Here is a 70741-nt window from a genome sequence, read left to right as displayed (position 1 = left end):
ACATTTTTTCTGAAAAAAAAACTGCATAACTATGTGGTTACACAGTTGGCAGAAAGACTGTAATGGCAGCATTCTGTTTTAACTAATGAGGCTGGACCTCATTAGCTTGCTGTCATAACATTTATGTCATTTAGTAAAATGAGAATTTATTTAGTCGTGAGACTAATGTGTGAATAACCAGCATGTTATATTCAGCTGATATGTCTGGTCAAAAGGGACTGTTTCTTTTTTTTTTTATATAAAGGGAGACTTTTATATGCATCAGTGCTCTTTTCTTGATATTCAGTATTTCCTGCTGTGTGTGGGTAGTTACATTAGAGGATTTTGTGCTCTCAGTTCCCGGTGTGATGCTGGATTGATCGCCAATGGGAAGGGAATACTGTCAACGCACTACTACTTATTAAAGCCTGTACTCAAGCTTACCGAATCATTCATCGGTAGGCTGCAAATTTATTGGAGGTTCCTGTTTAGAGTTAACAGTAGAAAATTAAAATCTTTGAAAGGCTGTGATTTTGCAAAGAATGTGCCCGAGTTAGCGGCAGAAAGAGTTAAGTGATTGCTAATTGCAATAGCAATTGTATTATGCACAATATTTCCTTTTGTATTTGTATTCTAAAAACCTCGTTGCTGAGGTGTCTCGCATATAAAGAGGTTTTTGGACTGATTAGTATGTGTTTCAAATGAGTTTGTCCCATCGCCTCACAGCAAGCTATTCAGACATGATTAGTGAAGTAGACATGTGGGTGCACAGAAAATACAAATCTAAGAATAGAAAAAAGGTGAATCCATCCATCCCATATCTCGTTTGTGTTCTTCAGAAAATGGTTTTATATGTGGAAAATGAGCAAAACTCCTTGTGGTCCCATTGAAGGCCAGACTTCCCCAATTGATTTCTTTTAGTCTGCATCAGATATACAGTGGAGATGGCCTCGCCGTGACCTCCATAAAGGTAAAACTGCGCCATAGGGTAAAAGTGATGACTGTGAGTCACACTTACTGCAGCATTTTTTACCCTTGTGGCTGTGTAACCCCACTGCCATGTAAAGGTAATGGAGTAAGATTATGTTTTTCACCGGACTGAGAGCCAGACAGATGGGGAGGAGATACCTCTCTGATGTACAGCTGAGTCACTTATATCAACGTTGCGAAGCAGAATTGCCTGGGATAGGATGATGACTGCCTCATTGCCAGACCACTCTTGCACTTTTTTCCTGGTCAGACCATGATGGAGCGTCGTCACAGCTCTGGCGTCCTGCTGCTGCAACAGTGCCCCCCGCTGGCCAAGCGACTCATAAACATACTTATAATGGCATGATGACACTGCGACACAAAGAGCAACATGTGTCCTCTTTTGCACGGGCCAAAACCCGTCCACTATACCCATATTAATAGCCTTCTCACTCTCCACCCAGGCTGAAATAATTTCCATATAAATGACTGTTTCTATGGCAACTGCCCAAAAGAGGTCATTACCTAGGCAGTAATAGTGACAATGGCAATCTGGCACTGGGCTGAGTGCTCTTCATCAGAGGACTTCATGGCTGACGCAGAGATCGCTGTGCATGGTTTTCAATCCACTGTGTAAAGATGTAAACAACAGATGGCAGGGCTTTGCTTGTTATATGGAAAACTGTTGCAGGATACCCGCTTTAATACTAAATTGATACCGGACCAACAGGCTTTGGATGTTTTCTTTGGAATGTGTTTAAACTGTAAGATTTTATTACCTTAATGTCTTATTACCTGGCCACTTTTTATTGATACCATCTTGGTTGGCTCCTAGTATAATGAGTCTTTGTTAATCGAATACTCAGACAGATGGCCAGTAACAAACCCACCTTCATATTCACTAAATATTTAATGGCAAGGGTACATTTCATTAAATAGCTCTTTGTGTCTGAAGTACTGTCATGGACACAACAGCTGATATTTGATTTAGAACAGGGTTTTTAATTTGGAGGGAGAGTGATGTGACCCCCTCCAATCCAAGGGAAGATCAGAAAGCCTTCGTGCGTAGTGACAGCTCTGGTGTCTTTGGGCCTGATTAACTAAGATGTCTGATAAGGAGTGCTCAATTGTGTGCTCATGGTAAAAGTTTGCATGCTTGGTTTCCATGAGTTTCGTGGGAGATCTGCAATAAATTGCGATGGAGCGATTTGCACCTGGCCTTCCAAACGACTATATTTAGACGGAATAACAACCACCACCATCCTCACTGCACACCGTTAGTAGATCAGCTTCCACATTTCATTGTGAGTGATGTCAAGATTGCACACGGATTAGTACATGCAAACCTTTGGTACATCAGGCCCTTACAATGTTTAACCCCCTTTCACTTAACTAACTTGCCTTATTGCTAAGACAGCTGTTCGCTCAAAGTCAAAAATTATACCCCCCCCCCGCCCATTCTCTTTGTTCACGACTAAAAGACTGTATATGAAGAATGTGTTCCCACCTGCTAAGATTAACCAGATTCTTCAGGTTGTGCTTTTCTTACTCTCTGTCTGACTAGAACCTGGACTTTGTGTGGAACCCCCGAGTACTTGGCACCTGAAGTCATCCAGAGCAAAGGCCATGGTCGAGCAGTGGACTGGTGGGCTCTGGGCATCCTCATCTTTGAAATGCTTGCTGGGTAAGAGTCCATAAATCTCCTTGCGTTTCTACTAAACCGAACACAAGAGGGTGCTCTCTCCATTAGAGTAATAGAGGTAGAGTTGCAGCTTCAAGAAGCTTAAAGGCTTTCCATATTTGTCATGCCTTTATGAGTTATAGCGATATCTACAGAATGTTCTAACCTTAGGTATAGAAAAAAATGTGTTTGTAAAGCATGACCGTGAATGTCATAGCAACTGTATCATATGAGCACCTTCACACAGCTGATCATTGTGTGTGTGTGTGACAGAGATGAAGGTCACAGCATTAAAAATAGGAGCCTGTATATGAGACAAAGGTATTACTCAGGTCATCAAACTGCTTTTATTGTCACAGTCAGGAAATATTCTTCATTTTGTGATTATAGGATTCGTAAAAGCCAGAAAAACACTTAATTGGGGATACTTACTGAATGGGAGCAGTGCTACTAATCCCATTTAAACTATGGTTTACTCTACACTCTCAGTCAGCTTTTGTGATTTGTTGTATATCTCTGCCATTGGGTTATATTCTGATACCTGGAGCCCTTAAATTCTCTGTAAACCCGAGAAAATTGATTTGGTTAAACGCAACTGTTTAATTTAAACACAACAAAGGTTAATTTAATTTATCCAACCTGTATGATCCAGACACTCTTGTCTGTCCCCTTGTCAGAAAACAAAGTGACTTTGTTATCTGTTATCTCTCAGTGGTCTGTGTTCAGATTTGCAGATCCTGCAAGATATTGAATGTATCACTATATCTGGGGAGCTACGTTGGTCCTTAAAATGTCTAAAAAACCATCTGTAATATTCAGAATCATTATTGAACGGTTTATGATATTCAGTGAGGGACGTGATTTACATGCTAATGACACTAACTATCAGTTGTTTCAAAGCTGGAGAGCTTTGTGTTTTGCTTCATTCACCTCGGTCTTTTCATTTACACAGTAGTAGTAGGAGTAGGAGTAGTAGTAGTAGTAGGAGTAGTAGTAGTAGGAGTAGGAGTAGGATTAAGATACCAGCAGAAATGTCCAGAGAGAAGAAATATCCATAGAGAAGGGGCTAGAATGTTACCACGAGAAATGACTTTGTCTCACACCAGAATGAAGCCGTTCATCCGATGTTGTGATCCATAGAGCTGCATCTGAGAACCCAGCGGTGACAGATCCTGTACTGGAATAAAACACAAGTTGAAAAAACATTTACTGGTGGGTCAAGGTCCCCAAGCTACAGAGAGAGGCAAGAGTGCAGATGCAAAAACTGGTCTTTCTTTCATAATCCTGTCTTCAGGGCCAGATTTCATCTGAACGGAAACCAATCATCTAGTGTGTGTTTGCAGTTGTACATGTGCTTGTGAGTATGAAGGCAGACTCCAATCACACCAAAATCCAGCCTCATTTACCTTTACCTGATGGTGTTTTGTCACCTCCTGGCCTGAGAGGATGGCTTCTGGTCAGTTTTATATTAATTATTCTAAAGAGCTTCAAAAAGGTCCTTAATGCGAGGACAAAACTCACTTTGAAATTCTCATTAATGCACATCTATTCCCAGACTGTATTTTCTGCATTAATGGCATAAAAATGGATTTGACCCCTTTTTCCATCCAGAACATCTTGTTTTCCTCCATCCAGTTTTTGCCAATGTAGTTGAGTGACACACTTTCCTGGATTATCTATCACTTAGGATGCCTGCTTCCACAATAAATTGCCCCAAAAACAGAAGCAATAATTTAAAAGTATTATTCCTGTGTACAGGTAATATTTTATTTTCTGTATCCCCGTCAGTTATCCAGCTAAGCTTTTTTTTTCCAATAGAATTTTTATTTCAAATTAATTTCATATTTCACATCAGTACCATTTATCATTAAAAGCTGATGAATAATTAGAGATGTAAAGTCTCCCTAGAAGACAAAAGTTCTAGTTTCTTTAAAAGACTTATTCGAGCTGTAATCTTAACTTCTGAGCTACTGGCATGTAAAACACAGCAAAACTCTGAATTAAGAGTGATGATAAGAAGAAATAACCAATTATGCAGTATAGTAAATAAATAAATAAATAAAAAACATGCAGAAAATAATAGGGCACAAGCATCCCAGAGTTACCAAAACTCCATGCTAATGCACAGATATTTTATTGGATTAACAAAAGAACCAGTGTAATTTTTGTGTTGTTTTTAGAAACATTTCCATAAAGCCTGTAGGGAAAGTCAGATTTTTGTGTTTTTTATGCTAAAATATCTTAAATTTTGTATTTAAAGAAATCATTTGAGGCAAAAATCTGTAGGGGCCAGAGCTGAGAAGCTGAGGGTTCTCAATTCCAGCCCTGGTTAGGAAAAAGCATGGGAAGTGTTCAGGTAGTAGTGGAGGTGCCAGGACACCCTCACAGCACCACCAAGGTCCCTTTGAGCATGGCACCGAAACCTCAAATGCTCACATAGAACCCTGCAATGAAGTAGCGTCTCATTCAAGGGTGTACCCTGGGATGGCATCCAGCACCCTCCCTGTGACTCTGAAAGGAATAAAGTGGTCCAGCAGAAAGGAAAAAAAGACATTTGTACTTGTAAAGGAACCATACGAGACTGGCACAAAACCTTTTTAGCACTAGCACTCATATGTAGCTAGAGATTAAGCCAGACAGGATCTTTTTCTACTGACCATCATTTTGAAAAATGAAAACAACAAAACGTATGAGTGGGATGTGCTCTCAGATGCCTCCGCTCCCACAGTCCTCTCACTCTGGATAGCCTCATTGGAAATTGGCACGACAAACTGGTGCAATGAACCGCCAGTCTCCTCTGCGGGTTGTGTTTAGAGGCTACTCTCATTATGTAATTTGTGGGTAATAACTTGTCCACACCAGAGCCGAGGGGAGAACAGGAGAGCTAGGAAAGCATTTAGCACAAGTCCTGTGGGTGGTAGAAATGCTAACACAACAACAACGGCTGCTCTGTCTCCAGCAGAAAGTGATCGTATTTCATCTTCCTCTTCCTCCAGACCCATCTTCTCTTTATATGTCAACCTGCTGCTTTTAGTTTAAAAAAAAAAACGCATCTAGAAAAATGTGTCGAAGATCTTAGCTGTCCTTTCTGCTGGTTTGCAGAATCCAAAACTGCCTTAGCTCACTCCAACCATGTGCCGCAGCATAAGCCTGCTGCAATTGACGTTTTCTTTCTCCACAGGTACCCACCCTTCTTTGATGACAATCCGTTCGGCATCTATCAGAAAATCCTCGCTGGAAAGCTAGAATTCCCTCGCCATCTGGATTTCTATGTCAAGTAAGCTCCTGACACCAGGCTAGAGGCTTAATTAGACCCAGCATCCTTCTGTGTTTGTGTCACACATTCATTTTTAATATCTCTAATTGTCATGCATAATTCACTCATCAATGGCAACCGCACTATTTATCCCTCTTCCATTGAGCACACTTCACACTGCTGTGCAGCGGCTTTATTTTTCTGTTTACAGCATTGCTGAAGAAAAGACAAAAATGTACATTTCAGTCGATATCTATCATCTTCCTGTTTCTCTGTCAGGCTCTGTCCATCCGTTTATCCAGCCTTTCAAGATTAAACATGAACACCTCATTCTCTGTCGCTGGACTTACTAACGCTAGCAACATTTCATGCTCAATTAAGCACAATACATCAAACAATTGGGTGGGCTACATTAGTCCTTGTGGGGAGCTCAAAGTGTCGTGGCATCCCTTTAAGTTGAGGACAATGAGCTCCCTGGAGCAAAAGAGAGCCCTGAGGTTGACCTACACTTGCTAATGATCCACGCAGCTGATTTGGCATGGTTCTCTGACCGTTTAAGCTGCCCATTAGAGCAGCTGAAGAGTGCAGGAATGTGCCAGATTACAGGCTCCGCGCAATCTGGGCGTGGGGCCGGGTGCATAGACTTGCTCTTTACTGACACTGTACTTCTGGAATGAATAGACACACACGCACACACACACACACACACACACACACACACACACACACACACACACACACACACTGCCTGCTCTGATAATTCAGTACCCTGCGGCTAAACACCTTTGAACCGTCCATCTCACAGCCTGCAGACAGAAGAACTTTGTAAATGTCCTTGTGTCTCCAGGCTGTTTTGGATGTTACAGCTTACACATTACCTCAAAGTATGCGTGGTGCAGCCTCACATTACCTAAATCTCCTACTCGGAAAAACTTGGAAAGGTGTCTCTCCTGAGAGTGACTGTAAAACTTTGCATTTACCCGCATATCAGATGAATGGGATCGTAATTAAAAATGGTTATGGCTATATGTTGCTTTAGCTCTTTAAAATGTATTATTATAATGTGAAAATGTGATCTAGTACAGGCTCATCACCTCTGAGTCATATCCTCCTTGCAAAGCAGCAGAGATTAGAATATTTCTCCCGTGTATCATTTCAGAGACCTTAACTTCAGCATTAAAGGCGGAGATATCGCTGACTTGACAACATTTAGCAGCTGTATTCCTGAGCCCATCAGCAGCTTTTCACGTGTGCAATTCAATACTCTGAGACTATCCGCAGCTCTTGCCTTTCACCGGGACCTTTGGAAAGCCTTTCCCTTATAGGATAGCGCAAATGTGTTTGTTGCCTGAAATGAGAGGTTGTCAAGGAGACACAGCTCGGTCTACCTGCAGTAATGATTCGGTTGTCATTTTTGCCTGGTTCTGGATGACGTTTGCACTTTTTTTCCCCTCTCCTGTTTAGAAACATGCTGTAATGCTGTGGATTTACTGACTGTTTCCGTTTCTCTCCCCCAGAGACCTCATCAAAAAATTCCTGGTCATTGACCGGGCCAGGCGTCTTGGCAACATGAAGGTGAGTTGATTTCCTGTCTGACCCAGATGGCAGCTTCCCATATTTCATCCCTTTCGTTGGTAGTCGGTTATCAGAGGGGCTGAAGGTCCACATGGTTCCAATCAGTCGTCTGCTGAAATTTATGGAGGGCTCGTTTGGACTTTTTCCACAATCGGCAGGATGGACGATTGCATGTGGGCGCGTTTATTTGGTTCGTGTCTGACTAAATCTCTAAATATTGTAGGACCTAGTTGGATGCAGCACAAGGACTTTTCTCAGCAACACAAAATTGTGTTTATGACATCAATAGTTGTCTCAACTCTTGAAAGAACAGTTTTCACTTTGAAATAGTTTCTTTTTTTTTAAATCAATTCTGTTGATGAGAATTTACTGAAATACCCTCTTGTAGTTTTACTCAAAGTTAAGGGGGTTCGCTGTCCTTCAGCTTGAATTTTTTATCCGTCAAATAATACGATCATTTGAATCTTCCATTTTAGTGAAACCATCAATGCAGCAGCCAGATATTCTGCCCTTAGCTGTGCAAATGAGAATTAGATCAATATTAAAGGCTCCAGAGAACCACAACAAGAACAAATCTGAACTTTAACCTTGAAGATGGGCTCTGCAGAATTCCACCGATACCTGTCTCATAAGTCATCCAGATCACAAGGTCAAAGTTTCTCATTTCTGGTCCAAGAACTTAATCAGAGGAGCCCTGGAAGGTTCATCACACTTACAGGAATACATCCGCTTTCTGGGAAAACAGCCTCTGGACTGATGAATAACGAGTACGTCATGAGTGAGCATCACAGAGGTGTTTTTAGATGTTTGACAGGATTAAAACAGAAACTAGAGAGGCAACATAACGGAAGTTTCCATCATTCCCTCCGAAGTGAGCGCTGCTGATCGCAGTTCAGGTCGGAGATTTGGAGGCTTTTAGTTAAAAGAGCAATAAAAGAAGCAGCCGTCTGCTCTCAATAAAACAAATGCTCTCTAAGTCCGCTGATTAACTTCACATAATCTCACACAAGATAATATTGATCTGCTCGCTGCCAATATTCCAGGCACATCACACTGATCTTACCCCAGCCTGGGTGTTCTTTTACTCGCATTAACTGTGAGTGAAGTCCAGTAATATTCACATCATAAGTGTTGTTGAATATCTCAGATAATCTTTTCAAACAGGCAGAAGCTGAAAGGTGCTGTTTTGAGGTCTCGCTGCCTGTGTCGATATCTGGTTGATGCCACTGCAACAGGAAGTTGCCAAACCACTTCATCTCCTACCTTCTGGCCTGTTTACATGACCGTAAAAACCCAGTGACTGGGAGTAATGGGATAGTTGGAATGATCAGTTGTAACGGTTCTTTTGTGCACATAGGGATGTTTTATTTTTAAATCATGGAGTCTTGTTATTGAACATGGTGAGAGCATTAGCTAAGCTAAGCATTAGCCGTACTAATGCAGGAGTTAAACGTTTATGCAAAATAGGCTTCATGTCTTCTTTAGTCCTCTTTTTCTGAGAGGGCTCCCATATTTAGGATTAACAGCAGTCTTAAGGTGATTCAGGAGGTTTCTGAGAAACACTCAGTGAGGAGGGGACAGAAAATGAGATCTTAGTGGGGAGGTGAGGTTGACCCTGTTTACCGGTATGATAGTCTTCTAAAAGCTGCGATTAGTTACAAAACCAAATGCTCCTAGTAATGAGTGGACAGTAAAAATAACCAATGATAGAACTTTAAACTTTATTAGGACATGTATGATCATGAAAATATTAATGATGTCATTAATGGTGGTGATGAAACTCAGCAAAAAATTGTTTTACAGCTTTAAATGGTTTGAATGCATCTCATTAACGATCTCATTATTGATTTTCCTATTATGTTTACTCACTATGCTGGTAATCTTTCTACTTAATCTTTTTGATATTACCGGTGCACACACTGTTAAACACTGTCCTCTCTGTACAAAGCACTTTATTTTAGCAGAACAACCAAAGAAAAAGAAAGAAATGTGGAAATTTACCCTCCACAAGTAAACTGGGTCCCATGATCACGGCACAAGGGGGAAGGCAGACTTGGAGCTCGTTATCGGACAAATCAATGTGTCCTTAACACACAAGCGAAGGTTCCTGCTCCATTCCAAAGCAGGATATACTGCACATGTATCTGCAATTGTTACATATTAGATATATGCTCTATAGTTGTACAGATGCATATGTATATATCATTTAGTTATATGGATATTGGAGGGAGTGTTGTAAATATATCACCTTCAATAATGGGAGAACTTCTCTGTCTGTTAAAGCCACTGTTGGGCTCCTCACTCTTAAGTTTTATACCTTAGGAGCGCTCTTAGCTTTGTGAATAACCTTTATTTTACAGAGGGAAAGATTTGTTACTGGTAACTACCGGTAAGCTACTTTTAGATTTAGGATTGCGAAATGCCCAGATTTTTACAGCCGTCAAAATGAACCCAGTGAGTTGACTATGAAACTTCAGTCAACTGTAACATCGCTGGGTCCGTTTTCAGATTCAGCTTCTTTTTTTTTAAATTGCTGCACTTCACTTTCAGAACGGAGCAGATGATGTGAAGAAGCATCGGTGGTTCAAGACGATCGACTGGGATGCAGTTCCACTTAGAAAACTGAAGGTGAGCGCTACGTTCTTTTTGGAATCTAGTTCCAAAAATCCAGGGAAACTGACATAGAACTGCTTTGTTCTGGTGTTTCTGCAGCCTCCCATAATTCCTAAAGTCTCCCATGAGGGCGACACCTCCAACTTTGATGTTTACCCGGAGGAAGACTGGAAGAAGGCCCCTCCTGTGTCTCACAAGGACCTGGAGATCTTTGAGAACTTCTGATTTTACACTTTACTGACATGCTGAGAGTTGGTTATTGTAAAGATCCTGATCCAGCTTTGAAAAATGGCAATTTTTTTTCTTAATTTATCAACCCGGGGGAGTCTCAGATTATGTCGTAACGAGCTCCCTAAATATCAATACTGTGACACGATAGATGATACATCTTATATGGTACATGATGTATCATATCGCAGAATCCTTTGCTTTTTATATTTTTATTTATGACTTCAGTCAGCCCTGTTCAAAGTTTTTAATCAGTTTTTTTCCTGAGCCTTCATATGCAAAAAAAAGACTGTTACTTTCTAAGTATATATAAGACGATATCGAGGTTCTTTTTGTATTCTGTTGATTTTCTATCTCTTTTTTAAAAGTCATGTTTAATGTGGCTCCTGTGCAGTTTAGGCTCTTGACTCTGTATGTTGCCGTGAATTAGACACTTTAAAAAGCACTGGTGAAAAAGGTGCCTTACATCACAGTTTGAGCGGTACAATTTAGCACCCGATCACCTTTTTATTCTCCTTCTGCTTGGCTAAGAAACGCTCCAAAAACCAGATCAGGACATCCCACCTTGCTCAGGTGGAGGTGCGGCCTGTTGGTGCTCTAAACGCGATTGTATAGTTGTGCCGCTATCGGGACTTCGCCACTTCAGTTGTCATTTTCACTTGTATCGTCGTCTTCACGTGTCTTACGTCAAAGTGGTCAGTATTTAATTTGTCAAGCAACAAGTTTACAGTCGATATTCATGAGCCAAGCTCATGAAACATCCACTATCTTCAGTAATATCTCTATTCTGCAGCTTTCTGATATTATTTAAAATTGTTTTCACGCGTTTGCATTTTTCTGTGATGTGTTTGTGGTTTTGGAAATATCCCCTACACCACTGATGTTGCTCCTTAATGACATGACCACTATTGCTTTTACACTAGGATGAGTTTTATCCATTAGTTATTTTAAAGGAGGAAATTGTCCAATTTTGAGCTTCTTCCTCTCCCCAAATTCTGGCATTATATAAACCAAAACTAATTTATAATAAAGATAATCCTTTTTAAATAAGAGTTAGCTCAGTAGCCCTTATTTAAGTTAACTTTTAGCTTCAAATCCGACACTATTGCATCTTTCTTCCCTTTATTGCATTAGTTTTAGTTAAGGTTTGGTGCAGACCTGATGGTTGTGACAGGAAAATGGAATATCTACATTCAATATATGTAATAGTTTTGCATTATTATTCCACGCATTCTTGTGAAGGAATATTTCCATACAAGCAAAGAGATGTTTTGTACAAGGCTGCTGATGTTTTAGCAATGCTCGGACCCAGTCCACAGTCAGTGTTTGCATGAAACACGGAGATACTTGAAGCTCAGAAACGCAGTTCATTGTGGGCAGTGCGAGTAAATATTATATATCTGACAGCATGTTAGCTAGATGGCTAAATTAAACCAATGGTTTTTTTGTAATGGCTCCAACATGAATTGTTCGATGCGTAGGCTGAGCTTTACGCCATGGACCATATTCACATTTCATGTTGTAATGCTTTGAAAAATGATCAGGTGTTAAAATAGTCTAGCTTTGTTTTTTTTTTTTTTTTTTTTTTTTTTTTTTTTAATGTGATCACTGACTACTCTTACCTGATAACCACTATCGGGAGCCACCACATGTTCATGTCAGATGTTTTCTGAAGATGACCCATAAGAATTAAGCTTAAGATGTGATACGACGTGTCTCTGGAGTCTTCTTCAGTTGATTTAATAATCAGTGAATATCTAAGAATTTGCTCCATACTCCATATTTTAAAGTCTAATATTGATTATAATGTGCACAATGTGAATATGGTCTATAGTGTTGAACGGAAGGTTCCTACCTGACATGCCTGTGTTCTCCAGTTGTCACCTTCAGCATCCATGAAAAGCACCAACAGAATCCCCCCATTTTCCCTCAGAGTGTTTCATATCGACTGGTTTCACTGTTTTGAAATGACACTGAGTTTAGTGTGAATCTGTGTGTTGTTGCCCGACTGTACAGGAGTAAACTCTTGAAACACCGAAGCAGGTTCCTGTGTCTTCTCTCAGTCAAAGAACATTTGTAGAGCCAGGAGTGCATTTTGCTGCTTTATATCGCATTGCTCATTTTTATTTTTTCACTTTCTAATGAAATTAGAAGCTAATTACGGTGGTGTGTGATGGATATACTGTGTCTCACGCTATTCTGTCCAACAACAGTATAGATTTCATGAGAGACAACCACAAGGCTCTGGCCAGCGCATGCTCGTCCCTAGTGCACCTGTAATGTGCCAGCATGAGCGATAATGGAGAAAAAAAAGAGCATAGGGTATCAGGGAGAAGGAGGGGTGTACGTGTGGGGGGGTTGGGTAATTAGCAAAATTACTTTTGCTCATATATCTTAAAAGGAGATCATGTTTACAAGATAGCATTTTAGTGGTTACACCAGCTTCTAATATTTGGGGGAAATTTGTAATTTCCTCATCCTAAAAACTAAAATCTGATTATGGAGATATTGAAAAACTGCCATTTGCTGGATTTTGTAGTTTTTTTCAACTTTGCAAACCTTTGCCTTTAACTTAATAAGCAGAAACCTTCCTGTTATTACTTGTACCCAGAGTTACAGCACATTTTTGTGCCTGATAAACATCCGGAACAGTTAGAAATGGAAGATACGCCTCCATCTCTTCTCCTGTACATCCTGCCGCTTGCACTGCTGTTGAGGATCATCACCAGCCTGCCGTTGTTAAAAATACAGATTTCATATGAATAAAAATGGAAATGTGACATTTTGGAAATGAGATGTCAGGTTTTTGTTAGAGAATACTTAACTCCTCCCAGCTCAGCACTGGGTCTAGATCCTCCCTGTTTGCCCAGACATGGAGCTTGTTTCTTTCCTTTGATTTGACAGTGAATCTGAATAAAAGCAGGCAAATATAGATTGATTGGAATGTGTTCCACTAAAGTGAGAGACTGGTGCACTGATTAAAAATCTCTAATTCACAAGTTCTCATTTTCAGTTTCAATGGACATAAACCTGAAAACATCCCCTTACACATTTTTAAATGTCCAAAGTGTCCTGAGATCAATATCAGCCAAGGCAAAACACTCACACCTTCAACAAGTCTGACTCCTGGCTTCTTTTTAAGATGACTAAGCACACAGAGTCTCCATTTACTTTACAAGCACCTCATTTTTAATCTGACCGCAGATTGTTTTTGCCTGTGGGAGATGGGAAATGGTGAGCAATCATCAACTGGTCGCATTTGGGCAGATTCCTTGGCAGCAGCAGTAGGAGACGCCATCTGGGCCGCAGTATAACCTCATCTTACTTAATCTAGATAGCGTATGGTTAATCTTAAAAAGGCAAGATTGCCTTCACAATGGCAACAACAGGTTTCCTCCGTGACCATCGGCACGAGGAAACCTCTGACCTGATTTTTTTGTTTTTCACTATTCCCTTGTGTTTTCCACTCAGCTGTCATTAGCTGCCTTTAATCACCACTTTATTCAGGTTTTTATATGGATCACAGTTGCTTTCATTTCCTCCACCTCCGCAGCCCAGAGGAAGGTGTGCGGGGCTCCACGCAGGCTTGTTTACAGAGGAAAAGTGAGTCATGTTTTGTCTGGAGTCTCGCTCCAGATGATGACAGTCGGATCAGCGGAGCTGCAGAGCCCTAATGAAAGCCTTATGAGAGGCTCTCAAGGTGAATTTGGCGGCGTGACAGCAGAGGCGGCGGCGATGCTTGAAGATGTTTCCCAGAAGGCCCGCAGGCAGGAAACGTTCAAACGACACCAAAAGGCCAATCCTAGGAAGCATTTTCATTCTGCCTTAATAATGAGGTTTTATGGTTTTAAGTGTTTTAAAGTGTGTAAAGTTTAATTTGAAACATTTGGCGATTTGTCTGGGTGGCACAGTGGTACCTGGGTTAGCCCAGGAAGGTTCTGGATTCAATTTCACCTTTCTTTGTGTGTTTTCATCTTATCCACTGACTAAAACATCCACTTTAGGTTGACTGAAAACTCTTTAGTGCCTCTTCATGTGTGCGTTTCACCTGGTTGTATCCCAGCCTCTCACCTGGCGACCCTGGTAAGAATAAATGCTGCTTCGCTGAAAGTGGATGTGTGGAGGTACAGCAGAGAAGACATTCTCTGACATCTCTGGACAGTTTAACTTTTATTTTTCTTGACTGCTAGACCCCTTCTAGCATCATGGAGAAAGCAGGGTACACCTTTGAAGAATAGCCAGCTGCTTTCAGGGCCCTCCATTTGGGGTTGTGTCTTTAGCTTTATTCATATTACAACCACATTTATTCATCAACAAAAGCTGACAGGCTGTTCTTAGGCAGAATGTTCCCCTGACAAGGTGCCTGAGAAGAATATGGAGCCCTGAAGCTTCAAAACAAAATTATAGGTAAACATCAATTCAAGGCTCCGAAACCATATTTGTACGTGCATTTAGAATCAATTTCAACCAAAGGCTTAAATCAGAGCTCTGTGTGTGTGTGTGTGTGTGTGTGTGGGTGCGTGTGTGTGAGGCCCTAAGTTCAAAAAAGAAAAACAATCCCCTTTTGCATCAATGCAAAGACAAGAGAACAACACTGATAATGTAACTCCAAAAACAAAAGAACTGTTTTCTTTCAGAATTTCTGGTTTACAGGTTTCCGTGTGTCCTGAAGCTATTTTTTTTTGCTTTGCTTTTAAAAAGGGCTCCTTTTAAAAACGCTACTCAACAAAAGTCTTGTGTACCGTGTTCTTCTTTTTAGCTTCTGAAAAGGTAACCGTTGCTTGATTGTTATTTACGTATTAGCAGTTGGAATCCTCGGGGTATTGATTGTGACGTAACTGATGTCGTTTTATGTCGCCGCCTCTGTCAAAGCGGGGCTTACTCTTCTGTGTTGACGGTGTTCATCTGTGTCTGAGACAGCATTTAATCCAGGATTTAAAGTATTCCAGTGCCAGAGTGCTAAACAAACTTGTTTCCCTGTGAGCGTTCCTTTTGATAGCGTAAACAATACATTAGCTTCCATGTTGCTCCAAAGTGTCTTTTGTGTTGTCATCCAGGGGAACCCCCACCTGGCTAAACGGCAGGGTGTTCGGGTCAATGTTCCCTGTGATGTGACTAATAACAGGTCAGCACCGAGGTCATTGCAGGTCACCCAATTTACGAGAGTAAGCGCGTAAAATCCCCAAATACGCCGAATTATAAAACCCTGGCTTTATTTAAAGCTTACACAGTTTCCTCAGGACCTTCTCTTGCTTCGGCTGGTCTTGAATCCAGTCCGATAGAAGCTGGCGTGGAATTTAGCCTTAATTTCACTGAGTGGGTTGGAATGCTTTTTAGTGCCCTGCTAAATAGTGGCTGTAAGCATCTTTGAAACACGCAAGGACCCCCTGATGGGCCTAAACGAATCCCTTTAATCTGAGGGGAAGAGGCGTTTCAACAAAGCGTGCCTCACGGAACGTGGGCAGGCAAGTAATCACCGCCGACACCCTTCAGTCACACATGGCTTTACCACCCCTCCCTCGGTCCTTTCTGTCCAGCTCCATCTTCAGCTGGTCAGAAATCACAACATTTTACTTCAAGAACAATTTGTAAAATGAGGACTTTTTCCTGGTTAATGCTGGACAGAATATGCTAATCTGGACTAAAGTGTCAAATTTTCTTCATTTTCTCACACTGGATTTGTGTAAACAGAAATCTGGTTTAGATCTGAGCAGCCAGATTAAGATTCAAACTTCCCCCCAAAATAACCCAGTCCCAATCTTCCTGCCCCCCCCCCCCTCCTGCCCCCCCCCCCCAATAATAATACTATAATAATTATTGTTGTTGTTATTGTTGTTATAATTATAATATACACACATCACATTATGAAGGAATTGCTTTTTTGATATTTAAAATGCCATTTTTTAAGGATATTATCCTTCAGCTTTAAATTAACACTCCACCTTTGCAGTTTACACTGCTTTCAAAAAGAAGATATTGACTTTTCAAACTTTTTACAAATGTCTGCGGGATGTAAGTAGAGTCCGTGTCCAGTTTGAAAGCTGCCGTCTTTTCCTCCTCCTACATCCTCCCACGCTTCTTTCGACTTTCTGCCACAGCCAGTGTTCCTCCTCCATCGCTCAGCATCCGTCTGCTATCCCTTGGTGTTTAAACCATCAGAGTCCGGCCTCTCCAAAACATCTACCATGTACCTTGTCTCTGACGTTCTCGTCAGATCCCTCGTTACATCCATCCTCCAGTGTCTGTTGATGACAACGTACGTTCCTTCCTGGTGGAGGACGGATCACAGAGGACGTGACTGTGCCACTCCACCATGACACTCACCTGTACCTGCGCCTATAAAACTAAGAGCTTAAAGCTAAAGGCAGTTTCGCTCAGATGTTGGACCATTTTCCTCCTACTCTGGTCCATCTGCTCTGCTCTGAGTGACCCTCATACGCTCCATATGCTCAGCCGTCCTGGGCTCCATTGTTCACAAGTCTGTCTGACACTCGCAGGCCTGCTGCTCCATCTGCCTCCCACAGCGCAGCTCATCTCTGATGCCCCGCCTGCATCGCCGGATGATTTGCAGCGCCGTGTGCTGTGGGTAATCTCGTGTTTCACCTGGGACGAAGGAGTGATGAAGGAATCGTTGTTTTGTTTGGGGTTCTTTTTTTCCCCCAAACTGCACGTTTTCCTCCATCTGTCTCGGTTTGCAGAGCCTGAAATGGCCGCTGAGCGAATAGTCGGCTATGGTTGATTCATAGGGAGCTGCTCAGGATTTGTCTCAATTGGGGGTTGAGTTCAGCATTGATCAAACAACACGAACAAAAAAACCCCAAAAAGATATATTGACCTAAAGAAGCAAGGATTTTGTGACCAGCTGGTTAATATATTCCCATCCAGCCACGCAGCATTACTTAGATTCTTGTGTTGTATGATCCCAGCACTGTTAAGCAACTGCATCAATCAGGGATTTATCATGTCACCACATACATTCATCTGATAGAATGGCACAAATGTGCCATCTGCTTCAATCTCATCTTGGTAAACAGCTTTGACATGATTTGCGATATGGATAACTTCTATTTAACGTGTCTGCATAAATGTACCACATTGTCATCAGGACCTGGTGGGCTAGCCTGATTCACTGATCATTTTGAGCCATTTTATTAAAATAACCTTTAAAATGACTGAATATCCCTTTAATGTTCATCGGGTGGTAGCGTGGTCCACTCAGCGTTGGTTCAGTTGAAGGGTTGGTGATCTGTTGGTAAATCAGTGAATGTCCTCAGATGACCTGATGGTCTTTAGGCTGAGTAGCACTGGCATATATGTACTGAGTATGACATGGAAGATAATATATATAATAAATATAATATTGATAACACATACAGAGTGCTGTTGTTAGGCCCAGAGACGCTGCTGCGGGGACAGATCTGTCTCAAATGTCTGTTTTTTGTCATTAACTGTTTTGTCAAATAAAACACATCTGAACATCTTTTCTGAATAGAAAAACCATTCCCAGCTCTCTTTCCAGGCTTCTCCTTGTTCTGCTGGCGTCCTGCTGCCAGGCCGTCCTTGGATAAGTTGTACGTCACAGCGGGATGTGAACAGATGGTTTCGATCAGCTCCTGAACATGTTTTTTTTCTCTTCAGGAGTGTCTCTCTCATTCCAGGCTTCTTCTATGCATCGACTAGTTGAACGTTACTGGTGGAAGGTAATTTCTTGATAAAATTGTGCAACGCGGTCGGATTTACTGACCTCGCCTTTTTTTCCCTCCTTTTTTTTCGATGTTTAGAGGTCACTAAAACGCAGTCGTGGCAGAAGAAAATTGGAAAGAAAGAAGAGCCAGAGTACACAAGAAGTCTTATAAAAGTCTTGGTTCACATCCAGGCATTTTTATTGCCCGCGGATCTGCCAAGCAAGGCTTTCTGAAGGGAAGACATGGAAGATCATGTGAAAACTGGGATTCCTGACATGCTGGTTAAATCAGCTTACAGTGAAACAGCCACGTTGCTGGCATGTCATCGCCAAGCTGCTGGTGAACTGGCTGAGAGGAGCACATTCAGGTTCCTGTGAATGAGAAGCACTCCGCTGGTGAAAACATCTCACTCTACAGGGGAAAATCCTTCAACATCACTGAGGGATCTTCCAAGACCAGATCAGTAAGGTAGAACAACAGGTGAGTCAGCAGCTCTGTAAGTCAGGCCTAAACCCTAAACCCTGCTGGAGGGTTTGCTGGTGTGGAATGAGATCTTCTCCATCCTTCCAGGCTTTAAATCAGAGCGAACAGGGGAAAGGCTGGATCTCACACTGACAAACTGGATCAATGGTTGGAAGGAGCTCCTCCGCCCCCAGGAATTGACAGGAACTGTCAGTTTGCACTTCATCATCACTTCCATTATACTGGCTCACTGGCTGATGTCAGTTTTCTTTTTTTAAAGCTGATATTGGCAAACTGACACATCACTTTAACGCCAAAGCTCACCGACCTCAAAGTGTTGCCTTTCAGCAGACCCTCAATCCTTCACCTCTACAGTAATTGATCCAAACACGGGGGTATCAACGTGTGCCACGGCACATTTTAAACCAGCTAGCAGCATCGCAAAAGACTGTTATTTTGAGAACTCCGAGCTGTTCCGGATCACAGAACATTCTTCTCTCAGAGCAGATCTCTGTGCTGATGGAGACAAATGGGCCTGGCTGGATTCTCCGTCCACAGCTGAGGAAACAGAGGCTGGCTCATGCCCAGGGGAGTCGACTTGACCGTGAGCGAGACGCTTGACGAAGAGGAGATTTACCGAATGAGCAGACATGCTTTATGTTGGAAATTATGCTCAGCAATACCCAGGAGCTCTCCTGAGGAATATGATCAGGGAGACCTGCTCTTCTCCGGCTGCAGGACTAATGCAGGCAGGCACAAGGTCAATTTCTCCACGACAACAAGGAAAATAATCCCTAAGTGTGCTCTCAAATTGTCAACTGGGATAAAAAAAATAAAACAGCCAAACAGTGCAGAATGCATAAAATATCATCTTCCAGAGCAGGTGGTTACCAAACGGTTTTGTTCTCCAGTAAAGGCGTAATTCGTTATCCCCCCTCCAGCCTCCCGCTGCTGCATACTGGAAATGTTTCACAAGGGACTCATTTACGGCCAAAGTCTTGTTTCCTTAATTGTGGAAAAACTTCACGAGGAAGCCTCTGCAGTACATGTGTTGGGCTTCCTCTGATCCAAGCTCTGCTTTTATTCTTTTACTTTTGGATCGTTTTCCATCTCCAAATTGTTTAGAAGAAACCTCAGTGCCTTAGCTCATATTTGGCCTTTTGTAGGAATGGGGAGAAGAATTAGGCCAAATATTGAGCCAAGACGGATGAACTACATACTAAATCCTCAATCGATATATAACGAAACTGGTCCTGTCGATGATCATTTAGATGTAGCCTCAAACCAGCTCGGCCCATGCAGGTCAAATACAGCTATCACACGCACCATTTTCAGTTCAGTGCTGCTTTTCCTCAGAGTGTTTTCGCCATTGCACATCTAATAATTTTCAGTGACAAGTAAAACTCTGTATAATCCATCGGCATAGGCCAGTATTTACAAAACTTCACATGACAGATGCAGTTTTGTCTCTATGAGTCACTACTTTTAATCCTCAGGAGTCTGGTTTTTAATAGTTGTTCGTAAAGCTTTAGCCTAAATGGTGCTCATGATCACGGTGGAGAAATCAAATCCAATAAAACAACATATAGGGTTATTCTGCTTGTACCTTTTAATTGATTTGAATTGTATTGAAGTGCTTCCCAGGACAGGAGAAGCTACGTGCCATCGTGTGTGTTGATGTGCTAGCGTCTCCATGCCTGTTGGCACGCAAGTGTTAGCTTAATGTGTTCCAAGCCCTTAAAGTGCATGTAAGTAGCGTGTACTGTGAGTTTAATGATGGCGACACCTGGCAGCCAGGGCCGCTCTGTCTGCTTTATGATGCTGTGCATAGCGAGTCCATTTGTTTCTGTCCAGGAGCCAGCCGGCATACGGCATCTGCTCTGAGCGCAGCTACCATGTTGCGGGTGGGGGTCGGGGGGAGTCTGTTAACTCTCTGATGTGAGGCTGCAGGCCAACAGACCATAAAAGTGAGTACACGGAGGAGGAAAACTCTCTGCCTGCTTTCCTCTGAGCGGCTGATTGACATCTGCTGGCCTATTTTGTTTTGGTTTTTTCAAGGTCATTTTGCTGTTTCTTTAATTGTGACATGAAGCTCTTTATTCTGAGGATGTTTAGCCCTCCCGATGAGTTAGAAGATAATGTGCCATGGGTGCTTTATTAAAGCACAGGTGTGTTTGTAGGAATGGCACCCAATGGTGCTCTCAAACATGCAGTAAAACTATCAGGTTAGGGTAGATGACCTGAGCTCTGGGACTCCTGAGCATCAGGCACAGATAGGGGTCAAAAGGTCATCACCTTTGCCACCACATCCTCAGGCTTGACTTCCTAAATCACAGAGGAGTTTGACCAGAACTCACATCTTAATTTCAAAGGTTTACTGAAGATCCTCATGGAATAAGATGAGCACAGAGCTGGATAACAACAACCAGCTGGGTGTGATTTATAAAGTTTTTGCCAGCGTAATGATTTACAGAATCTCAGTTTATGTGAAGGAATATAAATATATTTTGATAATTCGGCATTAGAGCTCCATGCAGATACTGAAAGCATTCTACTTATACGGACATGCTACATCATTAGTGTGCTGATTTTATAATCGAGAAAAAGATCAAATGAAGAAAAAAGCCCAAATGTTGGATATCTAGGTCGTCGGCCCTGAACCTGCAAGGACGTAACTGAATCTTTGTTGGACAAATGACCAAAGGGAATTTAGTGTTACATGTTAAGATTAAGATTAAGATTCTAATGTAGCATGAACTTTCCACACATTTATACACCCAAAATGGTGCATAAGGATCCAATTGTTTGTACTTTGGTACAGACCAAAGTTCTTTTGGATATTTGACTCCATAGGCCAGAGGCTAAGCTAAGTCACATGATATAGTATCTTAATGCTGGTTGGTGGAATTTACCACAGTATTTTACAAGTTGCTAGTGTAGCTTTCTAAATTGGGCAAATTATTTTAAAACCACAGATTGGTAAACTTTTAATATTGACTACCCTGAGGCTTTAAAGGTTGGATATAACAACTAAACTTCTGCTCGTTTAACGGAAAAAATAATGACAGCAATATGAATTAGCTGTGGGTAGACAAGCAGGCATGGTTTTGTTGTAAAAGCTAACTCTTGAGACATGTCCAGAGGTGGCAGAGTCCTTAAGGGTTTTTCCATCAGCAATGAGTCAACTTTTCCTCTCCTCAGGTTGTAAAGCTGCCTTTTTTTTCCCTGTACCGACTTCAGATTTATGCAAGCTTTGTTCCATATTCCCAATTTCTGCCTTGACTCCCCGAAGCCGAAATGGCGTGGGCGTGTGAATAAATCTTCAGGGATTCAGCTTCGCCCCTTTCACTGAAAACAGTTTTGAGCAAAGATGGATGAAGAGGTAATCCCTTTACCTTCTGCTGACTTGTCGGCCTCAGACGGCGCGGCACCGGGATGCTTCCGCAGATGTCAGGGATTTTGCATTCAAACTTTCCGGGCATTAGGCTTCCCTTGGCGCTTACGTAATGTCCAGGTTGTGTCCGAGCACTGGTCTGGGAATCCGCGGGCTGTTTTCCAAGCAAATCATCATCAGATCACACACAAGTTATTCTGAGCACATATGAGCACCATATGTCTGACCACCAGGATTTACAGCGTGCACAAAGAGAAACACTCACCCAGTTTGTCTTTACATAATCCGTGCCCTGTTTCAAGGCCTCTTTTATTCCCCTTTTCCGTGTTTCTCTCTGACATCTTAGGCCTTCTATAAAAATAAATCCAACTAAATGCGATAAATTCTATCAATAATATGGCAGAAATAAAATGCAGGCAACAATGTTTTTGCACAGATGACTTTTGTGAAAGTCAGTCACAGTTTTTTGGGTGGTGCAGATCCGTTTCCTGTTGTTTCCTGGATGTGCTACACATCTCCGTCAGCTACCGCCGGCCACCATCGTTGGTCCACAGCGGCGAAACCATTTTCTGGCTTTGCCAACTAACTTCTGTTCATGTACAACAATAGATTTTTGGACTGGCCTCACACCTTTGTTTGAACTCTTTGTTGGCGCCATTGTTGAGTATCACATCCAAACTTGGGCACTACTAAGCGATTCAGTGACTTGTGAACTTCCTCTCTCTTTTATTCACTTCCTCTCTATCATCATCAGTTTTTCTGGCACAGCAGGTTCACAGGATACGTCAGTTGATTTCATTCACTCTATGAATGTTGCACCAAAATCCCCTAAAACATCATTCCGACATTTGTTCCTCTTGGATATTCAGCCACAGCACAAAATGCTGGACCCATAATTTCTAGTAGTGATATAGCAATTTTGTCTATAACCATGTGATTTTGGAAAATTATAATTGTCATTTGGATTATAATACAAAGTACAGAGCTCCAACCTCCCTTTTTGTATCATTTGATGCATAGACGAAGAGAGAAATGGAGAAGCTGCTTTAGCATTTCAAATGTCTCCACTGCATGTTTAGAGGCAGTTTTTACTGATGGTGGAATGCGCTTTACGTTCATTTGTTTTATGATCATCCCTCAGTTGTGGCTTTTCTTGGAGCCAATTTTTATTGGTTTAACTATCTTCTGGTTTTAGATAGTTATTGGAGCCATTATACGTGGCTAAAATTAGCAAAGCTCATTACGGTTTGCTTGAAAGAGAAGCTTGAAAAAGTTTAATGGTTGTTTTTTTGTCTTTTAAGTTCAAGCCTGTTAAATTGCCATTAGATTGTGTGTGTTCCCAGGTTTTGTGGTGGATACAGACAAAAAAACTTTCTCTCAAGTTCCTTGAATGCTAAAATAGGGTCATGTTGTGTTTATCTTAGCATAAATCCACAGGCAGATGGGGAAGAAATAACAGTTTATGTGAAGCTAGATGATGTACTTATTTCTTGGCCCAGATCAGCACAGATTTCTGAGATTCTTGCTACCACAGCAGAGAAGCCCAGAAGTGCTGGATAGATAAATGCTCTATGACAAAAAATAGTGGAATTTACAATATTTCGTCTTTGAAATTACTATAAAATGCAAAATGAGCTTTTCAATATTATTTAATTGACCTTATAGTGCATTATAGTGCAGCATTTATTTGTAGATTAAGTCATTCAAACTGTTGCACTTCTTTCTCTTTTTTCCAGATGTTAATGTGAATTATGAACCACTGATGCTCTGATATTGTTTTTTTCTTTAAACTTTGCACTTTTCTGATAACTACTAATACTTAGCATTTCACACAACTCATATAATAAAAGTTAACAGACTGGGGTGCTAAACAGGGTGTCACTGTACATCATCTCAGCAATTTATAGCACCGACGCCTTCGCAATTCGCCTGTGATGTCACCTCAGGATGGGAAATGTGAATTTAATACATTCTCATTATCTTCAGAGGCTCGTATGGGAGCCACTCAGGCATATCAATCAAACAATCTCGTAAGAAACTGTCACCATCAGTCCTCACAGAACTTCATCCTAATTCCAATTAGTGCACATCCCCTCCCCCTCTCCAAGAGTATTAAGGCCACCCATGAGAAAAAAAATTGGAGGTAGAATTTGTTTTTCATCATACATTCTGAGGGAAAGAGTCAATATATAAAGTAGAAAAAATGGTGGAAACAAAAAAGTGATAAAGTCTAAACTGTTTTTACATGAAAATAGGACCAAATAACAGCCAAATGTTGGAGAAACAGTCACACAGGGTGATGGATTTATTTCCCCTTAACTTCCCCCTTAATAGGAAGCTATTCAGTTAACTTCAGCATTGTGCTTTCACCACTTTCTCCTAAAGTTAACTCCTGGCATGTTAGTCCTAATACTGATAACTGTGTTTGTGAGCGAAAAGAGAAAGTATTCATTTGTTGCTAATACCAGAGTCCAAAGTATAGTCATTTTGTAGAAGCGCTCCCATGCAATGGTTGTAGATGTTAAAGTTTCGATTCGTGGCTTCCTAATTGACAATTAAGGGAAAAGTTAAGGGAAATTATATCCATCATGCTGAGTGACTGTTTTTGTATCTCTTACCAGTGTGAAAAATTTAGCCTTTTTGGATAATGTGCATTTGCATTTTTGCATTTTTACAAATAGCTTACCAGTTTCACAAATCCAAAAGTGGGTGTTAGATAAATGCTGCTTCCAAATAACCCTCACCCAAGCCTCCCCCCTATAGGTGATAAAGGTTCCACCATCATATTTCCTAAGACCTCCTGTGCCTGCATTACTTGTTGCCATGGGAACATCCTGTGAATATAATTGTCTGATGAGCACGTTTAATCCTTCCCCCTGACAACTTTTTTCTGACAGGTCTTAAAACTGCAAAATCATAAATTTGGAAAATGCCAATTGTTGGAATTCTAAGAAACAAAAGCTCACGTAGTTTCAGCAAACATTACATTTCCAGGCCCCTCGCAGATACCACATGTTGACCTTCATTCGAGCAGCAACTGAATTCACGCTTGCAGGAAACAAGACATAATGTTAGGAAATTGCACATTTGTGTGCAGTCAGACTTCAGAGCTCTTAAGTGTGAAACTTTATTAATGTGTCTTTGTTCGGCACTCTGAGGCAGGAATGTCAAGGCCAGACAACTCAGGTTTATGGGCAGCCGCTCTGCCAGAAGCATTTCTCTGTGTACACACACAGCAATGTTCTACCTCGCTGGGTCCACTTTGCTTCACACATTCAGACCTATCGCCCCGGTCTCACGCTTTGCCAAACTCCTTCAATACTCGGAACATTTTTAAAGGAAGCTAACTACAAATATTTTTTTCCGGGCTTAGGGACCTTTATTTTTTCAGAGTGACCATCTCACATCGCATTTTTCACAGATTTTTTACAATCAAATGGGATTCTTCATTCGCCTTTGCTGCATTTGCCATCGCAGACAAGTTGTCCATATGTGAACAGGCCCCTTTTGTAAAAGGTGGTACCCTAGAAAGATGAATGTTCCAGTCCATGTGACAGGCTCATGTAAGATTCATCGAGGTTTTTGGAAGCTCATAGTTTCCTCTTTTACCCATTTCATAATGCACCATTTTTCTGCCGGTGACAAATCACCTGCTACCATGAAAGTTTTGAGTTTGACCTCCTTCATGGAGATATGCTGTAGAATTAGATGATAAAAAAACACTTTGGGCACTTTAATGTGTTACCATTCCATCAGACACTTATTCAGTTGTTTTTTTTGTGAGAATGAAGACTCACAGAAAAAGAATTTTGACTCATCAGAGAAGCACACTTCAGTCCATCTTAAAAAATTCCCAGGCCCAAAAATGGTTGTGGTACTTAGATTTGCTTATTTCAGGGGATTTTTGTTACCACAAAGTCTTGGTTTACATGTGATTGTTTGTTATTGATTTAATCCTACAAAACCCTGGAATAAATAAATCATTGAAAGATACCTTTATGGTTTCCTGTTAGGTCTGAGACAAAGCTCTTAATAAAAACCAATACGGACCAAATTGTTCAATGCAAGATTTCCAAAATCCAAAAGATCAGCGTGCGTTGGCGGAACCTTCACAGCTGCAGTATGCAGAGATTACACTGGGGGTCGATAAAACATTTATTGCTCTCTGCCATGATTCATAGAGGTGCTATTCAGGTGCAGCTGCAGGATGCAGAATGTCAGTGACCTCACATCTCTGAATGTTTGATGCCGGTTTGCTCAGTGACAACATGATAGATGGAGGCTCTCAGTCTGGTAGCTGGAACGTGAGACCCGTCACCGACCCTCACACGGGTCACCTCTGACCTCCATTTTCCTGCAAGTTTAACACCTTCACATGACCATGGAGTCACCAAACAGCAGCTCTAACAGAGGGGGGTGGGGGGGGGGGGGGGGTTGGGGGGTGGGGGGCTCCAGGTGATGATATTTGAAGCAGGAATTTTGCTTTTTGATCAGTTCCCAGGTGAGCGACAGATATAAAATTATACATTACAGCAGAATTCTGCTTTTTTTAGGACTACTTTTATGTGTGGTCCATTGTTCTGTGTTTGTACATGTGCCTCTCTTTGTTTCCACTGTCTGTGTGTCTAGACTTGCCAGTGTGACTCAGTGCTAATGAAGCCAGACCAACATTTACCTGCAACCCCCACATCTGCAATCGGACAGTTCCAGTTCACTGAAAAGCCTACATCCTTTACATCCCTGTACCCCAATATCGAATACTGAACTCCCATTTCCTGCCACATCATTTTCAACTGCTTTTCATTGTGTAAGCAAAGGGTCAGGAGGACTAGAATAAGGTCAGTTCAAATGCAGTCACCTGCAAAGTGTCGTCAATAATATTCAATCACATCGCTGCTTTTCATTTATGTTTATTGTTCCAGAGCGGCTGTTCCGCCCGTCAGATGCAACTCTCATCCAAGTTGTAGTTGGAACCGTTTGAGGTTAATCTCATATTTCCAATATGACTCATCGAATACATCCCAGCAACACCAGCGAGCTGTTGTCTGTGGAGCAGTATCATATTCTGAGTCAAGAGTTAGTCCTCAAAGTCGTCCTGCGTCTCCTTGTGGCTCCTCCTGTTGCTCCTCCGCTGCGCGCACACGGAGCCGCTCCTTCATTCGCAGCGCACCAGAGTTCCAGAGCGCATTAACGTCACGGAGTTGCAGAAAGTTATTCTCTATTCTTAGAAAGTACATATCTATTATCGTTCAACTCTTGGCAGAATCTCGCAAAACAAACTTTCTTGTCTATCTTTTTTTTTTTTTTTTAAAAATACTGGATGGATCCTGTCTTTTGCTGCGTCAGATTTTTAAATGGATTATGAGGAGTTTATCAGAGTAAAACTGCATCGATTCTGAGGTAAGAGTATCTATATTTCATTCAGTAAAAAGTTTTGGGTGAAGATTGGAAATGTTTTAGAAGCTCTTTTTGTAGCTGGCTCCGCGTAAGTTATCAGACTTTCACATTCGTGCGTCGACGGAGGCGGAGAGTGACCTATTATATCTGTGCCCAATCACCAATCATTATCTTTTTAACAGTCTTTGTTGCCATTTAATGTGCTTCATAAAAATATATACAATAGCAACACGTCATATCATCTTGAATTTATTTTTAAATAAATCCAATAACTGATGTAACTGATTTTTAAGAAATATATCAATAGGATGGTTTAATATCAAGCATTGGATCTGGAGTGTTGTTTATTTAGTTGATTTTTTTAGAGAATAATTAAAATAAAAAGATCTGGAGATCTGCAAAGTCGCTGCTTATGTTTCACTGAACTCTGCATCTTTTATTCTAGTGAACACAATCTCAGCCAATGAGATTTTGAAAATAGAAAATGGCAGAAATTGTAAAAATCTTGAGTTTAATTCAAGATAGATTTCTCTTAAAATGTCCTCCTCTAAAATCCTTATGTGTCTAAACAACTTTTTTTCTTTCTAAACAACTTGTTTGTATTATAATAGAGTGATCAGGCAGCTGTGACTCCTAAGCCTGAAGATGTTTCTCTTACGGACTGTGTTGGTACTGCTGATCCTGGTGTCTCCTGGTGTCTCGGCCCCTTGTCCTCGGGCCTGCTCCTGCCCCCAGCCCACCGAAGTCCACTGCACCTTCCGCTCCCTCGTCATCGTCCCACCAGCTGTACCAAAACATGTCAAGCGCATGAACTTGGGGTTAGTAATCAATTTCGGAACAAGGCATAAACTTTTTATAAAGTATTTAGATTTCAAGCATTTGACCATTTTTGTGCATTTGTGTATTGTGAATTCAGTGTTTATGATACTGCACAATGGTTGCATTTGTATATTTTCAGGTTCAACAGGATTCACAGAATGTCAACCAAATCACTGGCTGATTTAAGGAAGCTGGAACTTTTGTTGATGCATGGAAATGACATCCACACTCTACCTGATGGTGTGTTCAAGGACCTTCAATCACTACAGGTACATACCAAGGATCAGTGTCGCATGTAAATGATCCAAGTCTCAAGCCTGTCAGCCAGCCTGTCTTAATGTTCTATTTATTTATTTTTTCTGAGAGAGTATTTTTTAAAAAGGATCTAACTTAAAAGTAACATTTTCTCCCAATATGCAGGAAAGAAAGAAGCTATGTTGACTTTTGCTCTTTTTGTCCAATGGTTTAGATGTTGAAGATGAGCTACAACAAGCTGACAAAAATCAGCAGACACACTCTGCAGGGCTTGTGGTCCTTAGCCAGGTTGCATTTGGACCACAACCAACTGGAGTTCCTCCACCCAGATGCCTTCCAGGGCCTCACCTCCCTGCGGCTACTGCAGCTGGAAGGCAACCAGCTCCAGCAGCTCCACCCAGCCACCTTTGCCACCTTCACTCTGATGGGTCACTTCCAAGTGTCCACTTTGAGGCATCTCTACCTGTCAGACAATGAGCTGAGGTCACTACCCTCTGACCTGGTGGCCACCATGCCTCAGCTGGAGACCCTGTACCTCCACGGGAACCCCTGGACATGTGACTGCAACATGAGGTGGCTCCATGACTGGGATAAAAACTTTCCAGGTTATTTCATACTTTTATATAGATTTTCTACAAATTTTCATTGCAGCTAATGGTTGTAGCAGAGGTTTACTTCCATGAAACCTTGGGGTAATATTAAATCAAACTGCTCAAAGGTTTTATGGTTTAATCATCTTGCTTTGCAAGGAGGAATTCTCTTCTTATATTACTCTTTTTTATATTCAAAAAGAGAAAACAATTGGCTAATGACTAGAAAAACCTCAGTTACATCATATTATAAAAAAATGTTCTATTTTATCTTAAGGAAGGTTTTTTGCAGCTTTTGTATAGCTATACACTATATTGACCACTGTAGATGAAAGGGTTGAAAGAGCTTTAAGCAAATATTAAAAGAGTGAAAAGAACTGAAAGCTAACTGGCACACACATTCAAAACATCCTGATTACACGCTTTGCAATAGGTCACATATGCTACCATTATTTCATCTCCAGCATGTTCCAAATTGATTCTGAGCCATCTGTGTGGTTGGTTGCAACTGTTGAAAGTGTTTGCTCTGGAGTGCTGCAGCTGACTGATGATATCCAATGCTGTGGGGCACAGGACAGTTGTAAACTGTGTTGCAGTTGTAATGTTTTTCTTGATTTATTCAGCAGCACAGGCAAGTTCTGTTTAAGGATTTTATTGAGAATGATGAAAAGACTAATACCACATTTTAGGGTGTTAAAGTTATTCAGTGTCTGACATGTTTCGAGGATCTTTTACATTTTCCTTGATTTTCACCCAAATGAGCAATACCAGTAGAGTAACAAATTCTTGTTTTTGTCATTTTAAGGTGTCTTGAAGTGTAAGAAAGACAAAGCACTCCCTGGTGGCCAGGTATGTCCTATGTGCTCATCTCCTCGTCCCCTCCAAAAGGAGGAGCTCCAGGCTGTTTCAAGCATGCTGTGCAGCAGCCCCATCATCAGTTCCACTCAGAGGACTTCCACACCTGATGATGTTGAGAGTGAAGTCCTGACAACAAAGGACTTCAGTGAAACATTTGGAAACATCTCCCTCAGCTTGTCCGATGAGCATGGCAATGAGGTGGATCTGGAGTGTGGTCTTGCTGATCATAAGGAGTCTACAAAGATAAACTGGGAGCAGGTGAACCCACTCCAGCTAGCCTCTAACATAACTTTATCAGTGGACATTGAATGCCCCGTTGATCGGGGGGAATATGAAAGACTGTGGAGGTTAATTGCATACTATAGCAACGTGCCAGCACACTTACAACGGGGGGTCATGCTTAGTAAGGAGCCTCACCCAACCTACATGTATAGTCAGGATTCTGAGAAAGATGCCCTGTACTACACAGGAGTTAAAGTTAAAATCATGGCCCAGCCAGCTTGGCTGATGCAAACATCTGTAGAGCTTCAGCTGAACAGACTTCAGTCATCAGCAAAGACTGTAACGTTGATCCTGAGAACGGACTTCTCAGAGGCGGTGGAAGTAGAGCAGGCACAGCGACAGAGGAGGACATGGGTCATGATTGAGTCAAAAAACACAACTCACAAGGTGTTGAGTGCCCTCCTGGGAAGCCAGAGTGAGTTCAATTGCAATGTCCACAGTTCTGGCCAGCCAGTAATTCAGTGGATGCTACCAGATGGCTCCAAGGTAGAAGCTCCATATAGTAGTCCTGACAACAGACTGTCTGTGTCTAATGAAGGTCAGCTTGTCCTAAAAGAGGTCAGTCACTCAGAAACAGGAATTTACTACTGCATAGCCAAGGTTGATGGTGACCTTTCTGTGCTGCCGTTCCACCTGACAGTACAGGAATCCTCCAGCCCTTCTCCAGGAGAAGATGTCTCACTTATTCAGGGATTTACAGGGAAGTCCATTTCCCTGCCTTGTATAACATCTGGTTCGCCTGACGCTGAGGTTTACTGGATTTTACCGAGTAGCAAAATAGTAAGTGTACATGCAAACTCCTCCAGAGCTCAGGTCTTATTAAATGGAACTCTGCATATCCCACAAACTCAATTATCAGACAGTGGTCATTATAAATGCATTGCCATTAATCAACATGGTGTGGATACCCTCGTTACTAAAACCACTCTAATACAGCAAAATGGGCCGATTATGCATTTGAAGAGGTTCCCAGTGAGACCCCAATCAGCCTCAGGGATCAACACGCAGATTAAAGTCCCCACAAATGATAATGAGGAGGCATCAGGAGATGTGGAGTCGGCCCCTGTGAGTCGCTTCGATCCATCGAGGAGACGAATCCCAGTTAAAGCCACAAACAAAAAGGGTACAAATCCATCAAGGAACATGTGGCACAAGCCAACCAAGCTTCGGAAAACAGCAGGATCACACGCAGAAGAAAAGAAAAACCATTTAGGGAACAGAAGAAAAATAAATGTGTCAAAGGCTAAAATAGACCCAGAAAAATGGGCTCACATTTTGGCCAAGATTCGGGACAGAAAGGCTCAGAATACTGTGACACCAACTCCAGTTCAGCATTCAACAGCAAGGATGTTAACAACAACAACAGAATTACAAAAAACTGATCAAGAATCATTTAAAGGTGTAAGCAGTTACTTTACAACGCCAGACATGCCTGTTGTTTCATTTTTGACATCCAATGCCTATACAGCATTTGATAAACATGGTGAGACATCAAACACTCAGCCACACACAACACAGACATCATATCATGTAAAATACATGAGCCCTGATAGGACGTTGGATCAACATACAACTTCAAATGCAGACTTTTTCCTCCCACAGACCACATCTGTTCCCCCAGATGCTGTCACTTTCTGGCAGGCTAACACAAACACTCCAAGCAGCAGAAATACAGATGCTGATGAAACAGAAGCAGCGGATTGGTGGACTACAAGAGACGGGAGTGAGAAAAGCGATAGTAATTATGTAGAACGCTCTTCAAAAGGAAATGAAACGTTCCCTTCCGTCAGCCCACAGCATTCACAAATAAAATCTGAGGAAAGAGGAAAATATGTTGGTGCAACTACAGCAACATTGGACCCACAGGCTCAAGTACCGGAAATCACATTTGATGACTTGAATTCTAAAGTATTGCTCACCACAGTGTATCCATCAACTACAACTGTATCCACCAGTGCTAGGAGAGAGTCCAAAGGAAATTCGAACTCGAGGAGAAAGAATCGCAAACAGAGGCCAAACAGACGGAAACAAAAACCGAACAAACACACCCAGTTTATTGCAACCATTCCTGTTAATGTTCCCCAAGCAACGGTTAGGACTACTGCCTCCTCCCAGCTAAAAATAGAACAATCCACTCTTAAATCGTCCAGTGTCAAAGCCACTGTTTCATTCAGAAGTAGCCAACCAGCTTCATTGGGCACTCTATACCATGAACAGAGCACCACCGAACCCTCTCGTCCTCTCTATGAAACAAACGGCAGCATTTTGTCTCTTGCCAAACCACCAGTTAAAGGCACATCAGCTCCACCATCATTACCAGCAGTCTCTCCAACAGTTGGAAGGATGAGTTCTCAAACAGTCTTGGAAAACTCTGAGCTTCCCAGAGATCACTTTGAAATCCCCACCTCCAATCCTATGCAGAGTTTCGCTGGCAGTACATCCTCAACAGTTAAACCTTTGGGAGGGATTGAGAGCAAAACTGTTACAGAGGAGCTTGAGCTGCATCCTGTTGCAACAGATGTACAAAATCAATCAGACCTTCCACGCATAACCACGGAAGAGAACATTTTTAATGATACTCATCTGCCTTTTTCACTGCCGCAGCAGTTGCATTTAAGTGGTTTCTTAAGTGAGCTGGACAACCACAAAACAACCACTGAATACACCTCCAGAGATTTAATTACCAGGCCAGGTATGCAATTTGATGCTTATGTGGACATAACACAGGCAACCACACTGGAACCAACTGTAGAATTATCAAATCACAGTTCAAGCCCTTTTAATGCCACAAATAGCAATTGGGAAGGTCATAAAGAAGCCACAAATGTAGGAATTAAAATAAGACATCCAAATGTTACTATAGATCCAAGCAATGTTTTTCCTTCCACAGTGGCGCCATATGTCCCACTATCTACAACGCCCTCACCAGGAGCCACAGAGGGGCCCTCATTTAACACCACCACACAACCGAACAGTCAAGACCTAGAAATTCATACCAGCACCACCTCAGAGCCTCAGAGAACAACTGAATTTTATCTCACGTCTCAGACAATCAACCACAGACTGCTCCCTAATTCAACTACGGCAGCTGCAGAATTAATTACAATGCAGTCTACCACAATGACAACTGGTCCATTCACAGATGGACAGCTAGCAAGCACTCGGGAAGTGTCCGGAAAGCAGAGACAACCTGGACAAGGTTCTATTCCAAGAGGGAAGCCGAGGATAACAAAGAGCAGTTTCCAGACTTTCACCGTGAAAGCTGAAACAGATGTTCAGCTTCCATGTCAGGCTGATGGGGAGCCAAAGCCCTTTTTGTCATGGACGAAAGTGGCGAGTGGTATGTATGACTTAACCTCATTTTTCACATACAGTATATAGGTCAGTGTAAACGTATGTATGTATGTGTGTGTGTGTGTGTGTGTACATATACATACAAATCTCATCAACAAACATCTCCGAAAATGATGAACGTGATTAATTAATTTAATTTAATACAAATATGTGATTTGTGGTTTCACAGCTTAAATGCTCCCACATTTCCATCAAACATTGGCAAAGTCAGCTGCTGAGTGTAATAAAAGGCCTAAAGTGAAATGTCAAAATGTCCAGTTATGAATACATTGTCTAACTAACTCTACTGTGTATCTAACTAAAATGTCCTTGCCCATATAATGGTGTCTATATAATGGCAGAATATTCCAATTTAAACACTGCAATTAACCCTATAAAATATTTATTAATATATTTACCCCTTGACCATCTTGCCCTAGGTAGATTTGCCCTGGCTAATAGATTTTAACGAACTCCCACATCTTCTGTGAAAACAATTTGTATTTTGTATTTACTTGACTTTTTTTTACAGATTTTTCTAATACTTTGTCCCTTCATTGTAAGAATGATATTGATTTAAACAAAAGTATATTTCAATGTGCTAACATTTAGAAACTATAGAGAAGAATTGTTTTTGAGAAGTTAAGAAAACACAATTTAGGCTTTCTTGTTTATTCTTGCAGGGGCAGTTATTACTCAGAACACCAGGGTCCAAAGGTTTGAGGTCCATCCCAATGGTTCATTAAACATCCGCAACACACAGCCCATGGACGGAGGCGAGTACCGGTGCATAGTCCTCAATCAGCATGGCACAGACACAATGGTGACCAACCTTGTGATCCTGTCTCAACCACCGCTGATCCTGCAACCTCGACAAAGAGATGTCACAGTGAATTTGGGTTGGAAAGTTCATTTGGACTGTGCAGTGGAGGGTCACCCTACGCCTAGAGTTACATGGGTACTCCCAAACCGAATCCATGTGGCTCCAGTCCCTCATGGCGCCCCCACTCAGCAGCGAGTGTCTGTTTTGAGTAATGGAACCCTTTACATCAGTGAGGCTACTTTCGCAGACAGAGGAATTTATAAGTGTATTGGAAGCAGCACAGCTGGATCTGACGCAGTCTTGGTCCGGGTTCATGTCTCAGGGATCCTAGCTGTTGTCCAGCAAACACAACATGAGAACATCACACTGGCTGAGGGCAGTGATGCCTACATCCATTGTAACATCTCAGGGGCCCTTCAACCCGCAATCCGCTGGATTATACCTGACGGTACACAGCTAAGTACCTCCCAGTTTAGCGCCGGACACAAACTCGTTGTCTTCCCCAATGGGACCCTACACATACGTGGACTGGGCGTGAGAAATACTGGGAGATATGAGTGCCTGGCTACCAGCGCGGTGGTGTCCAGTAGAAGAGTGGTGATGTTGAGTCTTAAAAGGAGTATGTCCTCTGCCAAGGCCCGTATCGTGTCATCATCACCTCAGAGGACAGATGTGATTTATGGAGAGAGCCTGCTGCTGGACTGTGTGGCCACAGGCGAGCCGACGCCCCGCATCATTTGGAGAACACCTTCTAAGAAGTTAGTGGATGCTCAGTACAGGTAAAAACCATGATTAAATATCTCAAGTGTCATACTTAAGAATAAATATGAGGTGCTTGTACTAAAGGAAAAACACTATTTAGAGACTAAAACAAAGAAAAATGTGCAAGGGAGATCTCAGCATATGCTTTACACACATAAATGTTTCAGGTGCTTTTTAAAACACAAATAAATTCTAAATGTGGCCCTTTTTTGCAATTAACTTTTCATTCTCTTTTAAGTTTTGACTCTAGGATAATGGTGCTAACCAATGGAACCATAGCTATCCATTCAGTGACAGAGAAGGACAGTGGCGACTACCTGTGTGTGGCACGTAACAAGATAGGTGACGACTACGTCCTTTTGAGGGTCAATGTCATGACAAGGCCAGCCACGATCAAGCAGAAGCAACTGCACACCAGTCAGGAGGTGATATACGGCGGAGACCTGAAGGTGGACTGTGTGGCATCCGGCCTCCCCAATCCTGAAATCAGCTGGGCTCTGCCGGATGGCACCATGGTCAATCCAATTAAAGCCAGAGAACGATCCAGTGGAGGGCGCAGTCGTAGGTATGAGCTGTAATCTTATCAAATTATCTTATATAACGTTGTCATGACAATTATTTTAAACAGGAAGTGTTGTTATGTGGTTTGATTTATTGATATTAGTAGAATTAAAGGAGTAACTGTATCAACAAATATTTTATATTTATACTATCAGCCATCCAATTTATATTTACTTTGCCATTTTGATATCTGTTTGATTCTATTTATGCGCAGATATGTGGTGTTTGACAACGGAACGCTGTACTTCAATGATGTCGGCATGCCAGAAGAAGGCGACTACACCTGCTATGCTGAGAACAAACTAGGCAAAGATGAGATGAAAGTAACCATAAAGGTGAAAGTAGCAACTCACCCACCAAAAATACAGGATAAAAAGCAAAATTCGGTAAAAGCTTTTTATGGAGATACCGTTGTTCTGACATGTAATGCCAAAGGGGAACCCTTACCTCTCATTACGTGGATATCGCCAACAAACAGAATTGTCACACCTGCTTTGGAAAAATATGAAGTAATGAATGATGGGACCCTAATAATCCAGAAGGTCCAACGTTTTGATGGAGGCAACTACAGCTGCATAGCCCGAAATAATGCAGGGCAGGATTTCAAAGTCACCAGACTAGAGGTGCTGGTAACATCTCCTGTCATAAATGGCATGAATGGAACTTCCAACACCATCACTGTGACTGCAGACCAGGATGAGAAAAAGTTCCTGCACTGTGTGGCTAAAGGAACTCCAACCCCCCGTGTTATGTGGCTCTTGCCTGGAAATGTCATTCTTCCTGCACCATACAATAGCAACAGAATGACAGTGCACCAGAATGGTACCTTGGAAATCAGGTCCCTCAAGAGAACAGATTCAGGGAAGCTCTCTTGTATTGCTCGTAATGAAGGAGGGGAAGTCCGGCTGGTGGTAAACCTCAATGTAAATGAAGCTGCTGAGAGGTCACAGATTGGTGGTCCAAAAACAGAGAGTCTATCACTCACCATTGGGAAGACCATGACTTTAAACTGCTCCTCTGAAGATGTACAACTACCTCGTGTCACTTGGATCTTACCTAATGGTACCCCTTTGAGCAGCGGTGCACATTCATCCAAGTTTTTTCATCGCCCAGATGGCTCTTTGATCATAACCAACCCGTCTGTTTCTGAAGCTGGTATGTATCGCTGTCTGGGGCGTGATTTTCAGGGGCTTGTGGAGCACATAATTACACTTTCCCCTGGTAGGAAGCCTGAAATCACTAATAGATACAACTCTCCGGTGAGCACCATGATTGGGGAAAGACTGTTGCTGCATTGTCTGCCAAATATAGAGCCCCTCAGGCTGACTTGGACATTGCCAAGTGGGGTCATACTAAACAGTCCACAGAGAGCTGGACGGTACAATGTACTGAGCAATGGAACACTTGCCATTCACCAAGTCTCCACCTATGATCAGGGATCATACGTTTGCCGTGTTGCGAACGAGTATGGCAGTTCTTTACTCTCTGCATCAGTAACTGTGATTGCATACCCACCTAAAATCACCAGCAGCCTCCCCTCTGTAACATATGCCAAACGTGGAGTAGCGATCCAGCTAAACTGCATAGCAACTGGGATCCCAAGTGTGGACATAGCATGGGAAACACCAGATAAAACACGCTTGGTCGTTGGTGCACAGCCGCGCCTTTTGGGAAACAAGTACCTCCATCCGCAAGGTTCCCTCATCATCCAGAGTCCAACGCAAAGGGACGCTGGCAAATATCGATGCACAGCCAGAAATACTATTGGCATGGACTCTAAAAGTACAACCCTCAACGTTTTCTGAGGAATTAATCAGTGATTGAGTCCATTTCCATACTGTATGCCCAAGGAACTGCCTTGTTAAAAACAGCCAATGTTTTTAATGATCAAAACCTGCTGTTAAAAAGGATCATTTTTAATATGATGATTAAAATTTGCAATGGTGCTTTGAGTCTTTTTTGGGGCATTGATACGAACAAAGACGGATATTATGTAACCTATTATAGGTATTGAGTTTTCACAGATCCTGTATGGTTATTAGTCTAATTCTTTCACTCTTGTTTCACCCAGTTTGTATGGAATGATATAGTTTACTAAAATTGAAATAACCAGAAAAATGACATGAACATACACCAGGGTGATGCAGATACCAGGAAAAGAGGAGAAAGTTTGGTTTTTCGGACTAGGAGGGGTTTAGTGCCCTAAGTACCCTTCCACTTTAGCCGCTTTCTAGTTAAAAACATATCTTGTTATCAAAAGATGTACTGTACCATTTCAAGAAAAAACATATGTTTCCTTCCCCCCCCCCTAAAGAAATGATCATAGTAATTGATTTCATACGATCTCTTCAGAATGTTTAGTTATTACTCATACAGCAGAATTACCGTGTAAATTTTCTGTTCTTTTGTAGTTTGCACTATATATGAAAATCTAAGTAGTCCCTGTGTTTGGTAGCTTTCTTGTTCAGGCAAACATTAATGGCCAGATATGCACAGTACCGAGGCAGAGTGATTTTCATAAGGTCATCAACACCAAGTTATTGTTTTTTAAGTACTTTAAGTAAAGAGTGTCACATGACAAGTTTTTTAAAGGTATTTTGTGCAATCAATCATATTTAGTTTTAGGAACCCTGTTCTTAGGGATCCACATACATTCCTTTACAAAAATGTCATTATTTTTGTGTGCGTGTGTGGGGTGTGTGGGGTGTTTCAACGTTTCAATCATCACACTCATTCTGCAGCGTCCTCAAGCATCCATGTCACTTTCCATTGAACATAATCGACAATGGCAGTCTATGTCAAGCTTTTCTAACATTATTTTGACTTTATTATCAAAATGACGGAAAATAATGTTGCGTACTTTGGTTGTTTGGTAGCAGTCCGATTCGATTTTTACTCCACCATTGTTATTTGTGTCTATAAATACTGATGGTGATTTTTCTTTTTCTGCCCTCATATGTAAATAATCTGGAAAGCTTTGATGCATAATAAAAGACTTCTTTGTTATGTGAAGAGCTGCGGATGTAAAAGTCAAAGCACTTTTTATTAATCTTGTAAATTTAATAGTTTCAGTAACGAAAAGTATTTTTATTGACAATTTATGACCAAATGTAAAATACATACATTGGTCCAACTTATATTAAGATTTGACAAATTTGGCAGAAATGTATGCTTTAAGAAAATAGAATGAGAACAATAATTTGAGCAAACAAACAAATGATACACTGCACCATAAATGGCATTTTCTTCAAATAACAGAATAAAAGAAAAGGAAAAGTTTAAGAACTCCCTTTGGACCTTTGTGACTTTTTAAACTATGCCTGTAATTCCATTACTGAGTTCAATGCAATGTTCTGCAGCTGGCCTTTAAGACCTAAACATGCAGAGAAATCCGAGAAAATGCACAACGTTTCACTTTTCATCGAGGAAGTAGGTCATTATTCCTCTTGGGAGTTCCACTAGATCTCTTCCAGAGAGAAGAAACATCTGGAGCCGTGAGGAAATTAGTTTAGTAGACTTGGCCTAAAAGAGTCACATTTTGACAAATTCCAGTACATGCGGATGCCTGTACAAAACTGTGAGTCTTGAGTGGATTGAAAATGAAGTATTAAATAAAAATTGATTAAAATTGACAGTTGCTTTTTTTTAATGAAGGTGTTTAAAATGATTTTTTTCCAAAAAAGTGTCACATAATGATGTATAGCACTCCACAATATTGTATCTATTTTTCTTTTATTAACACTACAAATGTTTGTGATCTGAGGAGACCAAATGCTTGACTTGTTCTATTGCATTGATGTTTAACACTGACGTGTTTTTAGATTTTTATTTAATCATATCATGGTAAACATTGTCAATGAGTGCCTGGTCAGATCAGAAGACAAATCCAGAGCCAATTGTCACAATATCGGCATAATGTAAAGAAAATCTCTTATTGATTTAAACCAGGGGTGCTCATTACGTAGCGGCGTGACATTAAAAAATATCAGCCTATCATTCATCCTGTCACTTGATTGACATACAGGGCAGCCAGTTAGATGACAACTGAATTTTGACCTTTAGGTCTCCGCTCATGTGCAAACAACGACGCTAAACTATTCAGCGAATTACCTCTGATTTTAAGCCAATTAGTTAATTATTATGTGTGTTTTGCAATATTGGCTCATTCGATTATGCAAGCTACATCAACATACATTGTACATACAAAGAATCCTCAATACATTTGAAAATAATTAGATGTTTTGCATTTTTGTGGTGGGTAGATCATTTTGACCTGGTCATTTTGTAAGTAGCTTGCATGCTGAAAAAATGCACAGATTTGTATTGAGCAATATGGATTCATGTAGTTATGTGAGGTACACCAACATATATGGATCATATAAAGAATTCTCTATATATTTATGAATAAATGTATGTTTTGCAAATTTATAGTAGGTAGATCTTCTTGACTTGGTCATTTGAAAAGTAGCTCACATGCTGAAAAAGTGTGGGCACCTCTGACAATGAAAGCTTTATTTACCCAGAAAATCAGTTTGCAATATAAGACACAGTTCTGTAAAACGTTGAACTGAAAAGGCATAAACGCAGCAGTGAAACAAGAGTTACAGGTAAGCTCAATGCATTTACTTTCCATTTAAATCGAAAATGCAATCACACAAACCTGTGAAGAAATCAGCAGTGCAATTAGAAAAAGAACCCATGTATCCCACCAGTCCTCACCTTTTAAACATGCACCAATTGTGACTGTCTCTCTTTCTCTCTTTCTTGTGGTCCAACCTTAAAAAATAGATTTTGAAGGAACTTGTGTGATTTAGGCCAACATAATTGTAAATCATGCATATCAGCTATCTTTAATCTGCATATCTTTTTAACAGGAAGGACAACTGGCTGCCCATAAAATCCAGAATAGACTGTAAAATACTTCCCTTTCACCTACAAGGACCAGACTGTTTTCCTCTTAGAGCGCTAATTTATTGGTAGCTCCTAGAATCTTTGGGTACCAAAACATGATTCACTGACAGTTTCATGTGGTTGTATCTCCTCTCCTCTCCTCTCCTCTCCTCTCCTCTCCTCTCCTCTCTCTCCCTCCTCTCCTCTCTCTCTCCTCTCCTCTTTCGCCCCCCCTCTCCCCTCCCCTCCCTCTCCTCTTCTCTCCTCTCTTCTCCCCTCCCCTCCCCCCTCCCCTCCTCTCCTCTCCTCTCCCCTCCTCTCTCCTCTCCTCTCCTCTCCTCTCTCTCCTCTCCCTCTCCTCTCCTCTCCTCTCCTCTTTCGCCCCCCTCCTCTCCTCTCCTCTCCTCTCCTCTCCTCTCCTCTCCCCTCCTCTCCTCTCCTCTCCTCTCCTCTTCTCTTTCGCCCCCCCTCTCCCCTCCCCTCCCCTCTCTTCTTCTCTCCTCTCCTCTCCCCTCCCCCCTCCCCTCCTCTCCTCTCCCCTCCTCTCTTCTCTTCTCTCCTCTCCTCTCCTCTCCTCTCCTCTCCTCTCCTCCTCTCCTCTCCTCTTTCGCCCCCCCTCTCCCCTCCCCTCTCCTCTCCTCTCCCCTCCCCTCCTCCCTCCTCTCCTCTCCTCTCCTCTTCTCTCCTCTCTCTCCTCTCTTCTCTTCTCTCCTCTCATCTCCTCTCCTCTCCCCTCCTCTTTTCTCCTCTCCTCTCTTCTCATCTCCCCATCATGTTTCATATGATCCATGTAGCTCTGTTTTGGTCGTAGAGTCATCCTACAATGGAAGCATGGAGTAACATTTTTCTAGATTACCTGAAATCTGTGCTGTTATAAACTGCCATAAATCCAAATATTGTTCATATTAATAATGATTGCTCTTAGCTTTCTACACTAGTATTTTCCACTTCAGTCATTTTGGGGTTCTGCAAATGTTCACATTCTGTTTCTATTTTCTTTTCTATTTCCACAGCTTTGTGGGTGCTTGGGTAAAATGTTCTCTCTCTGGTGAAAGCAGCTTTTTCCACTTTCAAATGCTGAAATGACTGCTTTTTTTATTCTCTGTGGCGAAATAAGACAGCTGAGGTGAATTGCTTACAGCGCTCCACTTTGTCCCTCACATTCACTTGAATGCAGCTTGGAATGGCTCACATCTTGTGCCGACTTGTTAGCTCTTATCAGTCAAAGCTACATTTTCCGTGTGTTTACAGTGCTCTTATGCACATGTGCTTATCTCCTCTCCCTTCAGATGGCCTTGACACTGCAAAATACTCAGCAAAGAAGCAGACGTCACTCTGGAGGGGATTAACTTGAATGGAAGCATATCCTCTCCCGCTTGGATGCAGCAGAACAAAGAGAGACAACCTTTTATGATCGTCAGTGACTGGAGAACTTCACATGTCGCTGGCGCTGATTGACAAATCAAAGCTGGTGTGATGGAGCTCTGGCTGTGTCTTCTGGCAACACAACTTGTGAACATCAAGGGCTTCCATGTCTGAGCTTGAAGTTGAAACGGCGGCTCCATGAAAAGATGCCAGATCTAAGATGGGATAATGTGGATGAGCGGCACTGCGCTAACCCCGCTCTCTGTCTATGACTGTGATGTTGACTACATTTTGATCAGGCGTCATGAAATGATGTGTCGCATGGTGAGATCCAGCTGGCATCATGAAAGTATTGGAAATCATCACGATCATCATGGGAATGCTTCATCGATTCGTGTGTGTGTGTGTGTGTCTGTGTGTGTGTGTGGTGTGTGTGTGTGTGTGTGTGTGTGTGTGTGTGTCGCAGTAGACAGCCACAGAGGGGTTTTGTTTAATCAGTGTCTACACTCCACGACTGCACGTTTACATTTACAGTAGAGAAATTGCCCGACCAAGATTTGTAATATCAAAATGAATTATTTCTCATACTTCAGTCTAGCACAGTCCAAAGATGCATTTGGGAATAAGTGAACTAGTGACTCTAATTTGACCTTTGGTGTGAATAAAAGTGGGCATGATCGTTTATTCCGTGTTGTTCTGGGATCCTCCTGCTGAGGGTAGGAGAAGAAGGGGGGAGGACAGGTAGAGGAGAGAATAGGCAGAGTTTAGGGAAATAGATGAAGATGGGTGGCTGTACTATAATAAGAGGGCCAGAGTTTAACAGAAATATGTTTTCTTTTACTGTAATGCACAACCTTGACAACAGACCTACTATTGCTAGCGGGAGTGATTTTAACTGAAAATTAAAACCTACACCAATGTAACCATGACAGCAGCTTCATTTGTTCTATTTGACCACTCTTTCTTAATACGCCTTGTCATCAAGGATCCATACTGTGAAGCTTTCAGGCATCTGCGAGTAGCAGTCCATCCCCAGAAGCAAATATTCCATTATTGATACTGGGAGGCCTGAGAGAAAGATGGAAGTACTGAGAGAGAGGAATAGAACACAGAACAGAGGCGTGAATATTCACAGCATCACAACATCACGGGGCTCTGCTATCACATGCAGGCTCAAGACTTGCGCTAGGGTTTGTGTTAAATCCTGATGTTCTCAAGAAAGACAGCAACAGGGCAATAGACTCAACTAACCACCCATTTGATCTTTAATGGTAATCTTGGGTGGGATTTTTTTTCAAATTAGTATGTGGTTTCAACCACTCATCCAACACTTTGAGTCCACTTCCCACGAGCTGAAATGTTGTTTAGAAGCAGGAGTTTAGGCCCTCAGAGTAGTGTTCACCATGTTGACTAGTTCTACCTGGATTTCTACCTTTGTCCTCTGTATTCTTGTATTTTCTTGCTCTTCTTGACCTCCTTTTTGTGGTTTGGCTAATGAGCAGTTTACAACCTTCCAACAACTACCTAGGCCATTTGGCTTACTGTAAACCAATCTGTCTCGTACTTTTTTGTATCATATAATATTGTAGGGTTTTCTATGTTTGCTATTTCTTACATACTTGAGCCTTAAACTTCTTGCATCTTGAACGTTAATATTCACAGTGTATTTCAGTACATTTTCTAAATGTGTTACACATATGAGCCCTCAGGATTCCGTCCAGTCGCAGCTGCTGTGCTCTAGTCTGGAATTTTGGAATGACACCCATACAGGGAAAAGGTCAAAATCTATGTGCTGATATGAAAAAATGTTGGTCAACATGCTGATGAACCTTGCTTCATATTTTCTGACTAGAATTTAATTTATGCAGTTAATGTCTGAAAATACAAGAAAGAGAATTGTAATTAACCTTTAATGGCAATTTAGACGTACCAAATTTAGAAGTATATCACATATTTGTCTGCACATTTACAGCTACATAAGTGCACTTACCAAAGAACATTTTGCTGACTGTAGAGATTCGGGGACGCACCTGGAAATCTGCTGATGGCGGAGTCTATCTTAGCTGCCAGAGGTGGGGTACACATCACTCCAGGGCTACCCCAAACAATTCAGACTCACATTCACACTGAGGCTCATTTTTAGAGTTGCCAATTCACATACCCCTCGCAAATTCATGCCTTTGGACTGGGGGTAGAAGTCAAACTACCTGGAGGGAACCCCACACAGACACAGGAGGAAAAAGCTAATGCCACACAAAAAAGCCCTTGGACTCTGGCTGATATTCTCCACTTTATGTAGCAATGTTCAACACCAAATCTTCAAACAATCTCATTCGATGTGGGCCCGTTTGTCACTTTTTGTCACTGTGAGGTGATATTTCACCTTCGAGGAAACGTCAAACACTGTTCTACTGGTGTGGAACCCCTTTGGTGAGACAATTTTAGACACTTCCTTTACTGAAAGCTGAATGAATATGGAGTACCCCGATTATTAAAACTGAGTAAGTTGATTCATTCTGTGGCTGTGCAAATACTCTGAGGACTCAAATATATGTCTAGCTTTTTCTTCTTAGCAATGCTAACATTTTGCTGGGAAAAACAGCATTAGAATAAATGGTACCTGACTTTAAGGAGAATTTGGTTCCACAGTAGACATTAACCTGGAACGTTCTGCCTATTTAGGTTAATAATACGCTACATGATGTAAAGAATACACACTTTTGCTACATATCTCATAAAGTTAAGAGGTGACCCAACACTGTGGGTAAAGAGGAAATCAGTGAAGGAGAAAACCTCTCCTAGCCTCTCTGTCCAGCCACAGCTGACTGCCATTACACTTCCCAATCATGGGGATTGAGGGTCATTACAATCTAAATTGCTGCACGATAATTAGTGGGACTAGTTTGAGTTGTCTACCACACATTAACCAAACAACACATGGAGCTTGGGATTGTCAATGGTTATACCTCTCTATACTTTGTAAATACAAAACCTAGTCTACAGTTATATTAATCCACGTTAGGCTGCTACTACAATTCAATTTCCCTATGGGGATGAATAAAGTACATCTTGAATCTAGAATCTTGAATCTAAAATGTCTCCCCAACACAGTCCATTGGCATATGGATCACACATGGATACAAAAAAATTCTCCTGCTATTTTCTGCAACTCACACATGTAATTCTATCTCCAAACAATCCCTGAATTACAAAGATCCATCAAGCGCTTAACGCACGTAGAAGGATATCGCAGGTGTCTCACCGACATAGAGCCAACCAAGCTGCTGGTTGTTTGGCCAAGTGGGACATTCCGTATCATCCGTCTGGAGATTTGCATTCATGTGTCAAAGCAGGAATTTCTTGGAAGCACTTGTGGGTGTCACTCCAGCAGCGTCAGAGCAAACAGAGTTTTTCACTCCGCACAGATTCCTGGCAGGGGTCAATCTGGTGTCAGTTGTATCAACTGAAGACTGACAGTTTTTCATTTCTACAAATTTCTACATTTGTTATCTCTTGATCACAACATGGCTGCAGACGGACATACTGTTTGTCAGTGACCAGTTTACATTTCGTAAAGATATACGCTATAGAGACGACATGATTTGGTATCATACTTTTCCGTCACAGACCTTTGGCACTGAATAATAACAATAATCACCCATCATTGTTATACTGCAGCCATAATTGCTGTCTCATTAGTCACTGAACGCTTCATTCATCTGTCAGTTTGTTTTCCTTTTTTAGCATCTGCCTTTGAATATAAACCAATATTTCTACCTCAAGAGTTCATTGAACCACGAGATGACGGCTTTATTTAAGCACAACAGTTTGAATAAGCAACCCTAAACACGGTGGCCCAAATGCATCATTCATGTAAATAAACAAGCATATGGCTCCAGGTAACTCCTTCATCCTTGTGTCCAAATGGACACGCCAGCTTCAGTTCCATCTCCCAGCTCATTTTTTTCACCGTGATTCCAAAGGTGTTGATATTCAACAGTCGATGCTACCGGAGGCTGAAGGATGACTTCTCCTCTTTATTCAGACAGATTCAAACCCTCTGAGATCGTCTTTTGCTGCCACTAATCTTAGCTGCCCGTTTCCGTTTCATCTTATTAATTGCGTAATATCTTTGTTGCTGTTAGGTGGGGTTGTTTTCTGTCAATAAGATTGTAAAATGTAACAGATACTATAGACAAATTTAAATTTTATCGAACAATATTTCATTTTTGTCTTAATTTCTTTATAAATACATGCATTTATTGTCAGAAAAAGGACTCTCAATTCCACTTTTTTTCCTTTATTTGTAACAAATTTATTTTCCTCGTGCGTGCATATAATCCTAACCCTGGGCCTTTGACTTAGTACCAGGATTTGCCGATTTAATATCCACATGGTGTGGGGATGTTATTTTCGTATGCATAGTGATTTAATTTTGTCACCCTTCTGCATTTTTTATATGATAGGAGACTAGTCCATCACAGATTTTGGTGGAATTGTTATGATCAAACAATGCTGACGTTATTGCCCAAATCTTAGTGAAAACCATGAGAAACGAGAATGTGTTGTCCTGGTTGTGACGTTGTGGTGCAGGGTTTACACGGAGCAGACTCTTTCCCAGGCATTACCTCTCGCCGTGAATAACCCCGTCTTTGATCTCCCATTCCTTTTTCAGACCTTAATGAATGAGGCAGCCAAGGGAAACTGGGGATTTATCTCAGATCTGCGCTCGCCCTTTAATCTGGAGAATCAGAGAGGAGCAGGAGCCGCTCGGCGGTGGGCAGCAAACGTGCCAGGTTGCCTCTCTAAGCAATCATCAGCATCAGCATCATCATCCGTCTATGTCAGCCCCTCAGCTGCCCAACTGCCTTTATCCTCCCATGTCTCTGTCACCACATTAAGGGAGGGACTCCTGTGAATATTACATTCAGCAGGGGCCCAGTGAAAGAAGATCACGCCGCATACTGGTGGAAACTGCAGTCCGGGACATCCGACAGTCCGACAAGGTCTGAGGGTGTTAATGGAGGAGCGACATTGCCCCCTAGTGGATGAACTAAACCAGCATGTACTTGCTGACAGTGCTACAATGAGGAGAATCATACTGCTTGCGCATGTTTTTGTATGCTAACGTGCTGCAATTTGGAAATAACTATTCTATACCTACACGAAATTTAGAAATTGTTTTCAAGAGTACTGCCGAGGCGCCTTTAAGCAAGATACCAACCTCGCTCAGCTTGGTTGTCCAGGGCAGCTTACTCACTTACACTTACAGCACCTTGCATGCATGTGTATGCGTTCTTTGTATGTTCATATATATTGCAGGTATCATGCGTGCAATAACCAGAGAGTAACTCTTAACCGAGTTGTAAATAATTGTGGTAAAAGTGGGACATTAAAAATACAAGGAAAACCTCTTTAATGTGTACAATATGAATTCTGGTATTTTTTTTGTTCAGAATAAACCATGTGAAGGCACAGACATCTGATTTATTATCCTACAATAATCATATATATACATATATATATATATTGAGCCAACTTTGATTCTTGAACTACAAAAGGTCCCTAGCAAGCATGCTGTTTATTTCATGTAACCCGATCTTTTCCATACAAGTCTGGTAATCTTTTTACCTTGATTCAGTGTCGCAGAGCTGTATTTTTCAAATACACACACACACACACACACACACACACACACACACACACATACACACACATAAATCCTGCTCATTATCTGTATAAGGAGCTTATTGAGCTGTGATACTTTTAAATTAAAGGACTTCCTTTCCTGAATATTTACAGGATGAATGGGACAGGAAAAGAATAATAAAGCAGATCAAAACAGGTGCAGAGAACAAAAATTGTGGATTGTGTTGCAATAAGACACAAGTAAAAGTACAAGTGAAATAATACATTTGGGCCTGTAGCCTGACTGTCTATATAAGCATATTATATAAGTACATTTGTAGGTAAAAGTAATTCTACGAAAATGGATAGTAAATGTTACTGCAGCATAAAAGTAAACGTTCTATTTGCCCAGGCTATCTCTGAGTTTCATATTTCTACTGTCCCATTCTGGTTCAACTGTCAGTGTTACCTCATCTGAGACAGAAATATGAATTTGTTCATCTTGTTATGTGTTTGTCAAACTAAAATTGTGTGCTGTCCACATTCCAGACTGAAGTGTGTTGACTTCAGGTTAATCCAGGAAACGGTCCAGCATCTTCTGGATGTTTCGAAAGGCATCCTTGCCCAGGTAGTCAGCCTGCCCGGCCTCCCAGCGCCGACGATGCTCCAGCTCGTCGACCTCTTTATCTGTAACCGCCTGCTGCAATGAAGACAACCAGCATCAAAGGGATTTGTTCACAGGAAAGGCTACATTCCAGAAAGGTGCGATGCTTTACATCTTCTGCTGTGGGGTCCACAGTGTCCACGCGGTCAGTGCCGTCCTCCAAGGCCTCCGGCTCCTGGTCATCGCCCCCAGATTGTTCCACCGGTGCATCATATGTTGCCGCAGTCATCAATGCTCTCTCATTAATGCACTCTGCATGCTAAAGCACAATTAGCAGCATTGTTGCCGAGCAGCAATGATGGATGTTCACAGGCATTGTAATTCCCGAGGGCGTATCTTTCCAGGCTAAACACATAAACTATAAGTATTAACTCAGTGCATCATGGTGAAATGAATTTTAGCAACAAAGCTCAGAGGCAGATAATGAGCCCTGTGTTCAATGTTCTCTCTGCCCCAGTCGACACAGTCATGCAGAACTACCCATAAATTAAAAATCTCTTCAACTGGAATTAACAGGAGGCACTTGAGCTGCCTAATAACCACAGTGATGTATTATAAACACAGTCTGTACTTATAGAGGCACTCATTAGGCTAATTAATTGATTGATTGTCAAATATTCCTAACAACTTCTTATTTGGCTTCACAGCATACGTTTGACTTTAAATCAAGTCTCTTTCATCTGATTTCACTGATCTCAGTTTGGGTTCTTGGATTTTTCGGGATTTTTCCATTAACAATTTGCATTTCTGCTATTCCAACAGAAGGAAGGTTTTCACATCGTGTCACAGATTTGAAGAATCCCACATATGAAATCAGCAGATAAATGAATTCGTGGTTGATAAGCAGCAGCAGCACAAAGCAAGAAATGAGACAAAAGTAAAAATGTGTGCCTCTCATCTCACCGTGTCTGGTTCAGGCTGTAAATAAAGCTTTTCGAAAGTATTTGAGAAATGGGCAAGCAGTGAGCTGGAGGTGTCCAAACTTCCTGTAAAAGCCGCTTCGGATTTGTGTTCATGGACCTGAAAAAAAAAAATCAAGGGATACTGTTGAACCTGAAAGCTGTTATTTAAACTCCCGCAGTGGCAGTCCAGTAATATCATGGTGAACTAAATCACGGTCCAAAATTGACAGATCTGGTTCACCACAAAGTAACTGTTGATTTTCGTGACAGCATAATCCAGCAGCAGAATATCCACTTTTGCAGCTGCACATATGGAGGAAAAGTCTTCAGAAGTTGATAAAAAAGGGTCACGGCTCACAGAAGGGAGGCAATAAACACACATTTTACACAGCAGATCTTTGCTTTTTAACTGCCAATGCCAGAAGCCCTTCACTGCACCTATATTTCCTTCTCCTCCATCAGATATGATGAATATTATGTTCTCCACAACCATCTAAATGATTTCAGCCTGGACCAGGTCAGTGGGCTCCTTTTAAATACAGAAGTCTAATCTGAACAGCAGAAATCTCCCATAATGACCCTTTCAGGACCTTGATTACATAATCAGTTAATGATAAGTCACCTTCTATTGACCCTTTTTATTTGACAAGCAAAAGGAAGTGGCTTTCTGAGATGTTGCTACCTGTTTTGGTGGCTCCACATTCTGATGGAAGTCTTTCTCTGGCGGAGGTGACGTCGTGTGACTGAGGTATTCCTTCCACCACAGGGATACGAAGTGATCCATGCAGGGTGGCTGACCTTCCTTTTTAAAGCTGCTGGAGCTCCAGGGTTTAACTGCTCCGGTGAAATGAAAAATTTTTGCACTGTGACCAAACCTGCAGTTAGAAAAACAGCAGAAACACTTTTGTGCATTGCAGAATTTCCTTTCTGCTCATTATAAATGAGTGCATTTCACTTTTTTAGCCTTCATTTTTTGCAATTTAAATGTCGTTTATTTGGGAAGCAAATGTTACGTTCCTTGCAAATAGAAGAGCAAAAAATATTTACAGACCATCATTTATTAGTACAAGAACGTTTAAAATGTTGTAGTCCCACAGGAGGTTACGGGTACATGCTGGAAAAGAACCTTTCACTTTAACTTAAAATTCATTTATATTCATGATACCACAATAAAGTTCAAGTAATTCAACTGGGCAGCAACACTCACTGTTGGAAGGCAGGCAGGTAGCTGTAAACACAGCTGCTGCTCAGGTTGTAGACAAACGGCAGATGTTTGGTGATGTCGGCCACTGGCCAGCTACTGAAGAAGCTGTTCAGCAGGCCCTGGTCCCCTCCTGACAATCAACCAATAAACACACAGCGCTCAATTCCCCTCAATTGATTTTAATCCCCAAAAATCAACAGAAAAAGATGGTAAATAACTTGATTGGAGCTCGTTGACAGAAATCCCCTCCCAGCGTGATGAGCTGAGATCAATAAAGCCAACAGAAAGAGTAATTTGGGATCCTGTTTTATTGCCAGGACGTATTGACACAAAACAACCTAGCGGAAAAACAGTAATTGAAAAATGCTAATGATCCAGAAATGTGCTTAAACACAGCAAGCCGGAAAAATGGCTCGATTTCCGGTGATCCAACTGTAGGGAAGAGAAACAACTTTATTTGAAGAAAAACACACCACTTATCGAACCGCTGTATGGACGTGGCTGTCTTGCAGCCTGCTCTCTGCAGTCGCTGTCTCACTTTTTGAGCACAATAAAAGCAGAGCAGAACAGTCCCAGTGTCCCACCGTGACACAATAGTGTGCACATTCTAAGAATATTTGAGGTGGTGGTGAGGAGGTGAGTTACCATCAAAGCTGCCATGCTGCAGAGCGTGAGCCCGGAGGCTGGCGTGGGTTTGAAGGGAGGGTTGGAAAACAAACACCCCAGAGTTGAAGCAGTCGGGCCAGCCCGGATCTGGAGCCGCTGAGAGCTCGTCACGCTGGAAAAGCTCGTCCACGTTATCCAGAACCTGAGAGGAAACAGGTCCATCACTGAGTTTATCTGGATGATAAAACCGCAGATCTGGCTTTAATGTTTTACGTAACGCCCGTTGCTGAGGTTTAACTGTGCATATATCCTGCTGGTAAACTGCACATCTAATTTCCATATATCATATCCATGGATGAAATGGATTTATGGGTGACCTTAAGCCCTTGTGTTTGCTGATCTGAGCCTACAGCAGCTCCGCTGCTAACGTGACATGTTTGCTCTGACTAAACACTAAAACAACTCGCAGTTCAGGGAATGTATGGATGACCCTGCTAAAGGTCGTCTGCTGGGTTCTTTGTGTGGACTAATCAAGGATACAGCCTGGTGAGGATGAATGCAGCAGATCCCCCATCGACGGGATGGAAAAAAGAAAAAGCACGTTCTAATAAAACGTTCTCTTTAACGATCTGTTCTTAGCTGTATACCATTAGAAATCTAATATTGAAAGACATTTATGAGGTCTCAAATGTAACAATACCAGTGTGTGAAGTCCTCACTACACTTACTGCGGTTGCCATGGTGAACTCACCAGCGTGTCGGCGTCCAGGAACACGCATTTGCTGTACTGAGTCAGGGTCCAGCAGTGAATCTTGGTGAAGGTGATGCCAAGCTCAGGACGTCCCAGAGAGGACAGGTGCAAACTGTCCCCGCTCTCGATCCTGTCCACCATGATGACCTCATCAAAGACGCTGTGGAGGGCGCCCCTGGTGGAGTAAAAGATCGCACCGGTTCGCTAATCCGGCGTAACAGTGGTGAAGAGAAGCGTTGCTCACCTGGACTGTTCTGACACGTTTGGAGTGACCATGACCACGACGCTGCGGGTCGTCCCGTGGCGCCTCAAGCTCCTCGCCACCACCACGGCTCCCATGCAGTAAGAGTCAGACGTGACCAGAGTGACGAAGGCTTCGCCAGCTTCACCAACAGACAGGAATTGGGAGTTAGCTACTGCTACACGTGCATCAGAAAAAAGGTGAGGTCAGCTCTTGGAGCGGCTCACAGAGACAGCAACCCAGTCCCACAGGGACCGAAATCCAGCCTCCAGGTTTTCTATCTTACCAGGACGGAAGGCCTTTGCCAAAATGGGATTCCAGATTTTGATGACTTTGGAATTGAGGTGTCCCTGTCTGTGTGCTCTGCAGACACCTGGAGCCATTTTCAATAGTGATTGAAACTAAAACGGTTATTTTGCAACAGGTCGTTGACGTGATGTGGATTCCTTGCGTGTCATTTTATTTGGACATTTGTTGAGTTGGTTGGTCAGATAGTTGGAATTTCCAAAGACTACTTGGTGGATTATTGTCAGGGCGGAGAAGGAATAAACCAAAGAGGCAGATATAGGGGTGGCTGTTGGTGAAGGTACATAGTCTACTCAGTTCCTTGGTATCTCTGCTGCTGGTCAGTCTGTGCCGAACGTCCCGTCTTCCTTGAGGTTAACTCTTCCCGAGGAGCCATCCCAGTGATCAAGGCAATCTTGAAGGCGTTATCGTTAATAAGATAAATCCGGAGTCGAGTGCGGGTGGCAGTTTTAGGGCCTGCCTCCTTTTTTTCCCCAAAACAACCTTTGGGCTTTGTGCTGTAAAATGATTTAAGTGTGGAGGAGCCGAGAGAACCAGCTCCGATTTCGAGTCAAACTGGGTCACTCCAGAGTTGTTCTGCATAATTCAGCGAGCTGAGAGAAGCTTGCAGTTGTGTTTTCCAGGGTCACGGCAGCAACACTGGCAGATTTGGGCAGTTTGCCTTTTATTTATTAAACCAACCTTGTCAACAAGCCGACCTGAAGGATTTTTTTTTTTTTTTTAACAATTCTAGTTGCACATTTAGATGAAACAAAATCACATACCTGACATTCTGCAACCTTCTGCAAGCCCAATCTTGAATGATTCACACAGGCGGCAGCTTCACCTTCGAATCATGATACCAGAAGCTTATTTAAAGTATCGAGATGGATCATAGTTTCCACTCTTCAGCATGAAGCCACATTCAGTTTTGTTTTGGGGGGGGTTCTCCTGTCTGCAGAGTCCAGTCCGTCCGTGTTGGCGCCTGTGTTTGCTCAACTCGTCGTTCAACAGGAGCAGGTCATTGTGCAACAGACGCAATCGCTGCAGCCTGCTGCCTAGGGACTCACTTTCCACATGTTTGAACAGCCATTCCATGAGATTTTACCCAATAGTATTCCTCAAATGTCTGGTTTAGGTTCAACATATAATTTTAAATACAACTACTGTTTTGCCAAAATAATTTGCAACTGGCTTTATTTTTAGCAGCCAAGCTGACTCTAGACTGTCGGACTAAGATCTATCATGTTCATTCTCTTCATTTATCTCTGCTTCTGTAACCTTTATGTGTTATTGAAGGTCAAAACCATTTCTGCTAAAGTGACTTGTTTGTGAGGCAGTGCTGACGCCTAGTGGTTAGAATGCGTATTACAGACACCTTAAAGTGTCTGACCTTTACGTTCCTGATCAAAATACAGTGCTTAGATCGCCAGTGTCACTACTGCACTACAGTTAAATTAATCTTATTGTTGCGTGATGAAAAATTTCCAAATTTTTCATTATTATTAAAACATGTCAGGTGGGGAATTCCTAAAGAATGCAAATGGATGATTTACTACTAGTGTTTACGGCTTCAACACAAAACAAATGAAAACTTTAATAACTATAAAGGTATTCATTTAGATTTGTATTAAATATTTAAAAAAAAGAGTCCTTTAAACTGTACAACACCATTTTATTGGGGGCTAAATTGAACAAACACAAACGTTACATTGAGCCGATGAATTTATAAAAATAAACTTCATGGTGAGAATCGTGGCACTAAAAAGCAGCATAAAAGTCCAAAGGGAAGTTCAGAAGGCTCGCTCTGGAGTATTTACAGCTCTCTAGAACCTTTCATCAGTTACAATAAAGGTATGCACACACAAAAAGATGGAATCACCACATTCAATATTATGCATAGATAAAGGTAATAATCATAACTGCAGATCAAGTGCATCCATCAGCATGTTGGTGGATGTTTCCAAACTATAAAAAGGAAACAGTCTTGTTAGTCTGTAATATACCTGATGAACGTGTAAATGTCAATATCTTTCAGGTCAAGAGTTTGTAGAAAACCCTTTTGTACCAACTCAACTCACTTGGAAAAGGTGAGCGATGTGTGCCGCCTTGTTTGTGCTGCTTTAAGAAAACACTGACTAACGGATCCTCAAGTGTTGAAGTGCACAAAGTTAGAACCAACAGTCCCACACGCAGAGTACTGAACAGTCACAACAGCCCCATTAAACTATAGCCTATAGTGCTCACATCAGAATTACCCAAAACAGAATCCTTCCATTGGATTTATATCCAGGCAAATGATTATTCAAAAGGAAAAGATATTATAGTTAAAAGTGGGGAAAACATAGAAAAAAAATAGGTAGAAAATAGGTTTACACTTCCCAATTAAGAGTTATTCATTTAATTTTCCTAAAATTCTGGACATTTCACAGTTTTTGGGGTTGTCAGAATCTTGATATCAGTTCAGCTTTATTTATATAATGTCTATTTATCAAGCTTGTTTCTAGGCAGCTGAACAAACATCTGTGATGGATACCAGAAATATTTTATCTGATTAAAATGGCTAGGCAATTAAATGTAAACCTTAATACTTTTACCTAACATTCTGAGGTTTATGCGTGAAGAAAATAATTTCTATTCTCACAGAGCTCAAAGAAATGAAAACATGCTTCTTCTGATCCGCGATAGACTAAACATTTAACAAGGAAAAGGAGAAAAAAGTGTACAGTAGTTACACACCAACAGAGCATGTAAAGACAGTTCATCATTCATTGAATGTATCAAAGCAGGTTAATGATGCAGGAGTTATTTGAGAAAAGAAAATCAACGTTTTCAAGTTTGGCTTTAGTTGTAGTTTCAATGAATGCAGACTCTTAAAAGAGAGAGAGAGAGCCACTTTGGACACCTTAACGTTGAATTAGGTTGCTTTGCCTTGTGCAGAACAGGTCTAGGATGTCTTGAGCAGGTTACTGTACACTGGAAGAGTAAAACAAAGAAAATTAAATGTCAACGGTGAATCTAATTCCTGCCAGGTTTACTACCACTATTCGCCACTAGGTGTCACTATACAATTGTTGCGTAAAAAAAGTCAGACACATTTCGTTGTAATTTGTATAATCATGAAAATTAGATTAGGTCAGGATTTAATTTAAATTGTCAATTTGCATAAAAATTAAACAAAAACAAACATGTACCTTGGGGATCGGGCTGTCCCTGTTGTTCTTTACCTCTTTCCGGATCCTCCCCTGAACAAAACACGATTCGTCAGTATATTTTTAAACAGGGTTACATGAAATTGAACATGGGGTTTTCCATCCATACTGACCCCCCTGTATCTTGAAGCAGAGCTTTTTCTTCTGGTAAGCAAAGTAACTGGATGCTGCTCCGACCACAGCGACTCCGATAGCGCTGATAATCCCAGCAAGAGGTCCAGCTGAAGCTTCTGTAGGACCAGAACCAAAAGGTAACATTAGAGCACAACGAGTCAAACTTTAGTAATCCTCTGAGGCTGATGTTGTCCAATTTTGCAGCAAGTCATGTTTCATCCCTTTTTTTTTTGCATATTTTTTCCACATAAACAGGTTTTAGCTCCTTGTTTTCTACCACTGGGAGGAGCAGCTGAAAGCTCTACAGTGAAGGTGTGGTTTTTTTTGCAGGGGTTACAGAACGGCACGGGAACTCAAACTCATAACTGCTGTTATTGTAACAGCAGTTAAATAAACAAATTAGAGATTGAGAGTAGGATAAAGAGCTGGACGCTTATTATAAAAGGTTTTAAAAGCTGAATAAGAATGGTGGTGGTTTAAAAGAGTGAACACACCCAGTGAGGGTGGGATTACATTTCAGTGACTCATGAGGGAGAGGTGTGTCTCCTGAGGGTGAGTTGTCCTAAACTAGGGCGTCGCCTGCACATGAAACAGACAGAGAACATAGCTGGGCCTGCAGCACGATTTAGTGCCCGAGAACGTTGGAACAACGGGAGCGATTTGGTCTCTGACGACTGATAAAGAACGACGTATTAGAGAAGCGCTTGAAAGATGTTTTTAACCACCTCAACAACATCAAACTCAAAATGTTGATGTTCATCATCAATCTAATGGACCGTTTATAAAAGTCATACTGCACCAGCACTTGTGTTTTGCTTTTCATTTTAAAAGTTAGTATATACTATTTTCATCATAATGATTTTCAATATATTCAAAATTCACACAAACAAACATTGAATATTGATTTTTTTGTAGTAAACTTGACATTTTGTTGCATTACAACATCTTGTATAGCCAGTCATCTGTAAAAGGATCAATTATTAATCTACTTCACTAGTGCTAACTATATTCTGACCAATATGAGAATGTCATTTGAACAGATTTTACAATTGAGGGTTTAAGAAAACTTTATCCGAAGTCCAGTAGAAATCATCACAATCACCATAATTGTGTGTATATATGTGGCAACTGAGGTATTTTGAATCCAGGTATTTGCTGTTACTTAAATACTTTAAAAAAAAATAACTTAAAATGAATTTTATTGTTATGCAGTGACAATATTTCCCATAAATCAAGAACAATGCATTTCCACCGAAGTGAGAAAACACACCCTGGTGTTGAGCTTCTCCGTCTATTCATCCTTGTATAAATGAACACAAATTCCAGTTATTCTACTGGTCTGTTTTATTCATTAAAACAACTTCCACTGTGATCCTCCCACCAGCGTTACAAATTGCAACAAGTTACATCTTCAAACAACCCACCCAAGGAAATAAATATTCCCCCCGCGAACAACAGCGGCATTGAAAGTCCTCAGCTGATCAACCCAGAAAGATGAGAAGCTTCTAACAAAAAAGCATCAAGCTGCTAAGGTCCAGCTCTCCTTGAGTCTCACAACAGTGTAAATGTGCGCTATGTAAAGAATGTGTTCAGATCTGGAAGGAAGTGCAGAAAGCAGGCGTGTCCCGACAACAGAAAGAATATAGACTGACACTTTGATTTTCCGCATGTGCAAACACATTATTTCCTAAAACAAATGCGCTCCATATCCTTTAAATAATCCAAAATTCAATCTAGTAACTTGACAACAGTTAAAACTGTAAAATAATAAAGGAATCATTCTGAACAGACATTGAAATTTGAGACTTATTTCCCTCCGAAAACCACTGTTGCAACCCTAGTTTGACCCATTTGCCAGATTCAGAGAAACTTTATGCTGGTAATACCGCAGTTACGAAAGTAACTTTAAATAACTCCACAGAAACTTGAAAAGGAAAACCACAAGCCCACATCCCTCACATCATCTAAAATACACCACGACTTCCCTCCCGATGTTCTCAAACACCTGTTTCCCGTCAACGTGACACTAAAGCTTGTAAACCTCAGGACCGACCAACCGGTTCAGGGTAAAGTCTGCAGGAGTTGCAGGGCCCTTTCTAACAATGGCTCAATGGTTTGCTTTAAGTTGGAAATCCACAAAAACAACTCCTCTGGCATGTTAGCATTTAGCATCTTCAGGATTTGGCCCCACAGAAGGTCGGGATCTGCAACGACACAGACATCGTAGCAGGTTTTTAGCCAAAGGAGCCACAGCCAGGGCTGCTAACATGAAGTGGGAAAGTGAAGCAGCTCATTCCTCAAACACTAATCAGCGCTCCAGCAGAGAGGAAATGACAACTTGTGCAAATCCAGATGAGCCATCCGTGGAAATATAACACACCACCATTGAGCACAACTGCTGCTTCAATAACAAACAACTGCAGCAGGACAGGAAGCAGGAAACAATTGATGAGCGCGCAGAAGCCGTGAGGTTCCACAGGAAAACAACAGGAAACAAAAACACTCAAACAAAAACACTCAAACAAACGTACCTTGAGGTTGATCGGCACCACCTGGAATAAGAGAGGAGCTAATCAGTGGAGTCTCAAACACACCACATAAATCCAGGGTGCAAAATACTGTCAGGTGACTTGTGTAAATAAATGTTTCCACAGTAATATGCTAGTTCGGGTCTAACAATCTGTGCCGTGTGAACCTACAATAAAAACTCTTGTTTGTTGCAATTTTTAAGGTCAAAATAATCGCGTACCTTGAGTATCGTGCCCAGCATTCCCAGCACCCCCTGATCGCCCTGAAAGACAAAAGGTCGGGGTTTATATATCTGTTATTGTTGTGTCCTGCAGATCTGAACAGCAGTCATGTGGCTGTAATTACAATGGGAGGACTTGTGTGGGTTTTTATTCATTTCCCAGTCTTTGGTTGCTCATTCCTTCCATCCTCTGACTGAAGAGTGCACACAGACCAAACTTTCCAAGGGTTTTAGAACCCTTTCTTTGAATGTACAATCAGGGAAAAGATGTTCTAAATCTGCTTGCTCTTAAATTTAGGGGGGGGGGGGGGGTTGTTGTCTTTGTCCAGTTTTAGTAGAACACAATGCTTTACAAACTTGACAAGAACACAAGCACTGTTACTAAAACTACAGGTACACACACATAAAAGTGTCAGTGAAATGTAAAATTGGCTACTTCGACCATTCTGTTAAGTGGGTTTTAAATGCTAACTCTCTGCTTGGCTCTCCTTCTACACCAACCATTACTGGAAAAAAGATTGTATTTATAGCACTTTCAGGTTTGAATATCTTTCATCTTTCATAACTAATCCTTAAAGTAGGTAAGTGTATTTCTCCGTGAAGGCCTGGCCGTTGCAGCATTTGATCGAAGTGACTGAGCTTTGAAGTAAAAGAATAAAAGGAACTGGTGCTGACATCTTACCTCCCTCAGGTTTGTAATCCCCTTTACCCACTTCAAACAGGTCTGCGTCACCGAACGTTCCACCAGCTTTTGGGAATAAACCACAGAATTAATTAAAAAAGAACTCTCGCACATTACAGGCGAACTCAAAAAACTCTTAGTGTGACGTCTCGTGAAATAAGCTGAAGACTCACCGCCTCCAAAATTGGGTTTGTCAAAAGTGTTTCTTTTAAAAAACAGGTAACTTTGTAATTCCTACAGAAAGCACAACTGAGTGCAACATTATCCACCCCTGGTCTTTGTTGTGGTCGATTATTCTGCCAAACCGGACCCTGAATTGTCCTGTCTTGGTCTCCTTAACTCAGCTTTTTCTCTCCAGGACTTTTTCTGTGAGTTTATCTCATTTTCTATGATTTTGGCAGCACAGCACCTACTTATAAGTAATCCAACACATCATCACACGGTGCCCATCACACAACTTTTAACGTTATCAGCATAATAGGGTGGGTCACACAACTGGCTAAACAACTGTGTCATGTTTCACAGTCCTGCTGTTGTCAGCTGTGTTTGAAAGTGTGAAGCATTACTGGAGCTCATACTTTCATCTAGGATCTTCTCATATTTTAGCTAGTAGTGTTGCGCAACCTTTTAAACACCCGGCCGTGATGCCAGACCATCCCAACTCTGGACAAGTTAAGTAAATCAAATGCAAAAATAAAATGTTTATAAAAATGTAATCAATAAATTGCAAATGCGCAGTGCAAACGTCTCTCCATGAATGTAAACCATGTAACGTTTAAGGACAGGAACACCACAATGGGGTAGTTCTCCACGTGAACAAGGGAAGGGTAAATGAGGGGTAAAGCACCACTCATTAACCCCCCAGAATGCTTCATAGTACCTCTTCCCCAATGGCCAAAAACCCGCTAATATCCGGCTTTCATGGCTGGTGGGAATGAGTACGACTGGCAGTCACTCCCCTGCCATACAGTCGGCTCTAGCTTCGGTCGGAAAAAGTACAAAGGCTACTGTGGGAAATTTGCGATCTTTCTCTGGTAAACAATCCCAGACGGCATTAAAATACTAAGTTTAGGTCTGTAAAACAAATACTTAAACATGAAATGAAAACTCACCTCCTCCTGGTTTTGGTGGGGCAACAGGAGGTTTGTCGGGTTTGGGGTCTGGTGGTGAGAAAATACTAAGTTAATGCTTAAAGAACCAAAACATACTGTACTTTTGGAGATATACCAGACATAACTTTGAGATACTTTAAAGAAAGTTTACCTGGATTAAGAGCATCCTCCAAGTTTAGATCAAAGTTACCTACGACAAAAGACCAAAAAATAAATAAAACACATGTGAAATATCAAATATCCAAATAGCTCCTAAAGTGTGAACTATAGTCATGGGTTTAATTCCCTTTCTCACAAGATGACTGAGTGTAACCTAGCAACCGGATGATGACAACAGGAAAATAGAGCAGTGATTACACTACAAAAATAAGAGGAGTTGTCTACTTCTCTTATGACCATTCTCAGACCCTGACAAACTATTGAGTTTATAGTTGAAAGACTACAAGACATAAGATAAAGAGATACAAACCATCAGTTTTGGGCTTCTGGGTGACCTTGGGCTTTTCAGTTGGTGCTATGGGGGAAAAAAGACAATAGTTCTGTTAACATTTCTGAGGCAGAATCATTTTGCCAGCAATTTAACCAAAAATTAAGACCGACCAGAAGTTAAAATAATCCAATCGATCGCTTTATACTAGTGAATAGTTTCCATAGAATCCCCCATACTATAAAGCGTCTATGATTTCAGTGAGTACCTAACGTGTTATCAACATTGTTGACATTCATTTATGGAAAATAAGTGATGTAAAACTGATCAGACATGACCAGCGCTTAAATTATTAAGTGATCCAAATGAGGAAGAGGATGTGCGTGTGTGTGTGTGTGTGTGACGGATTGACAATCACTTACCATCATTATCAAAAAAATCAGCCAAGTCCAGATCTATACAAGGATGACAATAGGAACATTACAGATCAACATGTATGAACAGCACTGAAGCATATTCCAGCTGCAACAACGGCTCTCACGTGCAATTCCTCTCAATCCAGATGTGGATGTGAGCTGTCTGTGGGGTTTTACAATGGGGTGCAGGTTGTGTTTAGCCGTTGCCATGACAGTTTTGAAATGTCAGTCATGACTAAAACATCACTTCCCCCGCAAAATGGCAAGCTATGCTGTCCTTGATGCACAAAACCACAGTTGCACTTTCCGTGTATCTCAGCGTCAGGATGAAAGCAGCTCTGAGATCTCCACTTATGCAGATTTTTAAGATAAACAGTGAAAATTCTTTCCATTTTGACAGGATGTGACCGACCAGGGGGAAAAAAACATTTTCCTACTATCCCAGCCCAACAGACATCATGCCATTTAATCATGCCTGTGGTTTCCTGTTACAATAAGCTATTAAAACTAAAATATGGCTGAAATACTTGAAACAACTTCAGCTCAGCACAGTTCTCTGTTTGAGACATAAAGCCAATTATTCATAAATACTCAGTAAAATAGGTTATAGTCATATATATTACAAAACCCACTTTAGACAACCAGGTGGTTAAACTATAAGTATGGAACAAAAGGTTTTACATCTGTAGAGCCAACGGTGCTGATCAATGATCTCCTGAGAAATGCGCGTTTACAGTGTCTCTTTTTAAAATCAATTTCTTTATATCTGGATGCAAATCCCAGCAGATGCCACAGACTTTGACACAAGCTAAAGATAAGGAGTTGCACATTTGACGTTTCTGTCTAAAATCAATTGTAAATAAGCGTAGGTAACATATATAAGTGGTTTGCGATCTGCAGTTTGACCTCAGCTGTACTGCAGCTTCTCCAAAAGCCGTCAGAACTTAATATAGCCATAATGCAACCGTGACATAACCTCAAACCAACGCTATTTTCCTGAACAGACCTACCTTGCGTTAATGTCCCAGCGACAAGTAAAAGCAGTGAAAGAACCTCCAGAGGAAACTTCATGTTGGCTGCAGCTTTGCAAAATTCTCGTCTACTTTTAAACTCGTTTCAAAGCGTCCCCGCTACTTTTTCCCATATATGTTTACCGACGCTTCTTTGTGCTCCGGCGGCCGGGCTGCGACACTGACTGAGCCCGCCTCGGTGTCCTGTTTCAGCCTAAAATGAGTCAACTTGGCACCCGAAGGTTACATTGGGTGTGGCAGACATGTCGAGGGGCGTTTACGGACCGGTCCTGGCTGGCATTTTAGCTCGAGTCCTGTTTGCGCAGAAAAGCGCCATCTAGTGTACCATAAAGGTAATGTCCTCAAGCAACTTGTAACGGTTTTTGGATGGGTGTGGGTCCAAGCAAGAAAAACACACCCGCAAATACACCGGGGTGTTCTTAAGTTCCGTTTAATGAGAGCAGCTCGTTACTAGGGCTCTAGGGAACACAATCCCTCATTCATAAAGAAGCACACAACACGAAAACTGTCGCTAATTAACTTAAATGAAGGGTGCAGTCATTAATATTTGCATATCTCTGCTGCAAGACATGTGCACCGCTTAAATAAATAGAGAGCGCGGGTAAGTGACATCACAATGAGAGCGACGTACGCCATCCAAAGCCCCGCCCCCTCAGACGGTCCAACCCTTAAAAACTTCTAGATACTAGATATTAGATACCAAAAGGCTCCACAGATGCAAACTTCTCGGCTCCTCTAAACGTAACAGAAATGTTCCATCTGCGGTATGTTCAGTGTGCGCTACCTCTGATGTGGCTGTTCTGAGTTTCCTTTGTCTTTTGGTCTTCTGGGTAAAGAATTGTTTGTTGCACACAAGTTTTCACACACAACCACCATGCGAGAAAAAGAAATGGTACGCCAATTAAAATCTCTTAAATTAAAACCTGCTGTAGTTAGATGTTCTGTTAAGTTTGATTTAATTAGCAGTTTGTATACAATAGGTATTTAGATGAAAGCGGTTCCACTCGGGCCTTGTTATTTTGCTGGTAAGAATTAATATAACCATTTTCAACCAGACACAGATTTACAGATTCTGTCAACCAGGGATTTACATATATTTATAAAATATCCCAGTACATTTGTAAATAGTTAACTTATAATAGTCCCTCTTTATCTCTAAAGTGCAGAAGATGTGTGACGTATAAAGAAAAACAAATTCAGCGCGCATTACATGTATTATCCAATAGAGGGCGGTATTTATAATATAATGTAGCGACCCTATTGACGACCACTTTGTATTCAAACTGAAGGTTTTAGTAACAATAGAAACGTGATTTCGACAGATTATAAAAACATTTGACAATTATATACATTTAACCCATGTAAAATACTGTTAAATAATATTTTTAAAATGACAGGAACAGATATCTTTGATGAGTGTCTTTATTAGGTCGCAAGCCTGTAATGTCAGTTTGAATTCTAATTCTTGCATGCATTTATATGTAATATTTTACAAACATTGCATGTAATAATAGACTTCTATTGAATGCGTAAATGACACATCCTTTATCAAAGAAGCTGAGACATGCTCATGATGTCAGACCATCACAGTCTAAAACAAAACAAAAAGGGTTCAATTAGTGTTCAGAAAAATGAAATGTTTTCTAAAAAATATTAATGACCATTTTTAAAGTGGGGAAATATTTGAGATGTACTCACAATGTTTTGCTAATTTTTATAGACACGGGCCAGGACCTTTGTCAGCATGTCGATCTGCTGATGTTGATTTTTAATCACTTCGCCCAGCTTCTGGATCATGTTGCTCTGGCAACCTTCAGGGTGTAGTTGGGGGGAAAAAAAAGTTCATGTGACCTCAGACAAAAGAGACATTTTCATATGAAAGATGCTGTATTGACAAAAAAGAAATGTTTTCAATAATGTGCAATATTCTAAAACACACATCATTTAACGAATAAAGCATAAAAACCTGGATTGAGAGCATCCTCCTCATTTAAACCAAAACCACCTAATAAATAAGAGATTATTGTGTATATATATGTTATTCTCTGCTTGGCAAATGTTATCAATAAAATAATAATTATTTGAAACCACCTTTCATTACATGCATGTAAATCTGAAGCAAAAGAAAGGTTTGTTCAGCTTTTGGGTGCCTCACCTCTCTTTGGGGGTTCGGGGTTTACAGGCTCTGTTTGGGGGGGGAATGAAAATTTGTTTTCAGGTCACAACAAAATCAAAAATTGATTGGAGGAGTTAAGTGATACAATAGCTGTGTCTGCTGCTCATGAGTTGCTTTTCTCTGTGATGGGTGGCTTTTACCTGGGCCAAGAGCATCTTCCAAATTGAAGCCATTGTCTTCTGAAAGGAACATTAAAACTTTATGAATCTCTCTCAAAAGTGGCAACAAAATTGTGTTGCTATGGTAAGCTTACTGATGCCGCTGCCATTAGGAGATTTGGTTGTGGTGTCTAAAATGGAAAAACAGAATTCATGAGAATGTTTCTGTAATGTAACATTTCTGTTTTTAGCATGATTGAGCTCTTAAAGTTGCAGACTGTATACACACCTTTCCGAAGCAGATCAATGATCTTTAATCCTTTCAAAAGAAAATAAACACAGTTAAGTGTTCATTCAAAACATGAGCATGGCAAAACATCAGCTCTAATCTGAGTTGTGGTTTCTATTGGGAAATTCCAGATGTGTCTAGTTTTAAGCATGTCAATTATGCCAATGGGCACAAAAATTCCCAGATTCTTGTGAATAGTTTTGTTTCTTCGCTGCATTTTTATTTTTTCATGTATAACCCTAACTAAGAGCCAAAATGCGCAGCTAATACGTATTAAACACAAAAAAATCCCTCACCTCGCTCAGGTCGAGAGCGAGCAGCTTCGTCATCTGTGAGGGCAGAGAAATTGACAGAAATTGGGTCGGAACTTTAAGCCTGCACACGGGCAAAAACAACACTGTGCTCATGTTGCTGCATGAGTTAATCAACACGCAACTATTTTCCTGTCTTAGTTTCTGCATAACAGGACAAAATTTTTAACTTCAAGATATTAGATACAATTAATGAGTTAAGTTGAACAGTAAAGAGAAATTTAATATTGTTTAGTGAATACAATATTAAAGTTATAGTAAATAAAACCATTTGTGGACATGTGTTTTAGTGAACAAAGCTCAAAATTCCAACAGTATCTGGGTAGTTTTTAGAGGTAATGAAAAATTATCAAATATTGGTTATCAGGCACAAGATTTTACTGGCTAAACTACAAGTCTTCTGTTGTGTACTGCAACTCCTTTATGTAAATATCAACCAAGCCAGCTAAAAAATGCCCTGTAAAACCTCTATCTGCACGATAGATTTTTAAGTGTAGGCAAACAGATTTGTCAGTAGTCTGCAGCAGAAGCTTGCCGGCTCTGGTCCGAGTCTTTCAGGATTGGTTTTTATGGGATAAAGATCTGTCCTGTCATAATTGATATGTGTCATGGTCCTAAAATAACACCAGATGAGCTGCATAACAAACTGAAAATGTGATGACAGGGGATGAGTTGTGGTTAGTTACACCATAGGTTTAATTACTGGGTGGCAACAAATATGGTTTGGTGGGTGTTACAGTCGGAATCCCCACAGTCCCTGAACCATAAGGAGGAAATCCTTTTGTTGACATTGTGTAGATTAGTCATCAATCAACAAGTTTATTCCCTGATCAAACCTGCTCTGTTTAATCCCGCAGGTCTCCCTAATCCCAGTGACTGTAAATATAGTCAAGTTCATGCCTGCTGGTTGGACGTGTAAAAACATGCAGTGCTGCTGATCCTGTCATTTTTGACTTCTACAGTTAATGTCTTTTTCAATTATTCTTTTATTTTTCGTTTCTTAGTGCATTCAGTAAGAGGTGAAATCTTTCACATCAATCTCCAAATAAAGAAATAAATTTCGGACTCACCGTCATCAGATGATGCCAATCCTAAATGACAAAGAAAGAAACAAACTGTTGTTGACTATCATATACAGGTATGTACATACATTTATATAATGTCCCTGTCAAGCAATAATTACATTACAAATTGCAAACAGATGCGAATAATCTATTTGCCAAAGAACGAATGGCGCGTATCCTAATATATTAAAACTGAATCTAATAAAGCTACATGCCCTAAACCACTATTCTTTAAGTGAGGTTTAAGTAAGGTTCATTCTATACTATTCTTTAAGTAAGGTTACCTCTTACTGTGACCGTACCACACAGCAGGAACATGAGCATCAGAGAGAACTTCATGATGATTCCGTAGCCTCGAGAGCCAGTGATACTGCAGGGAGAGAGATGAAAAGGTGTGCAACTGTGCTGACAGCTAACCTTTTAAAGAGGAGACAGGGTGCGGCTGCTGGTTGCAAAAGGTACATGTCTATCATGGAATAATATTGTCAAGCAGCCTGGGAAAAACAAGTCTCCCATTGTGTAATTCACAATTAATTAGAGTTGTTATCACATAACAACTTCTCTGATGACCTTCGCAGATTTTCCAGATATTTCAAAGACCTGCTGACAATAATGCCTCAATCAAAATCAGTGTTGGTGTTTCCAGTTTTCTATCTTCGAACCCTCAGTGAGAATGAACTTATGCATGCTTAAAGCTCACCTGAAGCTAAGCAACATGCTATGATGCTGATCTGGAGAACACTCATCATCTCTGAATGTCTCAGAAGAAATCACACATCATATTTTGAAGCGACACAGTCAAAGATACCAATCTGACAGTAATGCAGGGATATGTAAAATAAATGATTAATGCTGCTTATGATGGACCAACAGCAACTAAGTGCATAAAATAAACCATTCATTTTGAAATTGAGTGCCAAGACTATGTGTGCAATTACACGAGTGGAGATAAAAGTGTGCATGAAAACTGGTGAGAACATCGGCATAATTGGTGCTGTAGGAACATATTGGCACTGGCACAGAGAACAGAGAAATTGAGGGACTGGCTCAACAGCCGTGTTAAGTCCCCCAGAAAAGTCTTCATGGAACTGCACACAGAGCTGTGGCCATATTTCGGGTGTGACACGCCCTGAAACCATGTCCTACCTGTGCCCATACAGGTTCTGACCACACGGGGCATCCAAGTTATTGATCATTTCAGCGAGAGCTGGCTGACCGATCGGGACTGAGCCAGTCAACAGTGTCGGATGGAACCATCTAAATTTCAGCCACGGAGCTATCAACTGCACACACGTTGGTATGAAGGCACCATTAAAAGATGAATCTGTGTATGGAAACAGGAAGCATTTTAGTTTTGCCAATGTACAAATGGGCTGTGGAGCACAAATAGAATGAACCAACCTTGTTGCGAGGTGTCCTGGATCAACATAAGATGAAGTCATTCTGATGAGCATGATTAGCAACAGGCTACAAGCTGGCATGGCGTGCCTTTTTTATAAATAAATCACTTACTTGTCCTAAAATAAATCCCCCGAGAGGCGTTGATATAACCCTAGTTTATTGTGCATTAATGGCTTAAAGTTAATGGCTTGTTGCTGCTTGCTGCCATGCAAGCCACCAAAACAAGCCCCTTATTGTCTCCATGTTTAAAGTATTCAAACCATGTTGGTGGAGTGTCAAATCCCCAAATGTCAACTGATTTAATTTTGTACAGAATATAAATTGTCTCGCATTTATTATTAATACCAAAGGACGAACTGTGTTACAAACAACATGTTTTTCCTGTGTTGACTTCAGTGACAAGTTCCTCTTCTCTCCTTTGTGATTGATCTTGCAGAGAGTGGAATCCCACTCTGTTTATGTCATCTTTAGGGCATGGTGAGGAGAAGACTGGTACTCCAACATGTGTGCTCAGTTCCATGTGATTGGAATGTACAAAGCAAGTGTGCATGGTTTCGGGCACATGCACAGTTTCATAAACTTTTTGAAGCGTACATACTTTCCCGGATTTGAGCGTACGCCATGATTCAGTATGAAATTCATGCAAGTCTTTGTACCTGAGGCCTCCATCCTCATTCTGCTGGTCGGGGAAACTGAACACCATGGTAACAAGATAATGACCGTCTAATTAGACACAGGACAACACTGACAGACCTCAACCATCTCGAGACCACATTTGCCCTCTGCTCAGCCTCAGACAGAACCATGGCTGCACCATAAGCTCACTGGTGTCCAATAGTGGCCAACATCGATATAGAAGACATGGAAACCAAGGCACTGATCTCTTTCTCTAAACTACCCCTAGTCATTGGCTTAGGTGTGTGGTTGACACTTGGGTTGAACTTAAGACAAAAGAAGTGAAAGCTTTTACTGTCCACATCAAAGCAGTGGCTCATAAAATCATGTTCAGTCATAAAGATGTCAGGGACAATGTTTTTGCCTTCCTGGACTGTTCAGTACACAATGAGGCTGACAGAAGCCTCAAAATGGAAGTGTACAGAAAGAGCATGCACATAGACCAGTATCTTCTATTGTACTCCCTTAAACCTCTACAACTCAAGCTGGGTGTTATACAAACCTTGTACCACTGGGCACAAATGGCACCTTTGAGGGACGACGGGAAGGAGGGGAACAATGTCAGGAAATCTCTGAAAAGGTCTGGTTATCCTGGTTGGGCATTTCTTAAACCCACAGCAAAGTACAAGAACAAAGCAAACAAAAGCAAAGCAACAGCACTCTAATACCATACATGGCATTAGGAAAAAACTCCGAGGGAGTTCCAAGAAACAAGACATCCCTCTACATTTTACACCTAGCAACACACTCAGAGACTGGTCCAACCTATGGATAAAATACCTAGATATGAATAAACTAACATGGTTTTTGCTGTCCAATCCAGAGAATAATGTTCAGATTTGTACATTGCTGTGACTAAACAGCCACTGCACAGATGCATGGCCCAACACAGGACTGCCAACCCCTCAGGACAGGATTCAGCTGTCCATCTACATTAAAAAGATAAAAGACACTCATTTCAAAACAGCAACTCTCATGATTTGGCCAGAGAAGAAAGCTGGTTTGAAAGAAAACTATAAAAGGCCATCTAAGTTAAACTGGAAACCCCTTCACTGACCAAAGGAGGAGGCTTTCGACATGGTTGCAGCCACCTACAGTCCTGTCCTGGAATCCCTCCCCAGAAACATCGTTCACATCTAACATTACATGATGACCAGGATGATTAACGCCCCTTTAACAATACAAATTAGGACCAATGACCAATAATGACAGCACTAAGTAAACTACACAGTATATATAAATGTGGGATTCAAGCCAGTTAAATTAGAACTAAAGAAGACTCTCAGACAAGAGGTGAAGCATCTTCAAAAAAAACCATAAAGGAAGCCCAGTTGACTCTTGTGAAGCCAAGAATTCTCTTCAACCTGGATACCTGACAAAATTCATCGACAATATTCAATAGCATTGCTCCATATCACAGAGAGGTCCAGTGAACTCGGGATAGTATGGACAACTGCTGTCTTAGTAACAACTTTTCATCTCCAAGCAAGTTGAAATACCATCATATAAAAACTCATGATTTTGGGGCTGACATTAAAAAAAGATTTCATTCAAGATATCTGTATTCTGTTGTGTAGACAAAGCCTGACCCTGTCACATTCTAATGTGCGTGTCTGAAATAGTGTCATGTGAAAATTCCCCTTTTGACATTGCTTGATCTGGAATCTTGTGATCGCACGCTACAAAATCAAGCAATCTTTATTTTCCATATATATCATCTGTTGCAATCAAAATTGTTTCTAGGTGCTTTCCAGAATCCCAGGGCCTGACCCCCCAACAAGCAACAGTGGCAAGGAAAAACTCCCTTTTAACAGGAAAATGGATTTGATAAAAAGGTGTGTGTTATTATCCCAAACCACGTGAGAAAAGGTGAGTTGTCTGTGCACCTTGCTGGGGGAAAAAATATTTCAGAGAGATTCCTTAGGGAATAAGAAACGCGTTTAGTGACATTATGTCGGGGGAAACACAGAGCAGTTTGTACATAAACTCAAATTGTGACTTCTGGTCACGCTAAACCCTCTGCACTGTTCCCATACTATTGTATAACGTAGTTTTGGTGGGCGGAACCAAGTAGTTTCCCCCGCGCAGGCTCCGACACGGACCTATTTATTGGACGCACAAACAGACGAAGACCAGTCGGGCGAAATTCTGTCGGAACCGGAGGAATGTGGCTGCACTCGGTGTTGCTGCCTCTTCTCAGGCTCTATCTCTGTGGAATCAAAGTGCTGGTCTATCAGATGTTTAACAGGTCCTTCACGCTGCCAGGTCTGGTCATTTTTATATTTTAATTTATTGTAAATGTAGCTTTGGAGAAAGAACCTGACACCTTTGTTGGTGTGCCTAATTAAATAAACTGATTTTCAGTGTTTCATTTTGAATCATTAGTAAGTCGATCAGCAGTTCTCTGGTAGATTTTATATTTATTTCTACATGCAAACATTGCTGACCTCGGTGTTCATTATGCTATTTTAGCAAGAATGAAGTCCTGTCGACTTTGAGTGTTTTGATTATTGCGACTTAAAAATTGTACAATATATCACAATAAAGAAAGAAGTATAATCTCCATTTCCAGGTGCGATTATTTTGCACAGTATGTGTCATGTGCCATGAAAAGACCACTGTGGAAAAGTCTAGAGAAATTTTATCAATCAAATTCCAGAAAGAAAAAAACAATAACAGTGTAATTACATTCAAACCAACCCAAAACATAAAAAATCTGTGCATCATACATGTTGAGGAATCAAGGAGAATCTCTGCATATTCTTCAGAAATATACAGATAAATAAACAGGTGATGTAGTCACTTCATGTTAGTATCCTGTTTTTTTCTGGCTTGGATCTCTTGGACAGAATATCATGGAAATTGTCACGAATGAAAATAATGTAGTCCACAACCCAGACTTTAGCATTGTGTGGCTGTTTTTTGG

At 41.2% G+C, this 70741-nt stretch overlaps 5 protein-coding genes and 1 long non-coding RNA gene across 14 annotated transcripts in view; 4 read left to right on the top strand and 2 right to left on the bottom strand.

Moving 5' to 3' along the window:
• Window positions 1–12340, top strand: part of prkx (protein kinase X-linked) — a 22708-nt gene extending 10368 nt beyond the window's left edge. For both annotated transcript variants that reach the window (XM_057027141.1, XM_057027140.1), the window contains 5 exons: window positions 2513–2632; window positions 5811–5906; window positions 7403–7460; window positions 10011–10088; window positions 10173–12340. In XM_057027141.1, coding sequence (XP_056883121.1) covers window positions 2513–2632; window positions 5811–5906; window positions 7403–7460; window positions 10011–10088; window positions 10173–10298 — 478 coding nt within the window. In that variant the 3' untranslated portion in view covers window positions 10299–12340. The remainder of the gene's footprint in view (window positions 1–2512; window positions 2633–5810; window positions 5907–7402; window positions 7461–10010; window positions 10089–10172) is intronic.
• A 14438-nt stretch (window positions 12341–26778) lies between these two features.
• mxra5a (matrix-remodelling associated 5a) lies at window positions 26779–42818 on the top strand. Of its 2 annotated transcripts, XM_057027648.1 has the most exons (9): window positions 26779–27242; window positions 27851–28057; window positions 28198–28327; window positions 28528–28918; window positions 29709–33383; window positions 34060–34978; window positions 35200–35526; window positions 35737–35857; window positions 41702–42818. In XM_057027648.1, the coding sequence occupies exons 2-9, from the start codon at window positions 27885–27887 to the stop codon at window positions 41759–41761; spliced, it is 5796 nt and encodes a 1931-aa protein (XP_056883628.1). In that variant the 5' UTR covers window positions 26779–27242; window positions 27851–27884; the 3' UTR covers window positions 41762–42818. The 2 variants fall into 2 exon arrangements, with proteins under 2 accessions (XP_056883628.1, XP_056883627.1); XM_057027647.1 differs by lacking the exon at window positions 41702–42818 and having other exon boundaries at window positions 26788–27242; window positions 35737–39154.
• A 4520-nt stretch (window positions 42819–47338) lies between these two features.
• gyg2 (glycogenin 2) lies at window positions 47339–53326 on the bottom strand. 3 transcript variants are annotated; one of them, XM_057028158.1, is made up of 9 exons: window positions 52060–53326; window positions 51777–51951; window positions 51533–51707; window positions 50821–50983; window positions 50179–50305; window positions 49654–49846; window positions 48973–49089; window positions 48182–48328; window positions 47339–48102 (listed from the first exon to the last, which is right to left on the bottom strand). In XM_057028158.1, the coding sequence occupies exons 1-9, from the start codon at window positions 52154–52156 to the stop codon at window positions 47977–47979; spliced, it is 1320 nt and encodes a 439-aa protein (XP_056884138.1). In that variant the 5' UTR covers window positions 52157–53326; the 3' UTR covers window positions 47339–47976. The 3 variants fall into 3 exon arrangements, with proteins under 3 accessions (XP_056884138.1, XP_056884137.1, XP_056884139.1); XM_057028157.1 differs by having other exon boundaries at window positions 47339–48105; window positions 52060–53100; XM_057028159.1 differs by having other exon boundaries at window positions 47339–48105; window positions 51777–51915; window positions 52844–53094.
• Window positions 53327–53712: 386 nt separating this feature from the next.
• cd99 (CD99 molecule) lies at window positions 53713–62074 on the bottom strand. Of its 4 annotated transcripts, XR_008949680.1 has the most exons (12): window positions 61781–62052; window positions 60777–60809; window positions 60397–60441; window positions 60079–60117; window positions 59928–59975; window positions 58816–58881; window positions 58134–58175; window positions 57916–57936; window positions 55384–55500; window positions 55253–55303; window positions 54140–55034; window positions 53713–54026 (listed from the first exon to the last, which is right to left on the bottom strand). XR_008949680.1 is itself a non-coding variant. In XM_057027329.1 (11 exons), the coding sequence occupies exons 1-11, from the start codon at window positions 61839–61841 to the stop codon at window positions 55006–55008; spliced, it is 552 nt and encodes a 183-aa protein (XP_056883309.1). In that variant the 5' UTR covers window positions 61842–62052; the 3' UTR covers window positions 53713–55005. The 4 variants fall into 4 exon arrangements, 2 of the variants coding, with proteins under 2 accessions (XP_056883309.1, XP_056883310.1); XM_057027329.1 differs by having other exon boundaries at window positions 53713–55034; XR_008949681.1 differs by lacking the exons at window positions 53713–54026; window positions 54140–55034; window positions 55253–55303; window positions 55384–55500 and adding exons at window positions 56711–57284; window positions 57330–57588 and having other exon boundaries at window positions 61781–62074.
• Window positions 62075–62295: 221 nt separating this feature from the next.
• On the top strand, window positions 62296–63772 carry LOC130522694 (uncharacterized). Its single transcript, XR_008949682.1, has 2 exons — window positions 62296–62565; window positions 63522–63772. It is a non-coding gene; the product is annotated as an uncharacterized LOC130522694 (long non-coding RNA).
• Window positions 63773–69921: 6149 nt separating this feature from the next.
• The window catches only part of dhrsx (dehydrogenase/reductase (SDR family) X-linked), an 8629-nt gene continuing 7809 nt past the window's right edge, over window positions 69922–70741 (top strand). Inside the window, exon 1 of one of the 2 annotated variants that reach the window (XM_057027142.1) lies at window positions 69922–70080. In XM_057027142.1, coding sequence (XP_056883122.1) covers window positions 69981–70080 — 100 coding nt within the window. In that variant the 5' untranslated portion in view covers window positions 69922–69980. The remainder of the gene's footprint in view (window positions 70081–70741) is intronic. The other variant, XR_008949654.1, reaches the window with a different exon arrangement.

Source organism: Takifugu flavidus, chromosome 3 (assembly GCF_003711565.1).
Source record: "Takifugu flavidus isolate HTHZ2018 chromosome 3, ASM371156v2, whole genome shotgun sequence".
NCBI classification, from domain to species: Eukaryota; Metazoa; Chordata; class Actinopteri; order Tetraodontiformes; family Tetraodontidae; genus Takifugu; species Takifugu flavidus.
The sequence above is the reverse complement of the archived record's forward strand: the minus strand, read 5'-3'. Positions and strand labels throughout refer to the sequence as shown.

Bases quoted from the DNA above. Each gene is read 5' to 3' on its own strand.
- cd99 (XM_057027329.1), bottom strand. From the start codon at position 61,841: ATGAAGTTTCCTCTGGAGGTTCTTTCACTGCTTTTACTTGTCGCTGGG. The intron at 60,442-60,776 runs GTAAGTGATTGT...TTTCCCCCATAG, and splicing joins TGATTTTTTTGATAATGATG to CACCAACTGAAAAGCCCAAG. The intron at 59,976-60,078 runs GTAAACTTTCTT...TCTCACCACCAG, and splicing joins GGAGGATGCTCTTAATCCAG to ACCCCAAACCCGACAAACCT.
- mxra5a (XM_057027647.1), top strand. From the start codon at position 27,885: ATGTTTCTCTTACGGACTGTGTTGGTACTGCTGATCCTGGTGTCTCCT. The intron at 28,058-28,197 runs GTTAGTAATCAA...GTATATTTTCAG, and splicing joins GTCAAGCGCATGAACTTGGG to GTTCAACAGGATTCACAGAA. The intron at 34,979-35,199 runs GTAAAAACCATG...TTCTCTTTTAAG, and splicing joins TTAGTGGATGCTCAGTACAG to TTTTGACTCTAGGATAATGG.
- gyg2 (XM_057028157.1), bottom strand. From the start codon at position 52,156: ATGGCTCCAGGTGTCTGCAGAGCACACAGACAGGGACACCTCAATTCC. The intron at 51,708-51,776 runs GTGAGCAACGCT...TTACTCCACCAG, and splicing joins AACGTGTCAGAACAGTCCAG to GGGCGCCCTCCACAGCGTCT. The intron at 50,306-50,820 runs GTAACTCACCTC...GTTGATTGTCAG, and splicing joins GCAGCATGGCAGCTTTGATG to GAGGGGACCAGGGCCTGCTG.